The following is a 72,089-nucleotide window of genomic DNA, read 5'->3' on the forward strand; positions in this document are numbered from 1 at the left end:
CGTCTAACTGAGAAGATATGCTCACAACTTTCGTTCGTGCAGCCGAACAGTGGTGTGCATTTCCTCTCCCTTAAATGATCGGTTTTCATTTTCCTCTCTCTTTCCTCTCTCGCAGGCGCCGAGAACGCCGCGTGGCACAGATAGAAAAGCCCGCAGCGTTGCCTTTGGGTGGCATCACCGCAGTTGCGCGCCCGCCTTTTTTTATTTCCCCCTCACAGGAAGACAGAGCTGGGAGCCAGTATCGCCGCACGACTCGCTGTCAGCCTTATCGCCAGCATGTGTTGGCAGCCCTGCGACACCGCCATCAGAATGTAATTCGAGGCGCGCCTCGTCAGCCGCTTGTCACGGCCTGATACCGTCTCTGCCGTCGCTCCGCCCCCACCACGGCATTTCCCCTCTCCCACCTCTCCCCGCTCTCCCAATAGTCGCTCCAGCTGTTACCAACTCCAGCCAAACTGTCTGCATGGGAGATGTAAAAGCAGGTAGCTAAACGCGGCAGATGACGATTGGACTCTCTCTCTCTCTCTATGTACCACACCAGACATACTTCCCATTTTCTTGCTCTCATTGTACTTGCTATTGTGCTATTTGCTGCCCCCACCAATTCCTGCAGTTGGCAACACTGCTGTATTGCGCACCTTATGCCCCAAAGGTTGGAATTCACTTTATTATCGGTTCCGGGATGTGGAGAGTACCCGTTGCTGTAGAAACACCATCATAAACAACTGTATCAGAGACACCTTAGTCGTAGCATCTCTCCTCCCCCCCCCTCCCCCATCCCCCTTATATTCTCATGACGCCAGCGTCGTTTAACGATGTGTATTCCCCGAGGAACCGGGAGCGTCAGAGAGCCTTAGTTTTTTACAACTCACTGAGATTGATCGTACGTAGTTCCTAGGCATGCATACACCATCTCATCAGAAGTAGCCGGACACCCCTATGAAATGTCAAATTGACCGCTAGATTTCACGATAGGTGGACAGGCACGTAGAAAAATTGGCGCAGAATTATCATTATAGAAGCAGCAACAACAGAATGGGTTGGTCACGAGAGCTCAGGGATATTTCAACTATTGTGCAAAAATAGCTCTGAGCACTATGGGACTTAACATCTGAGTTCATCAGTCCCCTTGAACTTAGAACTACTTAAACCTAACTAACCTAAGGACATCACACACATCCATGCCCGAGGCAGGATTCGAACCCGCGACCGTAGCAGTCGCGCGGTTCCGGACTGAAGCGCCTAGAACCGCTCGGCCACCGCGGCCGGCAAGTATTGCGCAGTTCCTGGCTTTTGAGACATAAGTTTCCATCCTAAGATTCACGCTGCAGTGTTGCTGAGATTGCAGTAGATGAGGCATGAGCTAATTGTTGGGTTGTTTGGGGGAAGAGACCAAATAGCGAGGTCATCGGCCTCATCGCATTAGGGAAGGACGCGGAAGGAAGTCGGCCGTGCCCTTTCAAAGGAACCATCCCGGCATTTGCCTAGAGATATTTAGGGAAATCACGGAAAACCTAAATCAGGATGGCCGGACGCGGGATTGAACCGTCGTACTCCCATGACCTAAGGAATGGTGTGAGAGACAGTCAACATATGGTACAGTGACTAACAATGTAGTAACAAATTTCACCAGTTTAATCGGCGAGTAATCTGGTTGGTTGCCACAACAGGATCCAGCACGCCATATTTACAATACTCATTTATTAATATTTTATAAACTCTGATTCAGATTTAATTTCCTATCATGCTGAATACACTCTCAGTAGCAAGTTTTCATCTACTAATTTCATGAATTGTATTGCGAATACGAACAACCATCAGCTGTGTAAGGGGGTCACTGATTTTCCACTTTACGCGAGCGGTCGGCTTACTCGCCATGCCTGTCCGTGCATAACTCACGGTCAGACCCAATTTTCCACTTGTCTTCGTTCCTGCGACACGACCTATAGCCGTAAACACATTATGTAATCCTTGTACAGGGGAGGACATTTTAATTGAAAGTCGCTGTCTGGTGTCGGCGGACAAATACGATGTTGCAGTGCCTATGATGTTAAGAAGGACGATGTCCGAAGGGACATTGCATCGGTCGTCTTAACAACACAGGCATCGCGATACCGCGTCTACGTATTTCTGATCTTATTTTTAGTGTGAAGTCTGTATGTATGGGTAAAGATATGATCGTTGGAGCGAAATGATTGGTTGGCTAATCTGGGGGAGGGGACCAAACAGCGAGGCCATCGATCCCATCGGATTAGGAAAGGATGGGGAAGGAAATTGGCAGTGCCGTTTCAAAGGAACCATCCCGGCATTTGAAGCTATTTAGGGAAATCACTGAAAACCTACACCAGGACGACCGGACCCCGGTGTGAATCGTCGTCCTCCCGAATACGAGTCCAGTGTGCTAACCTCTGCGCCACCTCGCCCGGTTACTTATTTTTAAAACAATTTTTTTTAAATATCAGAATAACGATATTCAGACGAAGCGCTTCATGTATATTCGTCTCCCGCCAAAATTGCGCTACGAAGCGAAGTGATTCGGATTGTCTAGTGTGTCTGGAGAGAGGGGATCAACGGTGTGGTTCACGTTACAAGCCGCACAACTGAGATTTCAGATGTGGGCTGTGTAACATTGTATTCAAATATCGCGACTCGGCGTGCAAAGCAGAGAATAAAAAGAATAACAGCGCGTACCATTTTGTGAAGATATTTCCTACAAGGTTTAATGTACTCGTAATAGCATTGTAACGAATTGTAATATGAACCATGAAACATGTGATTTTGTGGGTACATACATGCATAATACCTTATTTGCAGCTTTTAATTTTATCTGCTTCGTACGTTGTGAATAAAAAAGCTGTTGGTGTCCCAAACTTGGAACTTATCAGAGTTAGTAGAATCGAGAGCCTTAGCAATCTCGCCAGTTATTTTACAGCGTCACTTCAAGAAAAGCTAAGTCGCGACCTGAACACTACATCTGCTCTCGGACAGTTACATCTATAGCAGCTTTCACGTTCGTCGAGTATTACAGAATCTCAGTGTTGTACCTTCAAGCCGGCCGGCGTGGCCGTGCGGTTCTAGGCGCTTCAGTCTGGAATCGCGTGACCGCTACGGTCACAGGTTCGACTCCTGCCTCGGGCATGGATGTGTGTGATGTCCTTAGGTTAGTTAGGTTTAAGTAGCTCTAAGTTCTAGGGGACTGATGACCACAGATATTAAGTCCCATAGTGCTCAGAGCCATTTGAACCATCTACGTTCAAGCAGCAGAACCCAACAACATCTCTCGCATGTCATGCATTTCCCACATATCATTCGTTGTAACGCGGAGGAGGAAAAGCAGAAGAGAAATTAATGCGGAGAATGAGTTGTGATTTGGAAACAGGCTAACACTGTCACATTCGATTCAGTTCAGTTAACATCTAACCACACTATTTCTCACATTAGCTGCGCGGAGTAGCCGCGTGGTCTAGGGCGCCTTACCACGGTTCACGCGGCTCCCCCCGCCGGAGGTTCGAGTCCTCCCTTGGGCATGGGTGTGTGTGTTGCCCTTAGCGTAAGTTAGTGTAAGTTAGATTAAGTAGTGTGTAAGCCTAGGGACCGATGGCCCAAGCAGTTTGATCGCACAGGTACTGCTGAAACTTAATTATTAAAATTGTTTTTACTTAATCTGCATAGCTGGGAGAGGTGAAACTTCTTTATTTAAAACTTATGCTTATATTGCTAAGTGAAATTGACTATACTGAACCTACTGACTCTTTACTATTTTATCATTTCAACACTAACCTACAGAATTTGCCCTAACAAACACAACTCAAACTCCTCCTATTCATTTATTACCCACAATATTCAAGGATAACGCAATATGACTGCTTTAAAATTGATAACCTGACTTCAAATTATTAATACAAAAGAATGGCCCTGAACTATAAGAAATCCTACATTTCATGTCACTTACCTCACAAAAATCCTCATTACACGAACTACTGCAATACAGCAAGCGCCAACACATCCAGCTAAATAAAAGATTCTAACTACTGAAGGCTCTAACTACTAATAGGCATGTGGTTAACAAAGGAAATATTTTGTTGCAGAGCAAACAATGTATTTACGTAATTTTACCTTCATTAAGTGACAATCAGTTCAAAAAAATTATATAATCAGCAGTAATAAATCTCCGTGACGGATACACATTCAGACCGTCCGCTCGTGCTAATACTGCAAACCTCCAACACTGCTAATTATAAACCTCTAACCTCCATCGCTGCTGACTGCTCACTCCCAGCTTCCATCACTGCTGGCTGTTCACCTCCAAGTTCCATCACCGCTGACTGTTAAGTTCCAACTGTGAGTCCGACCAGCCACAGTCTCTTACAGAGTGCGCACAGCACTGTCAGATTTATTAATGCAAAGCGCTACATAGTGCTGCCAACATACAAACACATAAACAGCCTACTTAACCGCAGATGTCCATTCCAAACCCCTCACACCAGTCTAATCTTGATGAACATTCCTTTATTCTCACCATGTCTGCCTTTCTTCCTTTGTACCGCCATACCGTTCTAAAGCTGTCCAGGTTGATTGTTGGTGATGTGACAATGAAGTGGAAACACGAAGGAACAAACACAGCTACACAAAGACCAGGCTGACGCCATGTACTCAAGGACAAGGACCGTCGAGCTCTTATACATACACACTGACGGAAAGAATGAGTTGTGCGATAGAAACGGGGGCGTGTTTCTACATCTGACAGATGATATCTATTCAGATTTTTCGCCAGTCGCGGAAGAGTGGCTCAAGTCAGGTTAGCTTCGAGTACACTGGTTGTGGTGAGTTCATGTTAGTCAATAATGCCTTTAAGGCTACAAAGATGCCATTATCAACACCTCACTGAATTTGAAAGAGGTCGTGTAACAGGCCTACGAGAATCTTGTAAGTTCTTTCTATGACGGTGCAGAAAGACCTGACAGGAATGTAGACACTGTACTTGATTGGTGGCAGCAGCGGTCACGAGATTGTACAGTCGCAAGAAGACCGGGGTGGGGATAGTCACGTGGCGCTACCGACAAGGAAGACTAAAGTGTTTGGCGTATGATTCAAGCGCATCGCACTGCGTCTGCAGCAGCAATATGAGTACCAGTTGGCACCACAGTGACACAACGAACTGAGACAAACTGGTTACTTCAAGGACAGCTCCGAGGCGGACGAACTGCAGCGTGCATTCCAAGGACACCAAACCACTGCCATTTATTACTTCAATGGTATCAGACGAGAGTTCATTGGAGAGATGGGTGGAAGTCTGCTGTGTTTTCTGATGAGAGCTGGTTATGCCTCGTTGTTAGTGATGGCCGTGGGTTGGTTACAAACAAGCCAGTTGAAGACCTGCTACCAGCCTGTCTGCATGCTGGACACACTGGACCTACATCTGGAGTTATGGCCTGGGGTGCGGCTTCGTATGACAGCAGGAGCACTCTTGTGGTTACCTCTCACAACCTGACAACAAAACTGTAAGTCACTCTGGTGATTCGACCGGTCGTGCTGCCATTCACGAACAGAATTCCGGGGAGTGTTTTCCGACAGGATAACACTCTCGAATCGAGAACATATGGAACATCGCCGGACGACAACTCCAGGGTCATCCACGAATAGCATTAACCGTCCCTGTATTGGCCGACCAAGTGCAAGAGGCACGGAACTCCATCCCACAAACCGACACCCGGCACCTGTACAACACAATAAATGCACGTTTGCACGCTTGCATTCAACATTCCGGCGGTTACACCGGTTACTAATATAGGAGCATGTCACACATCCAATGGCCTATCTCGGGCTTACATTAATCTGTGATCTTGCTATGCTAAACACTTAAATATGTTACCTAGACAAATGTATTCCAGAAATTTCATTACTCTACACTGATTAATTTTTGGTGTTGCGTGTTTTTTCACGTCAGTACATATATATAGCGTGAGTCATGTAAGACGTAACACCCTTTTTCTTTCGTGAATGGTTATACACACCGAAACGCGGTTTTCGGCAAATGTTAGAGCTTCGAGGGTTACATATTGTTTTGTTCTGGTAATGTCTCAGTGCTCGTAATCATCTAATTTACAGCCTTTTTGTTCCGTTGTGTCGAATGAAAAATGAGCTAACAGCCATTTTCATCACCTCCAGAAGCTGATAAATTCTTCTGGAATCATGTTCACAGGTACCAACATTACAAAGGCAAAAATCTGTATTACTAAACGGCTAAATCATGTCAACCGATTGCAGGTTGCCAATCTAAGGTCTCCAGGGGCAACAAAAACCTAATTTTCAGTGCTTCAAGTAATTGTTGGCCGAATTTAAAAATTTAAATTACTGTCAAAATTACTCACTAAGAGGTCTAATCTAATGCTGGAGGTTTGACACAATAATTCAGGTATTAAAGATACAAACTGTTTACGTCTTGTGGCAGCATGATTCAAGGCGCACAACTGACGCAGATCATATGCACCCAGTATTTGAGACTGAAAGCATTTTGTGACATCCAACAAACTTTACACACAGTTTCAAACCTTTTTGAAACTTTTTGGCGCTGGTATAGGCCTCCGAAAAAAGATTAAAAAATAAAAATCTGACAGTTTTCTCATATATCACTCGATCTATCAGCAGAATTAGAAAGCTATATCATTTTATGACACATGCTTCAGGGGATATAACGTTATAAACACTGAGACACGACAGAAACTGGCTTTCCTTAAAACGATTCCTTGAACATTTAACGAAGGACAGAATTACGGATGTGGATCACATCTATTTCCAGAACCACTTGTTTAAAAGTATATTTATTTTAAAGACAAATATTTTGAGAAACGATTAGTACCACAGTTTTTTTGTTTTTTTTTTGTTTCATGCTTTTCGTAAAAACTTAAAAAGTGACACTCGTAAATGACAGTAAACGGCGACATCAGCTTCAATATGTTGTTCCCCATGGCAGTTGGCTCCGGCAGTGACGACTACTACCCAGACGAGAAGCCGACGCTACGAGCCTGCCACGCTGGCACGACTACGGAGATGGAGCGCCCCATGTGACGATCACTCACTATCCGTCCGAGACCAAATCTGATGATAAAGCGGCTTCTACCCGTCCTGCGCACGCCTATCAGGCCATCTTCTCACCGACGTGACGCCCCAAATTACTCCTTTCACAGTGGCGATAAGGTGCCAAGACAGATGGTATATCTAGTTCAGTTGTTCACAAGTGCAATAAAACTGCGCATTGCTTCACAGTAAAGTAGCCAGCATTGCACAGTTAAAACAAAGTCATGAATTATTTTTCGCTGAGAGAGAGAGAGAGCGTGTATGAGAGGCTAGCTGAGCCGCATAATTGAAAATATTCTCTTTCCTCTTATACATTGTCACCTTTCTTTCGCCAAATTTGAGTGTTGTGTGTCAAGTGTTTAGCGTAAGTGACTGATAGGTGAGCGTGTTGTTCATTATCGAATTTCGTTTGTTGATGACGATGACAGACAGGAGTTGTTTAAGAAACGACATCGAGGTATGTAACACAGTAGAGGAAGAGGGTCAACCTCGATGACAGACACTGGCTACTCCCCTGCAGTAGAACCACGACTTGCTCCTACGTTAACAAAATTGTTATCATTGGTTTGCATACGGTTACGACTTAAATTTGAATGTTAAACGTACATCTGTTGCAGTATGTTATTCCTTATACCTTTGCGATTGGATAGTTTGCGAAGTAGCTGCGAACGATTTACTGTTACCTTGGTGGGATAGCAGCTGCAGTAATGTATGCTATCTCTTTCACAACACTGAGTCACTAGACAGCATAAATGACGTGTCAGCAAGCTTGTTTCCCAAATCTGTAATGGACAATCATTAAGTAAGCCACGAGCGTCGATTTATTATTGCACGTGGAACGATATGGTTGTTTCGCTATATGCGTCAGTGTTCTTAACAGTCGCAGTCGTTCTTCATTAGTTACTACTTCAATAATATTTGTTATGTAGAAAGGAACAAATATTAATCGTTTTCTGCAGCTGAATGTTTGTTTTTAAGGAGATATGTTTCAGATACGCATATTGGTCACCATCAGTTGTTTTTTATGTCTCCTGACCTATTCCTGTGTTCGTTCATCTAGCGCCTAAACAGCAACCAATGCACACACGAAAAGAATATGAAACATAAAAGTCAGTAGTGATGCCTAATGTGAGTAGGTAAAAAATTTCTGGTTCAGCAGATGAAACATGTTTGGTTAAAAACAAAATTAACATTCAAGTGCAAAAGACAGGTAGTTCAAATGGCTCTGAGCACTATGGGACTTAACAGCTGTGGTCATCAGTCCCCTAGAACTTAGAACTACTTAAACCTAACTAACCTAATGACATCACACACATCCATGCCCGAGGCAGGATTCGAACCTGCGACCGTAGCAGTCGCGCGGCTCCGGACTGCGCGCCTAGAACCGCGAGACCGCCGCGGCCGGCAGACAGGTAGTATTTGTCCTCTCTACGTGACAGACAAAAGGACGTTAGCGTATCATATTTAATGAATATTTTACGATGCAAGGCAAACCAGGACACTTATTCTCTGTTAATTCGTCAAGAGGTAGAATGATATGACGCTGAGAGTCAGTGGAGGTTTCTGCATTATTTTTCCAATATTAAATTGGTTTGCAAACAGAACGACCATATGCAGCGACTTTCCGATTTTTAACAGACTGGCAGATTTTTCCTGCATCTACGGAAGCTTCATTAACTTTGATTCTGCCAAGAGCTGTCAGATCAATCACTGCTCTAGCGTTATTATAAGTTTCTGCATTGTACGTTCTATACCACACCTTAATGCATTGTTACGCTTCCAGATTGTCACAATGCTGCTGTCAGTTTTCGAGAGAGGATGGGCGCATGTTTATTTAAACGATGTCTCTTTATAGTCGCAGATGCAGTCTTAGTTCACAAAGCGTTAATTAACAGTTCCACTGTGTAAACACCTGTCATTTTAAGAACTATAATGTTATCAGTTACCAGGATGTCGTACTCCAACAGATGCGTAACCCCCAATTGTCATTTACTTTTGTGAATATAAACCATAGGTTCTACATTCTTCCTGAAAGCAGCAACATACCTACACAGTGCTGGTGAGGATGAAATGAACGAGCAAACGTTTAGAGGCTATTCTGGGATAGGTTCTGAGATGTCTGATGTGAGGTATCTGTGGCCCCGAAAGGTTGGTTACTGAATGGCTCAACCTTGTCGCTCAATATTTGAATTAAATCAGACATATGTACATTACGTTACTGTAACTGTAATATCAATGCAAAAGAAAGAATAACTGAAACCTACGGAATAAATATATACAACATGTACAGTCGCAACGCTCACGGCTGTGAAAATCTTTACCGTCTGAAAGTTGAAACAACACTAGCGCCAAAAGCGCCGAGAAAGTAGCCGTAAGATTAACTTTCGTTTTTAATTATTTTTTGGTTTCATTAACAAAAAGTCATTCTTTTATTGAGTTCCAAGCATTAGCGAATTATCGATAGAGACATGAATGATCTTGAAATAAATGTGAAAACAGCTGAATTTCATTGATTCAGTGCCATAAGCTACAACTTATTCACGAAGAAATGCATTAGAATATGGGTGTAACTGCAGCTTACACCACTGAAATCAAGAGAATATAAAAAATATTCCATGCATGAGAAACACGTATAGTTATTGTTCTATTGTTGTCTGCTCTTATTATGACAGGTACTTCCCTCGACAGGTAACTATTTTTGTACGGAATCTAATAATGATTCGAACATTATTACATGTTTTTCGACTTTCCAATACACGAATGTTTTTTGTGAATGTAACTACTTTTGCTTCGAAAGCGAATATGTTGAAGATTGTTGCCGTTTGTTGCTTAGATGTAACAAGAAAAGTGGAATAGGTTTCCTGTGTGCTGGGAAAGACTTTTCTTGCTTTTACGATTTATTATCACGTGTATGTGGTTTGCCTTTCAGCTACAGTTGCGGTGGCTTATTTGGTACGTTAAGTAATGTGGGTACTGCATTCCATTAACGTTTCCTACGTTGCATATTCACTGATTTGATTGGGAGTGCAGTGAAGAAAAAAAATGGCTCTGAGCACTATGGGACTTAACATCTGAGGTCATCAGTCCCATAGAACTTAGAACTACTTAAACCTAACTAACCTAAGGACATCACACACATCCATGCCCGAGTCAGGATTCGAACCTGCGACGGTAGCAGTCACGTGGTTCGGGACTGAACCGCCTAGAACCTCTCGCCCCCCTGTCAGCCAGTGAACAAAACTTCATACTGTTGAGTAGGTATACGAGGTCTTACAGCAAAAGGTTAGGCCTTCCTCTGTTTACTATCCGTTTCTTGTTGTTCTAAGAAGACGACATTCTTCAATAAATATCCGTAGGTTAAAAGAGAATCGTAAATAATCTGTCCTGTTATGTACCTTTCTATTCCTCCCAGGGTCCTTAGACCAATAAAGAAAATCAAATGTGGTATCATTTATTATTTATTGTCGGTTTTTACGTATGCAAATACTATGTTACAAATCGATACAGACGAAAATATTCTCACTTATCCGATATATAACCCGTAACTGTAGCTTGCTGACAGCTAGGAACGCTGCTAGCTGTTGCATCGTATAACAACAATTAACATGAGTGCTGTGATGTGTATATTAGAATGTGGTATTAGTTACAGGATCGGTAATGGAAACAAAACAGCAGAATATAGCAGACAAACAGCTACGGACCACCACCAACGAAGTGAAATCGAAAATACGTCTCTTAATATAAAGGACATGGAAAGTAAATATAAGTATATTAACGATAGTTATTCGTAAAAAGGACGGTGGACTGAAGCAAAGGAGGGAGGGGGGGAGGGGGGGGGGGGTAGAAGGAATATTTTGCAAAACTGAATGCCTGAGCTTGTCCGAGGCCTGATATCAACAATATGTAAATGAATAAGCAACGAAATAAATCGGTGAGAACTTCCGTTAGACGGTGTTAAATTTTCATTTGGAAATTTAACTTCTGTTTTGTGTAATAAATTAGCAGTATCGAGCTGGTAGTTGAAGACTGGTCGAGAACAAGGCTCATTCTGTGTGTTACTTTAAGCCACAATCCCTTGGCGCCACATACGCACTGCTGTGCAAATTTCAAAACTTCAGAGCCTTTTATGAGTGTTTTGAACCCATAAATAATTCAACCATATTTATTAGTAGCTTTATGTAAATTATAGCTTCCATATCGAAACTGAAGTAATGGCATGCATTTCAGTAACATGCGGGAAATCAGATATGGTCCATTTGTCGTCCGTCAACTTTACCCAGCAACAGTATATTACGGTTTGTGGAATTTGAACACTTAATTGCGCGAATCTGCACGTCAAAGACACCCCTTGTTAGCGAAATATGGAAAGTATCATTGCCGTTGAAATCCCTTGGTTAAATTTAACTACAACTTTCCGTGACTAAAAATGAAACGTTACAGAACTCTTTCAGTAGCCGAGGGAGAATCTATATGTATATGTTGTGTAAAAGAATCGGTGTAGCGAGAGCAGTACAAACTATCTAAGGCAAGTCGCTAGTGTTGACAGATTATTTCTGAATCTCGGAATTCCATGATGGGTACAGACAACTTTTGCAAAAGTACGAGTCCGCAGGGAGACAGAGCACTTATCACAATTCTCTGATTATAAGTGCTTTAATTTTTGTTCATTTTAAAATGTATTCTGTTTATTTCTGTTTGTGTGTTGTGTCATCCACGACTTGGAAATAGTGATGTACAAAGCAACGTCGCGTTAAGCTGTGATGTCTAAATTGAGTTTCGAAATGATGGTGATATTTGTCAGTGCTTGTCGAGACATACCTGAGTTTTATTCAACACATATTTGAACTGCCACATCCGTATCTGCCTATGCTGTATGTGCGGTACATTGACGACGACATTATTGGAATCCATAGATGCGGCAGTGTATAGCACAAACGTAACAGAAATCACAAACAATCAATAACTGAAACTGTATAACGACGCCAAATATTAGTTTTTGACTGTAGACACAGCAATGAAAGGAATTGGGTGCAGGTTCGCTCACGATCAGGCCCTCTTGTTAAACTATGTCTGTTCAGTCAAGATGCTACCTCAGTTACCACTTTTTTCCTTTATTTAAAATCAACGTAACTGGATATATGCCAGAGCAGCACACAGGTTTATTTGGTTCATAATTACGTATCGTTTATATAGTCAAAGTGTAGTGTAGTGTGCGTCTTGGTAGTAGTCAATGCAGCACAAACAACATACCACCATTCTGAAAAGTTGTTTTATTAAAGAAAATTGTTTTACATATTACCTTAGCTGATAACATATATATTAACATAGGACACTTGAAGTGGAAAAAAAAGTTTTTGCGTTAATAGAAATATGTTTGAAGACAGAACGTACTGAAATATAGCGTTACATAAGTAGACCAGTACTAGCAGCAATATTTTTACACATCGTTTAGAATTCCAGGGGTCAGGGAATGTGACAGAAGGATAAAATGAGAGCCCCCTCTTTCCTGAATAATTTCAGTTTCTTTCCAAATCTAGCTTTGAGGGAGAATAGCTCTTACACATCATTTGGATTTGCTGCTCTAGCATCTCTTGCGTTTGCCCTGATTCCAGATAAAATTACTCGATATAATTACTTTGGCGCCAAATCTACTGAAACATGTTTGAGTCACATGAAAAATACGACCCAAACATGTTTCAGCATTTTACTGCCATCATCAGTGGTTTTTCTTTTTACAAATGTGTGAAATGTGAACATATTGTAACCTAAAGACAGTTTTTGTTTGTTTTTGTCATTACCTTAATTTTACATTATAAGGTTAGGCAGGACCATCTGCACATTCTCGTGTACCGGTAGCTTGTCATCTGCAACTAAATGATGTCAATATGTATTTGGTTGGCGAATTAATACCACACTTTGTATCTAAACGTAATTTCATCGTGTCGAGATATTTTGCTTTGGTAACTTCTTCTTTATTTGCGTTCTCATGATTCGCTGGGAAAAAGACAAAATGGTTCAAATGGCTCTGAACACTTTGGGACTTAACATCTGAGGTCATCAGTCCCCTAGACCTTAGAACTACTTAAACCTAACAAACCTAAGGACATCACACACATCCCTGCCCGAGGCAGGATTCGAACCTGCGACCGTAGCAGTCGTGCAGTTCCGGACTGAAGCGCCTAGAACCGCTCTTCCACCGCAGCCGGTGGGAAAAAGACACAAATGTTACATGTATTTTGGACAATTTCGCTTGTAAATAACATTTTTCACTTTGCCAAAACGAGCTGTAAATCTTGCTATTGTGTGTCCGGTCCTAGTTGTTGTCCGCTTGTTCTGAAATGAGTTTGGCGCCAAGCTTGAATTTTGTTACTCTCTCTCTCTCTCTCTCTCTCTCTCTCTGTCTTTCTCTCTCTTCCTCCCTCGCTCTCTCCCTTTCTTTCCGTGTGTGTGTAGGTGTGTGTGTGTGTGTGTGTGTGTGTGTGTGTGTCTGTGTGTGTGTGTGTGTCTGTGTGTGCGTGTAAGCGGGTTTTTAGCTGTCATCTTTTCTGTAAGTTACTTTAATGTGCTAAATATTGTACCTTAGCGTAGCATGATGTATTCATGTATAATCTGTTTTCCTTCTGCTAATGCCTACTGTACGAGTGTGGAAGTTTTCTTAAATTGTTAGTTTATGATGTGATTGCATTTTAGTATTTTTAAAGCTGTTCATCATTTAGTTGGATTTTGGCTGTGGCCTATTAGGTGGTCAGAAAATGCTACTTTTTAGAGCTCTGGGATGTTCTGAGTCTCTTGTTTTAGAATTCCTGCATTTTTGTTCTACGAACTCTCATGGAGTACATGGGATACTTGTCAGACAGTACATACGGGACATGCGGCTAGCATACCACTCTCCGACCATTAATGCCTGCTTTTCCAATCTGGAGCCGCTACTTCTCGTTCAGGTAGCTCTGCAAGAGGGTGAGTGCACAAATGTTCCGGAACTCTCACCAAAACTGATATTCTGCACACTATGAAAAGAGAGCAACATCAAACTTTCTTCATCTCACTTGGAAAGCGTTTTTTTTCTTTTCTAAAGTTCATATCAAAAATGCAGTTCTTTTTTTAAAAAAAGAAAGATGTCCTATCGGTTCCGAAATTAAAACACAGTGAAAATTCAATGAAGCTTTGCACAAATGTGTTGGGTAGTGTTTCTAGTACGCCTGTCTATCACGTCACGTCGCACTTTACAGTTCCGAGTGCACAGTGAGTACGTAAAGATACATAGAACAACAGAGCCTTAAGCTAAATGTGAAATGTGTGCAGTCATTCGACTTCTTCATGCAGAGGATGCAGAGGGGTTCCGCCTGAGTTCATGTAGCCCACATAACATTAGTGTCATACGTGACAGCCAAGTGCGGCAATGGCGCAGGAACTTGGACACAGCAGATGCAGAGGTTCGTCATGCAGCAGGTACAGACGTTCATAATGAAGGCGGTCAGGAAGGAAGTGAGTGTGAACCGATGATCTTTTCACCGAGTAGATGACACGATTCGAAAAAATCGTCTTCAAAGAGCAACTGAGAACAAGCGCAAGAAGAATGTTGCTACAGAACACTATCCTTATGATAATACTAGGCCACACACTGCGGCTGCAAGAAAGACGCTCTTGCAGCGTTTTCTATGGGAAGTGTTTGGTCACCCACCGTTCAGCCCAGACTGGGATCCCTCTGGTTATCATCTCTTTGCTCACGTGAACCGCTGGCTATGAGGACAACATTGTGGCACAAACAACGAACTGCAAACCATCCTAGAGAATTAGCGGAAAGCAGAGACGGCTGGTTGCATTCTGTGACGAGGGTACTCTACATTTGGTACTACTCTACGACAAATGTCTACGTCGGAGCGACGACTATGTAGAGAAGCAGCTGGAATGTGTAGCTAAATGTTTCACATAAGATTGTCGTTTCCGTTTCGTGGTCGAACGTTCCTCGAAAACAAAATAGCTCTCGTGTTTTTCCACGCACAACTGGAAAGAAGTACAGTCGTACTTCTTTCCAACTGTTGTTTTGTCACCTATAAGAAACTCAGGTAGTACTTTCTACAGCTTTCGTGGCAGATAAAATTGACTTCGCCTTTCTTGGTTCAGGGCCACCAGTTTCAATCCACTTACATATTACCGCTTCATTTCTGGCGAAGGTAAGAGGAACACAGGTAAGTTCATTTTCATGAGACTAGGCATACATCCAAAGAGAGGTGCAGCGACTGTCTTATAATCAAAAATTCCTAAAATTTTACCATCCTTCTTTTTCTTTTAATCTTAAACAGACAATCTGAAGGCTTCTTTTGGGAGTCGGCTTCCTCTCCCGTGCCAAGCTGTTCATCTCAGAGGTGCACTTACAACCAACGTTCACGATTATTGGATGAATATATTCCTATCTCTGTCCTCCACACATTTTCGTCCTTTTGAGTCTCCTAAAGTATTATGGAAGTTATTTCCGGATATTATACAACATATCCCATCGCCCTATCCGGTTTCCTAGTCAGTGTTTATTTCTCATTCTTTCCATCCGGTAAATCTTCTTAGGACCTATTTCTTATCTTCAGTTTCTGCGTCTTTCTTCAACACCTTATTTGAAACTCATCTGTTACTATAGTTTCCTGTTCTACGTCTACACCGACATACAGACTCCGCAGGCACCATATGATACATGGCGGAGGGTATCTTGTATCACTGTTACTCATCTTATTTCCTGTTCCACTCGCAAATAGAGCGAAGGGGAAATTATCATCTATGTGCTTCCGTATGAGTCCTAATTTCTTTTCTCTCATCTTCGTGGTCTTACGCGGAGTGTACGTTGGTAACAACAGAACAGTTGCACAGGTAAATTCAAATACTGGTTCTCTCAATTTTCTCAATACTGTTTCGCGAAAAGAACGTCATCCAGAGATTCCCATTTTAGTTCATGAAGTATTTCCGTATTAATCGTGTGTTGATTGAATTTACCGGTAACAAATCTAACAGTGCACCTCTGAATTGCTTCGATGTGTTCTTTCAATCGGACTGGTGTGGATCCCAAACACTTGAGCAGTACTCAAGAATGGATCGCTCTAGTATTCTATACGTGCTCTCCTTTACTTTCCCTGAAGTTCTCCCAATTAACCGAAGTCGACCATTCGTCTTCCATACTGCCTTCCTTACATGCTCGTTCCATTTTGTATCGCTTTGCAGTGTTACGTCTATATATTTGATCGACGTGACTGTGTCAAGCAGTCACTCAACGACAACATCTTTCTGTGCACTGCTGTCATCAGCAAACAACATCAGATTGCTACTCTCGCTGTCCGACAGATCACTGATGTACCAAGAGGATATGAGCTGTCATATCACAGTTGCCTGGGGCTCTCTTGGCGATACCCTTGTCTCTGATGAACACTCGCCGTCGAGGACAGCATACTGGATTCCATTACTTAAGAAGTCTTCGAACCACTCACGTATCTTTGAACCTATTCCGTGTGCCCTTTACTAACAGCCTGCAATAGAGAACCGTGTCAGACCCGCTTCGGAAATCTAGGAATATGGGCTCTGCCTGTTGCTCTTCATCCATGGCTCACAGAATACTGGGCGAGGAACGGGCAAGATGAATTTCGCACGAGTGATGCTTTCTGATCTGTAGACAGAAAGTTTCCTGTCTCAGGGAAATTCATTATATTCGAACAGAGAATTGGTTAAAGAATTCTGCAGCAAACCAATGTCAAGGATATTGGTCTGTAATTTTGCGGGTCCATTGTTTTAGCCATCTTATATACAGGAGTCACCTGCGCTTTTTTCCAATCACTTGGGACTTAGTGCTGGGTACAGATTCGTAATATATTCATCCCGTTAAAGACTACCATACAATGTTATGTTCGAAAGGAACGTTCTCAGGAAGTTCTTCCTCAAGTTAAAGTGTAAGTTTGATTCTGGTAGACTTATTTTAGTGGGGACATTTATGCTCGTCTGCTTCTCAGATCCTCCTTATTTTGTTCTTTGTTACACAATCGTCTTTCTGAAAGTAGTCACGTAACGAATGCAAATTCTTATTGAAAGACCCGTTTGATCATGATATTACATTTGTGTCAAGAAATGTGATAAACAGCAGTACTAGTGGTGGTCAGTAACTGACTAATTCAACCTTACTCTCTCCTTTTACTTTTGATTCGGGTTTGCGTGCCTTGCAGAAGTGAGAGAATGTTGAAAGCAATCTGAGCAATGGAAAACATGTGAAACGCCAGGGACAGCAGAGTCAGCCGCCACACTGGTGCCAGTTCGCAGAAGGCCTATCGAGAGCGAGGCGAGAGTCAACAGCCCACTGGCCATTGGGCATGCTTTTGCAGTGACAAACTGGGACGTCCAGTTTTGTTCTGAAAAAACGCTGATAGGATCTTCTTTGAGGCAAACTTCTGGCGAAAACATTTTACAACTTGGAGGTGGAGTGAGAAGAGTCACTTTTTATCAGAAGGTACTATTGAGCACATATGTAGAAAGTTGACTGTTTCTCCAGAAAGCACCAGATGCAGAGATAAAAAGTCAAACATGCGTTGGTGTCTCGCAGGTAAGGGCCTTTGAAAAGGTGAGGCACTGCTGAATGTGTTGACTCTGGAAGAAACAATTGTTTATGTACTGTCAGGAACACCAGCTTTGGCTAACGTAAATAAACTACACGTTAGAGAAGAAATGGGATAGTGATGACGAGCAACCGCCTCACTCGTCACAGAGAGAGAGATAGAGAGACAGTGAAGCAACTTTTTTGTATTGAAGATGGTACAACAAACGTTGTTGATTAACCAGCTAGAGGAAGGGCTTTACTGTTTCCTAAGGAATATTTTTGTCGATCAGCACTCGGAAGATCCAGAGGCCAGTCTATCTGAATTTGGTAATAGACGAAAAACGCAGCAATGCGAGGTTTCTTTGTAGTAAACATTCTATCAGAGATAACTACACCTCTAACTCAACTCGATCTTCGGGAGCCTCCACTGCCATGCCGATGTCGTCTCCTCAGGCCTGCCTCGCCGCCTGAGCCTGTATGTATTGGGGGCCCTGAAAAATTTCGAGCTGATACGCACTTAGCCGCTGGCAAGGGTCGTTGGTTCTGCCGAAGATGGATTCTGCAGCCACATCAGCCTCCACTTGCAAATGCTATATTGAGATCCAGTCACAACCCCAAGACAGTGTGTAGGGGCATTAAAATCATTTTATAGTAATTCAGTTGCTTCAAGATTCACTCTGACACCTTTTTCTTAACGCCACTGAAAATTCTGCTTTCAACTTCAACATGTTCGCGATTATAATTAATTCAAATACGTGATTATTAGCAACTTCCTCCCTGGCCCCTATGTCAGATACGCCAAGGCTTTGTTATGTTAATGTTGACATTGTTTTTTCATTTGTTTTATCAATGATTTTACCGGGATAAATTAAATTAATTGTGATTAATGTTTCATTTAGTAGTTACAAATTCCCCAGTCATTATTTAGCAGAGCGCACTAATATTTTTGCTACACACGCTAGGCTTACATTTCAATTTGAAAACAAGCTGCCTTGCACCATTGAACGTTATAAGGCTTCCATGCAGCAGAATTCCTTCGTTTCGTGTGCTGCATGTGCCCATTTCTGAGGTTAAGTTAATGGTTAATCTCATTTACTACCCACGACTTCCTTTGGGTTGATCTAAATTAATATTCTGTTCTCATTATTTTAGAAGAAGTCCATAACGTAACGATAAAATTCATGCAACCCGAAACTCAATGAAGGAAGGCTGTTTTCACAATAACTTTTGATCATCATTCAAAACGCGGCGCACAGCTCCAGAGAGTTTTCCCATGGCTGCGAGTAATCCTTTGCGTAGTGCGTACAATCCCTTTTCCGTTGATATACCTATGGCATCAGCTATTTCAAACACCTGCAATCGGTAATAGTCCAATGTCACACTCTGTGCTAAATCGATGTTTACGAGTGTTATCACCGGTGTAAGACGTCCTTCCCGTGAACCACCTACAAGATATTTATCGGCATCGTGGAGTAAAGCTGCGGTTGATGATCAAGCAGGTTTCTTACAAGCCCACTACCGGCTATGGATTTTCTTTTGGAGATAAACCTCTCACATTGAAGAATTTATCACACTACAATAGTTCAATTTATCCATTTGCAGGAAATACACTCAACTTGACTACTTACCTCAGTAAGCAATAGAAGTAAAATCGTTTCCTGAGTCAAGTTAACACTTCAGTTACATTAGTACACAACTTGCAGTGGCACGTTTATTGGTTCAAATGGCTCTGAGCACTAAGGGACTTAAAATCTGAGGTAATCAGTCTCCTACACTTAGTACTACTTAAACCTAACTAACCCAAGGTTCAAATGGCTCTGAGCACTATGGGACTCAACTGCTGTGGTCATAAGTCCCCTAGAACTTAGAACTACTTAAACCTAACTAACCTAAGGGCATCACACACAGCCATGTCCGAGGCAGGAATCGAACCTGCAACTGTAGCAGCAGCGCGGTTCCCGACTGAAGCGCTTAGAACCGCTCGGCCACAACGACCGGCTTGTAGTGGCACAATAACAATAAAAAATTGATTGATGTCAGTGACATTCGACATTTTTCTGTCTTCGTCTTCGCACGTCCGCACCGGCCACGGAAATGGTAATATCTACCAAGCCCATAACCTCCACCCCCTCCTCAATGTACAAACACTCCTCACCCCAGATGTTACTCCATTACTTGAAGTCTTAGAATAAGCTTAGCTGAAGACCGACGTTCCTCGGCTGAAGTTATGAACGTTACTACATTATCTCACTAAAGAAAGTTCGCCTTATCACCCAAGGGCTACACTGTCTGCCACTAAGCATAGTGAAAAATACATTTCGTTGGGTTTGGTGATTTGTAAATCGTTTCGCTAACTGTTAAAAAAAATCATACAGCAATAAGCCATTTGTAAGATAATTTTCGTGATGCCAAAACAGAAGGCATGATATCTTCAGAAAAGCGTGACCATTGATGGTACAATGATACTTAACCATGTCTGGACCATTATAGTTATTTCTTATTGAAGGTTTTCAATCTCATGTTTCAAAATGCAATTTGTCCAAGGTGTGTCAAGCTTGAGGACGTAATATTACATGCTTCAACCTCACAGTTTATGTAACTTTAAATGTGAAGAAAAAGAGACATTTGCCGTAAATATTTAATCATTTTTCTAATCATGGGTTCACACTGATGTAAAATTTTGTAAATGACGAGATAGTCGCCATTGAACTGTAAAATTATTTTTTTCTACAAAACATTACTGTAGTTTCAGCTTTGTGGCCATTATCAAATGGTATAACCGCGCTTTAGCACATGCCAGAACCTAAAAAACATATGACGTAAATGTGTGTCGTCTTCACATCCCTGTGTTAGGTCTTTAGCTACAAACAGAAATTGCGGTAGTGCCTTGTACAAATACAAAAAATTACCGTCAAGGCGACCATAATGGCGTTACTAAGTATTCTGTAATCGACTAAGACAACTATAGGAACAGCAGATTTGTAAAAGCCAGATTGTAACTGCATAGTCAGTATTTTAAGAATCTACCAGGAGCAGAAATATAGCTCCTGTACGCCTCTAGATGTAATTAAATACGGTTAATGCACAGTGACTGTACTCATTTCGCTCCACAAACTTCATAAACTTGGTTTTGAAAACATTATCTAGTTTGCCAAATGTAATCTGTGCTACTTACGTAATCTGTGCTATTTACCCATTAGACAGCATTTTATTTTGTTCTTTTTATTACTGATCCTTATGAATATTGCTACATAAACCGACAGTCCCATCAAGGATATAATGCTGCCACGAATTAGACTGTAGAAAACAAGCTGGAAATATCAAGATTACTCATGCACATCGTTTCCTTACGATTCATAACACCTGAAAGACGTACGCTCAAGACTTTCTGCGAGCTGTCTTGTAACGAGGCGCCGAAAATAAATACGGAAAGAGCCAGTTTAGTGTCAGAAGCGGTGGTTGCTAGGAAAAATAGAGGTGAGGACGGGGGCTGGAGTGGAAAGCAGCCAGACAATGGATTGAAGAGACATAGCGGCGCTTTGTGCAAAGGCGGATGGATTTCAGAACGTCAGGTTCCATCAGCAGGACTGAAAACCATTGAGCGCCTGAGGGGGCACGTGGCAATGGTCCATCCAGCCTTGTGCACCAACAAAAATGTGCGACGCTGCCAAAAATTGGAGCCAACGAATCACAGCCTTGCATTTAAACTGTGTATGTCCTGTTTGCTACAAGAAGTAATCTCGAAATTCAAGACATGTAGGCACAGAGACTCCATCTCTCACCAAGTCATATGCAAAGGTTGATTACTTTTTCGAAGTCGCAGTTACTATTATTATATAGTCTTATGCCTAGTGGCAGGTCTGTGCCTTTGTAAGGAGAATTCCCTGTCTTCAGCTTCTTCCTTCAGCCTGCTGTATCTCATTCCATCTTTCATGTCATCAAGATGTTGGATTCTTCTTCTTCTTCGTCCTATAGTTCCTCTGATCTTCCCTTCAATGACGTCGTAAATGATCGTATTCAGAATAGTTGTCTTCTCTCCTACTCTTCTCAGCATATCGTAATATCTGTCCACTGGATCTTCTCTATTCTTCCCCAGCACCACATTTCAAAACTTTCAGGTATTTTTTCCCAATTTTTCTCTTAGTCCACGTCACTGCTCTCTACAGTGCAACGCTCCAGATGTATCGCTTCAGCAGTTTCTTCCTTAATTCCAGTTTCAGCTTGCTGGTCAGCAGAGTCCCCTTCTTGTTGAATGCTGCGTTGACCTCGGCGATTCTTGCTCAACTTTCATTTGTGCATCAGTCATCCTTTGTCAACAGGCTTCCCAAGTACTTGAACTGCATCACATTCTCCGGCTCTGGACTGTCGATAGTTATCATCAAAGATTTCTCCCGTTTCGATGTCCGCATCGCTTTTGATTTCTCTATTCGTTGTGTGAGCTAGTGGATGGGTTTGAGTGTAGTGGCGCAAAACATTGGTGAAATGTTGTACATCAGTTAGTTTGCTCCATTAGCGTTGATTTTTCCCTGTCCACGGCCAATTCATGAGCTGCCCACTTTGGTGGAAAAAAAAGCGTGAGGTGTAAACAGTTTTTCGTAAAAGCAAATCAGTAATACAGATGGGAGGGACTGCTGTAATAAAAAACAATCTTAACCTAACTTAAAAGGTGGCCCCCTGGCAAACGGGTTATTCTAATTCTTTATATTTGTGGTGCGCGAAGTTCTGAAGTTAAACTAGATAAAGCAGACTGAGTCAACCCTCACAAATTCTCGAGAAAATCGACTTCGAAATTTTCCGAGGAGCTTCAATTGACTGAAGTTTAGGCAATTTTCCAGGACAGCCAGTGTGGTTCACTCGGTAGCGTTCGAAAAAGTAATCCATTGATCCTTTGTTCGAATCTTACTGTGGGGCTTTTTTCAGTTTACTTTTTTCATTCAGTTCGAATGCCGACATCATTTAAATACGAAATTCATCAAATATTTGCTAATTAACACGTATCTGATAATCATTTTATATGTTTCTAATTACATATTGAATATAGTGGAAAAATAAATTCTTAACTATCGATATTTCACAAAACATTGTCAATAAAGGTTGTTTAAACTGAAAAGTATTACAAACAGCCACCTTTTATTAAATACCGATAACTAAGAATTAATATTTGCAATGAAAAATGGAATTCTGCAAGTAGTATATAGTTATAAACAAGAAGATGTGTATTTTTCATTAAAAAAATGATGATTTGATGTATGTAAATCTGCATACGTTCGATGAATTTTATGTTTCAATGATGCAGTATTCGAACTGAAAGAAAAAAAAATAAAACAAAAAATGCCATAGCAAGATTGTAACCATAAATCTATTGATTACCCAATTACTGTTTTCCAACCCTACCGAGTGAGCCATGCGGCCCGTCGTGAAAATTGCCTTAATTTTATTTAACTGAACTTCATCGGAAAACTTCAGAGTGGCGGGAACAGATTTGCTATCCATAATTTTAGTGTGAAACGTCTAAGTGGTATATCGTGGAGCACTGTTGGACTTTATAGCGAATTTTTATGACGGTTGGTAAAAGAACTAATAAAATAGGCTTCGTGGACTAAATGTTAAATTCCTTATGCTCAGATCTCACTATTCATGTCATTATGGAAAAGTCAATGATTAGGCGTGGCCGGCCCCGGTGGACGAGCGGTTCTAGGCGCTTCAGTCAGGAACCGCGCGACTGCTACGGTCGCAGGTTCGAATCCTGCCTCGGCCATGTATGTGTGTGATGTCCTTAGGTTAGTTAAGGATAAGTAGTTCTAGGGGACTGATGACCTCAGATGTTAAGTCCCATAGCGATCAGAGCCATTTGATTAGGCGTGAAGTAAAAGAAGGAGGAATACAAGTACGACGTCATAGTGGTGAAAGCCTCCTACGTCTTTCTTTAATTAAGCTGAGCACATTATGTACCTGATACGACTTCAGTGAAATTTCCCTGAAAATATGCCTCTTTTATGCTGAAGTTTGACCTAAGATTGAGTATTGACGAGATCCGACCTTGATTTGGTCGACACGTTCAGAAGTAGGGAGAGCTTTCATGGTGCAACGAAGAAATAAGGGGGCTTCACATATATTGTAGATTCTCATCTAATTTCCTGGCGACCTATAAGAGTGTCTTTGTGTCCTCTCTCACAGTAAGAGCACGCACTGTGACGATGTAAGGTAACAAGAAAATTTCAGATGCAAGATCACTAAAAGACATTTTATTGGATGACAGGTTTCAACAGAGTTATACTGTCATCATCGGATCTTATGATTTTAAATTTTTTCAACAAATTATCCACCAGTGTTACTAGTCGCTTCACAGTGCAAATGTGCACCCCACTATTATGAAGTTCACTAAATATCGACATGTTAAATGTAAAAGCAGGATTATATACAAACACGAACATAACTATATTGCGCCGATTGGAAACATTCACGTTCACTACTGGCGGAAGGGCTGGCTGTGGGATAGAATGAATCAAAAGAAAATTACAGTGATTTCTTGTCATTATTCATGAAAGAGATAAGAAATTGTAATATTAATATTACAGTCGTCCTTCGGCAGACTATGTGATGTACAGCTCTACAGAACACTAATATCCGAAGAAAATGGAAGCTCCATACAATCGGCAGTGCCCACAAAAATATTAAATAAGCAGGAGGTTGACGTGCGCCATGGCCTCCATTCACGGAAGGGTGAATATAGTACCGGTATTGATCCTTGAACAAGGAGCCAAGCGTCTCTCTTTAAACGACTGATTTTAGCCTTGATTACATAACAAGTACAACTATCTAAATGAGAACTCTACGACGAAATATTACGCCGAGCTGCGCTTGCTAGCGACTGTCTCACCATAAATTCCAGTGAGCTGCAGCACGGAAATGGAACGTCTTGCAAAACATAAATACAAGAGGCGACCCAGTGACGAATATAGTTTCAATTACTTGAGAAACAAGACAGCCCTGGACAGCAAGCAGAAGCAGAAAACGCAACATACGAAATACCTTTGTCCCTAGAGCCTGCATAGACATGCTTTCTGCAAACTTGCACGCGCTGACCCCTTGCTGGTCAGTCAGTTACGCCACTAAAGCAGTGGTCACCAAACTTTTATGCTCAGAAGCCAATAATGACGTTCTGGGGCGGTTGCTCGGCCCGTATAGGCTCCTATCTTATTATTAATAGGTTACCTACATAAGTTAGTACGTTACGAGCACCGGTAGACGAGCTATAGTAAGGTTGCGAAAGTTGGCCGCCGACCTCCAAATGCTAATCGTTAAAAGTCGACACCACTCGGAACACTCTGTGCCGACTGCTGCCATCCTCGGTGACACCAAAGCTGAGACACTAATTGCCTGAGGAAGCGCTGTTTTGCAGTCTGTGTGAGCGGATGGTTAACTGCACACTAATGGTACTTATATTTAAATGCATTATGTAAAATGTGACACGATCACAAAAATTCACTATGTGTTTAATACGGTTTGTCATTGTCTTCTGCATATTACGCTGTAATGAAACAGCCTTAATATAACTTCATTTCCTTGCTACAAGCAGGTACTGCTCCTGGTGATGCCTGTCTCTATAATGTGTACCCGCGAATCCATGTTAGTATTGTCTGAAATTTATACCACAGCAGGTGACCGATGCGGGTCACCCACGCCCTTGATTTGTAAGTACTAGAAGACAACGAATGAAACATTCCCCTTCTTACACCCTATAGCACCCAGTGGCAGCGCTACTTACCCCTCTGCCCCCGAGGTAAGGGGCCAACTTCTACTACATCATTGCCAGATTCGACGACGTCATTTAAAATTAAACACATCTTAAAATATCTGCGTCACTGTAAGTATTTTAGTTTGTACTGGGCAGGAAAATTACACTCTCAAAAAGCTCGTAACGTTAGTTGACGTTTTTAGATTCGGCTGTTATTTGATATTAGAAAACAGTGCTCAGAATCGCGGGCCGCATGAGTACTTAATTCATGCTTTTGCAGACGAGAACTCGAAGAGCATAAAGTCACTTAAAAATAAATGATTTGAAAGACTTCTTTAATGCACCGATTCGAATGACTGAATCACAGTTACGGAGGCACCCATCACGTTGTATAACGATGCAGCGAAATAAATGTACTGACGATTCGACAGCATTAAGCGAAGCATCTTCGGGTAAACGAATGGTACATTAGTGTACAAGTTACATAGCACAGCTTTATATTTGAGAAGGAATTGCAATTGGCTAGCTTAACCATTATTATTTGCCCGCTAGTTGGTCTCTTAGAAGACTATTGTTGTCTTGATTATGTCCCCGACAAGAAAATTTTGTGTTTGTGTTAAAATGAATATTTCACCTAAGAAGTGGGGAAAAGTAGTTGATCTTCATAAACGCAAACCTGTGACTATGACAGACATTGCCTCTGCTGTTTGTGTTGGAAAATTTAGTGTTTCATGACTTATTGGGGCAGAGAGTGATACTTCCTCATTGTATGCAAAGAGAAAAGACCGAAAAATCGCCCATAGAACCGGCAAAGCTTTATTTAGAAACAGTAGAAGATATTCTCGCAAGACAAGTAAGATCCTTCAGATAGATCTATTGGCTACTGGCGTTGAAATTAACCCTTCAACGGTACGGTGTAGACTTCTTGATAGTGGGCGGAAGGCACGAAAGCCAATATAGAAATAGTTCAAATGGTTCAAATGGCTCTGAGCACTATGGGACTTAGCATCTGTGGTCATCAGTCCCCTAGAACTTAGAACTACTTAAACCTAACTAACCTAAGGACATCACACACATCCATGCCCGAGGCAGGATTCGAACCTGCGATCGTAGCAGTCGCGCGGCTCCGGACTGAGCGCCTGAACCGCTAGACCACTGCGGCCGGCTATAGAAACAGTCATTAACACCTGCTATGAAGAAAAAGCTATTGACATGGATCAAAATATATAAATCTTGGACCTCCAATGACTGGAAATGTGTAATTTTCAGTCACGCGTCATATTTTATTGCTCAAGAATACAGAGCAACGGTTGTCAGACGAAGCACCAAGGAGGCAGTGAGAGCTGAGCATCTTGAACAGACTGTAAAATATCGTCTCGAAAAAATATTTTGGGGTTTCTTCACTGCATATAGCCCTGGAGTACTAGTTACAGTTGATGGAGTGACAAATTCAACCAAATACATGCAAATCCTTAGGAGCAGCGTTGTGCCGTTCCTACAGACCTTTGTAGATGGTGGAGGAATATTTCAGAGTTATCTGGCCCCATATCACAGTCAAGACGTCTATGGAACAAAATATCATTAATGTGCTTCCCTGGCCTGGTAATTCACCAGGCTTAAATCCCATCGAGAATTTGTGGAGTATTGTGAAAAGGCGTCTTACTGAAATGGACTGTTCGACAATAGAACGCATTTTAGTAAATGTGGCAAAAGTGTGGTTTATGACAACGAACTGCGAAATACTTCCCCTAGCCTGATCAAATCCATACCACAACGTGTTCAGAAGCTCATTAAAGCAAAATGAGAACACATTATTTATTAATATTCATTAAGTTACTAACTGTTTTATACATACTCGTGTGGTAAGAAATGCGCACAGTTGAATATCTATATGCGGTGATTCAGCTGCCCGTACCTACAACGCCACGTCAAAGATTTTCCTATTCTCGCGGTCGCTACATGAAAACTATTAGTCCTACATAAAAATGAACAGGGCCTTTTTGTGGGAAATTTAATGTAGTTACATACGTTTTCGCTAGCGGCCGTAGTTTTCGAATTATTCAAGAAAAACATACAAAAGTGACCTTCAAACGTGTTTTTCTTTAATAATTAGAAAACCGTGGTCTCCAGCGAAAACGTATGGCAGTACAAAATTTAAAAACTGTAAGTTTACTACAAAACTGTAACGTTGTCTTCTTCAGTAGAACTAATAGTTTGGATGCTGAGAGCGACTGAAAACGAAAATCTCGGGTATAATTTTTTAAGTTGTTGCGGGTTTCATAAAACACATAGGAAGGGACAGCTGACTCACCCCATATACAGGGTGAGTCACCTAACATTACCGCTGGATATATTTCGTAAACCACATCAAATACTGACGAATCGATTCCACAGACCGAACGTGAGGAGAGGGGCTAGTGTAATTGGTTAATACAAACCATAAAAAAATGCACGGAAGTATGTTTTTTAACACAAACCTACGTTTTTTAAAAATGGAACCCCGTTAGTTTTGTTAGCACATCTGAACATATAAACAAATACGTAATCAGTGCCGTTTGTTGCATTGTAAAATGTTAATTTCATCCGGAGATATTGTAACCTAAAGTTGACGCTTGAGTACCACTCCTCCGCTGTTCGATCGTGTGTATCGGAGAGCACCGAATTACGTAGGGATCCAAAGGGAACGGTGATGGACCTTAGGTACAGAAGAGACTGGAACAGCACATTACGTCCACATGCTAACACCTTTCTGTTGGTCTTTTTCACTGACGCACATGTACATTACCATGAGGGGTGAGGTACACGTACACACGTGGTTTCCGTTTTCAATTACGGAGTGGAGTAGAGTGTATCCCGACATGTCAGGCCAATAGATGTTCAATGTGGTGGCCATCATTTACTGCACACAACTGCAATCTCTGGCGTAATGAATGTCGTACACGCCGCAGTACATATGGTGTAATGTCGCCGCAGGCTGCCACAATACGTTGTTTCATATCCTCTGGGGTTGTAGGCACATCACGGTACACATTCTCCTTTAACGTACCCCACAGAAAGAAGTCCAGAGGTGTAAGATCAGGAGAACGGGCTGGCCAATTTATGCGTCCTCCACGTCCTATGAAACGCCCGTCGAACATCCTGTCAAGGGTCAGCCTAGTGTTAATTGCGGAATGTGCAGGTGCACCATCATGCTGATACCACATACGTCGACGCGTTTCCAGTGGGACATTTTCGAGCAACGTTGGTAGATCATTCTGTAGAAACGCGATGTATGTTGCAGATGTTTGGGCCTCTGCAATGAAGTGAGGACCAATGAGGTGGTCGCCAATGATTCCGCACCATACATTTACAGTCCACGGTCGCTGTCGCTCTACCTGTCTGAGCCAGCGAGGATTGTCCACGGACCAGTAATGCATGTTCCGTAGATTCACTGCCCCGTGGTTTGTGAAACCCGCTTCATCGGTAAACAGGTAGAACTGCAACGCATTCTCTGTTAATGCCCATTGACAGAATTGCACTCGATGATTAAAGTCATCACCATGTAATTGCTGATGTAGCGACACATGAAACGGGTGAAAGCGGTGAGGATGCAGTATGAGCATGACACTACTTTGACTCAGTCCACCGGCTCTCACAATGTCCCGTGTACTCATGTGTGGGTTCATGGCAACAGCAGCTAACACACCAACTGCACCCGCTTCTCCTGTGACGGGCCTGATACGGACCCGTTTGCGTGCTACGACCATACCTGTTGCATACAGTTGGCGGTAGATGTTTTGCAATGTGCGGCACGTTGGATGCTCTCTGTCCGGGTACCGTTCTGTATACACCCTGCAGGCTTCAGCTGCATTTCGTCGACACTCGCCATAGATGAGTATCATTCCGCCTTTTCAAAGTTCGAATACACCATGGTCACAGTTCCTGCAACACTACACTATCACAGACGTCTGGTAACACGGTGTACTACAGTTGGTCTGCGTGCGGAGACGAATGCAGAATAACAATAGCAGCAAGCGCTACATGCGGACACTGCGACAGCTAGACCGAACCACAACAGTGCACTACAGCCACACTCGTAAACACGGTCGTCATTGTAAACATGTCCCTGCAGATGCTGCTCGCCGACCGTGGCCCGTGTTTGTTACAACACGCAACTGAACGTCGGAGGTTTCAAGCGTCAACTTTAGGTTACAATATCTCCGGATGTAATCAACATTTTACAATGTAACGAACGGCACTGATTACGTATTTGCTTATATGTTCAGATGTGCTAACAAAACTAACGTGGTTCCATTTAAAAAAACGTAGGTTTGTGTTAAAAAACATGCTTCCGTGCATTTTTGTGTGGTTTGTATTAAACAATTACACTAGCCCCTCTCCTCACGTTCTGTCTGTGGAATCGGCTCGTCAGTATTTGATGTGGTTTACGAAATATATCCAGCGGTAACGTTAGGTGACTCACCCTGTATATACCTGAGCCGCTGAGAGCATTTATTGATCTTCGCTACTGCGGAACACATCTCCACTACTGAAAAAGTGTTGACAACTTTTAAAATATGCATTTTAGAGCCCATGTTTGAAACTTGCCTACTCTACAATCTCAGCAACAACATTACCGGTACATGTATTCCACTGCCAGACGTATCACAACGATTTTTGCTTATAGCTTTTGACCCGGTCGTTTACGAACTAGGGTCAGTGTCTCAAATTGTTACGTTTACATTTCTCCATCATCTCTCAGAACGTGTAGCATCATCACGGAATCACCCTGTATGTACAAATACACTCCTGGAAATGGAAAAAAGAACACATTGACACCGGTGTGTCAGACCCACCATACTTGCTCCGGACACTGCGAGAGGGCTGTACAAGCAATGATCACACGCACGGCACAGCGGACACACCAGGAACCGCGGTGTTGGCCGTCGAATGGCGCTAGCTGCGCAGCATTTGTGCACCGCCGCCGTCAGTGTCAGCCAGTTTGCCGTGGCATACGGAGCTCCATCGCAGTCTTTAACACTGGTAGCATGCCGCGACAGCGTGGACGTGAACCGTATGTGCAGTTGACGGACTTTGAGCGAGGGCGTATAGTGGGCATGCGGGAGGCCGGGTGGACGTACCGCCGAATTGCTCAACACGTGGGGCGTGAGGTCTCCACAGTACATCGATGTTGTCGCCAGTGGTCGGCGGAAGGTGCACGTGCCCGTCGACCTGGGACCGGACCGCAGCGACGCACGGATGCACGCCAAGACCGTAGGATCCTACGCAGTGCCGTAGGGGACCGCACCGCCACTTCCCAGCAAATTAGGGACACTGTTGCTCCTGGGGTATCGGCGAGGACCATTCGCAACCGTCTCCATGAAGCTGGGCTACGGTCCCGCACACCGTTAGGCCGTCTTCCGCTCACGCCCCAACATCGTGCAGCCCGCCTCCAGTGGTGTCGCGACAGGCGTGAATGGAGGGATGAATGGAGACGTGTCGTCTTCAGCGATGAGAGTCGCTTCTGCCTTGGTGCCAATGATGGTCGTATGCGTGTTTGGCGCAGTGCAGGTGAGCGCCACAATAAGGACTGCATACGACCGAGGCACACAGGGCCAACACCCGGCATCATGGTGTGGGTAGCGATCTCCTACACTGGCCGTACACCACTGGTGATCGTCGAGGGGACACTGAATAGTGCACGGTACATCCAAACCGTCATCGAACCCATCGTTCTACCATTCCTAGACCGGCAAGGGAACTTGCTGTTCCAACAGGACAATGTACGTCCGCATGTATCCCGTGCCACCCAACGTGCTCTAGAAGGTGTAAGTCAACTACCCTGGCCAGCAAGATCTCCGGATCTGTCCCCCATTGAGCATGTTTGGGACTGGATGAAGCGTCGTCTCACGCGGTCTGCACGTCCAGCACGAACGCTGGTCCAACTGAGGCGCCAGGTGGAAATGGCATGGCAAGCCGTTCCACAGGACTACATCCAGCATCTCTACGATCGTCTCCATGGGATAATAGCAGCCTGCATTGCTGCGAAAGGTGGAAATACACTGTACTAGTGCCGACATTGTGCATGCTCTGTTGCCTGTGTCTATGTGCCTGTGGTTCTGTCAGTGTGATCATGTGATGTATCTGACCCCAGGAATGTGTCAATAAAGTTTCCCCTTCCTGGGACAATGAATTCACGGTGTTCTTATTTCAATTTCCAGGAGTGTATATACTCGCACCAGTACCTTATCTTCGGCGCTCTGTAGTGTCGTTGGATAACGTATCCACACACAGGTCTCTATCCTCATTTTGTTCCTCAAGGCACCTTCTACGTTCCCTCAAAGTTTGTCGTTATAATTTTGAAATACCCTGCATATACAGGGTGTTCGCTTTAACAGAAGATACTGAAATATCTCAAAAACTACACATCGTATCAAAAAAAGTCTGATTCCAATTTGTTTGACTCGTAGGACGACATCCAACGATACCACACTCGATCCGCCACCCGAGGCCTGCATGGGCGCGGAGGCAACTCTGAAATCTTCAATCCAGATTGCGATTCTACGGTAAAATCTAGATACGTTTTGTCCGAAGCATTTTCTTCGTTTGGCCACATATGGTGCTGTAATTGGAGGAATAGAAATGGGTGTACAATCAAATTTACGACATGCTATTCAATGGCCCTTGAATATCCAAATCATTTGGGGAACAGATGTGCAAGTGGACGACGAATGTTGGAATCAGCGAAGAAAAAATTGAAATGATCCTGATTTCCGGAGAATGTAGAAGGAATGTTGAGGCTGCTGTTGCCTTGCATGCCGAGCGTTTTCTAGAGAAAGTTTGCTGTCGTTCGTCCTTTCACAGCGTTGTGAATGTCTTTATGTCGGATGGTAGCGCACAGACCGTCAAAAGGAAATGAAGCAGATGTGTGGCAGAAGAAGTCAATGAAATAGTTCTACTAGCGGCAGTGCAACAGAACTCACTATAAGCACCCGGCAATTATTACCGTGATTCCGGTATGTCAGTAGATAGTATTATCACAATAATGCAATGTCGTAAGTATCACCCATACCACGTATCGCAGTATCAAGAACTACATGTCGCTGATTTCTATAACCGCATACTGAGTTGTGAATGGAAACGTCAAGAAATGCAGAGTACTATTTTCCGATTAGCCTATATTCACAACCCATGGTAGCATTAAGAGGCATGACACGCTATACAGGAGTGTAGACGAGAGCCAATGGTTACGGAACTTTGTACATCAACGTCCTTCGTCGGTTAACGTATGGTGTGACATCATGGGGAACAAACTCACTGCTCCGTATTATATCGATGGCACGTTGAATAGACGCAAATGTCGAACTTTTTTGAATCAGGAGCTGCCGGTACTACTTCAGGATATTGCCCTGGACGTTCGACAACGTAAATGGTTTCAGCGTCACGGTTACCCAGCGCATTACACAATTGAAGCACGGGAGGTATTAGACCGTGTTTAACTGGTCGGTGGGTCGGCAGAGATGGTCCTATTATTTGATCCGCTAGGTAGCTGGATTTAGCGTCGCCGGATTTATTCCTCTGGGGATATTTAAAAAATAATGTGAACCAGCAAGTGCCAACAGGCCGTAAAGACGTGGTCGGCCACTAAGTATTCCCGCATATATGCGTCTTTCCCGTGTACGTTCATTTGAAAAACGGATCACTAAGTGTATTGACGTTGGCGATACTACGTTGGAACACTTACTGTAAGTGGAAAAGTAGAGTTGCGTTCGTCTCGAGCCACGGCCACAGTGGTGCATCGAATAGTCCCCTATTCGATGTCGGAGGAATACATCGTTTCGAATGGCATTTCCTATTAGAAGTTGCGGAATACTGACCTGTCCTACCCTCGCAGTATGGAGGTAGGGTCGCACGTACCACTGGATGTTCAAGGGCTATTGAGTAGCATGTTGTAAATTACGATTGTGTACCCATTTCTATTCCTCCGATTACAGCGCCATCTGTGGCGAAACGAGGAAAATGCTTCAGACAAAACGTACGTCGATTTGCTGTAGAACTGTAATCTGCAATACAAAACGAGGGTTCCTATTGAAGATTTCAGAGCTGTCCCCCGCCACCCACGCACGGTGTGAGATAGAGCATCGAGTGTGACGTCATTGGATGCCCCCCTCCGAGACAAATTTGAATTACAACTTTCCTTGGTCCGATGTGTAGTTTTCGAAATATTTCAATGTCTTCAGTTAAAACGAACACCATATATAATGTTGTATGGGACAACGGGGGCCATAATATGACATTGGTTCTTTTGTTGGTAGGTGGGGTCGCGTCAGAGATGTGAAGGTCAACTTTATTTTCTAGACGGAATGCTATAGTTTGTGCCGATGTAATAAGGAGTACCATTCAGTCCATGACAAGAAGATTACAGCACTGCATTGATACCAATGGTCATCACTTAGAACACCTTCTGTAAATGGAAGTTCATGCCACCTTTTTGACCTTCATTGACCTTCAAAGACGTTGCTATTACGCATCATTTCATTCGTCTCGATAGCCGCCATCAGAAAATAAGTACCAAACTATAGCATCCCATTTAAAAAAACAAAGTTGACCTTCACATCTCTGACGCAACCCCACCTAGCAACAAAAAAAAAGTTGTATTATGGCCCTCCTTGTTCAAAAAATGGTTCAAATGCCTCTGAGCACTATGGGGCTGAACATCAGGTCATCAGTCCCCTAGAACGTAGAACTACTTAAACCTAACTGACCTAAGGACATCACACACATCCATGCCCGAAGCAGGATTCGAACCTGCGACCGCAGCGGTCGCGCGGTTCCAGACTGAAGCGCCTAGAACCACTCGGCCACAATGGCCGGCGCCCCCTTGTTCCGTGCAATTTTTGTCTCACAAACTTTTCAGTTCCTATCATATTTTCGGAGTTACTCTTGGTGGCAGTAGTTAGTGGCTCACCCTGAATATGACTTTAAGTAGAACTACAGCAGCTCAAGATGATCACAAATTGCAGCTTGTAATTCACCAGCGCATTTACCTGCGGTTAACATTATTCGCAGTCTATTGTCATTCCTCGAATTCTAATGATCCACCATCACTGTAGCATCCGCAAGCGCTCCGTCTCTCCCTGAGAGCACAACCACCCCAATCCAATTCGCTGTAGCAGCCAGCGTGCACAGTTCCACGTCCGTCTTGCTGAGTTCTGGCATTGATAAGCAGTTTATAATGCGGCGGGGACCGTTTTGCAAATGGAAAAGAGTGAGCGACGCCCAGAGAGGTGGTGCTGTGTGCGGGAGGGAAGTAAAAGCGAACGAGACGCGAACGGTGACGAGAAAATGCTGGAAGCGAGGGACGGTGCGCAGAGAGCAAGGGCTGGATGAAGGAGAGGGGGAGGGGGGGGGGGAGGGGAAAGAGGGACGACGTGAAAGGGCCCCCTGCCGTGTAGCGGACTGCAGGCTCCAGCCAATCACGACGGCGGAAATTGGCAGCACTCTAGAACAGAATTGTCTGTCACGCGTTAACGTCATAATGCTGACAAAAGTTATATCGTTCCCTCTCTCCCCTCAACACACACACACACACACACACACACACACACACACACACACACTCACTCTTACTGACTTCATTTTTTTCTCTTATTTTTACTCTACCCCGCCCCCTTGAGTCCGTCACCCTCCCTCCGGAAAAAGGGGGGAAAATCGTAAATTGAAGTGCTTATTTTGAAACCTGTCAGAGTCTGTAATAAAGCCATGGTGCGCCGGCGAGCTGTCTGGCTTCGGCGTGTGTATAATATACGCGAGGCCGCCTTGTCTGTTTACGAATCTGTCATTCTGTTCGGGCGTTGTCACGGCGGCGCAGCGTGTATGGAGAAAAATTGACTAGGTATTGATACTTTGCCTCCTCTCTCTTTTTTCCTACCCCCCCCCCCTCTCTTTACTAACGTGTATATATATCTTACTCAATTTCCATAAAAATTGATGTTTTGGTTATTTCAAAGTCATTGTTTCCTGACGAGAGACTCTTTCGGATATTACAACTCAGAACGCCGACTCTATTTAATTTCTCGTCTTAGGAAATGAGCTTTTTCGGCTCTGACGTTTGATGTGAAGGCAGTCTCTCGCATTTCGGCAGAATATCGGGCGTACCTCTCGATTATTTTCACAAAACTGACCAGCGCCCGGCTCGCCCTGCGTGGAACACTACAACGTACCGTCGCGTCGCCGCTTCCCTTTATTTCATCGTTATAAGCTGCGTAGCGGGATCTGAAAAAAGAAGAAAAATTTTCACATGCCCTTTTCAAGTGTCTGGTGTGGAATTCTTGTTGAAATGGTTGTTAGTATTGTCCTTTTTTCCCTACCCGCAAAAATAATTGCAACAGCATGTACGTGTGATATGGATTTACTAATGGATCGCTGAACGACACTGAAACCTGACGGTATAGATCCTGTTTATCTTACTTACGATTTCGGTCACAACGAACTATAAATCAGAACCTGGAAATTCAATATAGGCCTCTACTGAAAAGTTGATTAATTTTTGCTAAAAAATGTAAACGTCGTGTGACTAGGGCCTCCCGTCGGGGAAACCGTTCGCCGAGCGCAAGTCTTTCGATTTGACGCCACTTCGGCGACTTGCGCGTCGATGGGGATGAAATGATGATGATTAAGACATTTTTATTTATTTATTGCCAGATTATAGACCTGTTACCTGATCTTTAAAACAGGTCGTACATCTTACAATTTTCGTTTTTAATCTTTTTACAGTTTTTTTATCTTTTATCTACAACATTTACAAAGAATGATACTTTTCAAAATAACAATAATTTAAGATTGAAATGTAAAAGAAATTTTGTTTTTTTTTAAGAAGAAGAATGATTAGGACAACACAACACCCAGTCCCTGAGCGGAGAAAATCTCCGACACAGCCGGGAATCGAACCCAGGCCCTTAGGATTGACATTTTTAATCTCATTTTGTTCGTTTTCGTTCGTCGTATCTGCTCGGGTCGGACATCGTGGGACACCCGTTTCAGTTCGTCGTTGATCCATTCACTCAATTTTTTTACTACAGAGGGCAGCTAACCCTCTGACCGAACACGTTGAGTTACCGTGCCGGCACTTACCGGGGGCAATATTCGACGTCTTCAAGCTTCTAGTGTTTCCGGAAGTTTTACTTCTTTTGGTTCAGCCAGAACGTATAGAAATAAAGAATTTTCACTGCATCTAGTTGATGGAGCAGACATTGCTTATCAGCTACTATCTAATGTGTTTTTTTGTCGTGTGAATGACTATGATAAGCACGTACGTGGTACAGTATTTTGTTATTTTGGTTGTGTATGGCTGTGGATATGAAAGAAAGGGAAGGTGCGAATGCTCTTACCAGCACACAACCTACCGTTCTCGAACATCAGTAAGTGGCACCGAACTTAATGTGCCAGATTCATATATCATTCACCAGCGACAATGCCACATGCCCTCACTCCGTGAAAGTTGGTGATTTAGCCCAAAACACTTGTTTGTGGTTTACAGCCATTAGGAGCTGTGCGTCATCGATTTTCATGTCTTTTCTGCAATATACTGATGACAGTTTCGTCTACAGCTGAGATTTGAACCGGGTATCTGAAAATCAACTAGAAATTCATTTACTGTCGTTAGCGAAATGGTTGACGGAGGCGAAATAGTAGTAGAAAACTCACTACACAAAAGTAAATAAAAGTTGTGCAAACAACAGAATAATAATGTCGTCTTGTCGTGTACGAAATTTTATTATAAAGCAGATAAATTAACCCATTTTTCTCATAAATGATAACGATTTACAGTAATAGCTCTCATTGGTTGGATTAGATAATACTATATTTTGTTGTTGCTACTGCTGTCGTGGTTTCGACTGTGTCATAATTTTCAGGTGGTTGCGTGAAATACATATCAGGTGGAAGATACTTCAAAGATAACTATAAAAGAATTATTGCTTGTTTAGTGAAACTAATCATAAAAGAGGACATATATAGTATGGACATTCTTAGGTTGCAATCTGTTTATCAAGTCACAAAATGGTAACAACTTAGAAGTGAAGGAGCATACTTGAATAAGTGGTATGCTGTATCACAGCTATTAGCAAATACTTGATGTCTTGTCTATGAGTGTAAATTCTGGTAATGTTGTAAAAGTTAGTTTAATGTTCCATCGATCATTTTGCACATATATCGTCATGATGTGGAACGAGTCATTTTATATTCACATCGCAAATTCATTTGTACATATATTTCATTATTCGATGCTCTCTCTTATTTTATACCTACCGTTGTGATTCAGCTTCACTTGAGTATAATTTTATTGTACATTAGGGCACCTCCTACATTTATTAACACTGTATTACTTGATGAACACTTTGACTTAAGCCCAAATATGCACGTTTGATGGGCTGTGGTATGTGTGTTCTCCTTCTGTGGATTCAGTCAATCAGTCGATGGCTGATCATTTTTATTTTGGCGGAAGCCACAGTCACTGCAATTTTTTTGAATGGTGCTGAGCCTTTTGGCTGTAATAATTTTTATGCTATTGTTACGCGATCCAGATTTCAGCCTTAGGCAATTTTCAAGTAAAGCTTATTTGTATGTCAAAAGACATCAGACTGGTACGAAGCATAAGTCCTCGTCAAAAAAGCACATCTGGCGTATTTGTATTTCATACCAGTCTGATATATTTTGACATATAAATAAGTTTTGTACTTCAACATGGGCTAAGGCTGAAATCTGGATCGCGTAACAATAAAATAAAAATTATTACTCAGTGACACAGACACATCTGTAATAAAATTTATTTATCATGCGAAGTGTGCGGAGTTGCGAGTGTCTTCAGTGCCGCGGTCGGCGGCCACCCGTAAACACGCGTGCTGTTAAGTGCTAATGTCCTGTCAGGGAGTCGTGACGATGCTCCACAGGTCAGTGCTCGGGCAGCATGCCGTGTTGGCAGCAGCGTAGGGACGAGGGGACGTTACCCGCTGATAGTCCCACGATACAGTGCGGCTCCCACCTCAGTGGTCACGCAGACAGCCCGTCGCATACGCCGGTGGAGACTGCCGACTGTGGATCAGGAAGTCGGTGTCATGAAGAGCAGGCTCTGGCTGTGCACCATGGATAGACGAAAACTACAGCAGATGCTCATAAGTCGGCCAGGAGGCGGCGAGAACGCGCCGTAACTGTCGGTGTGGAGATGGCAGCTTGCTGATTATCCCCCATGTCCAGTAGCGGAAAAGCGCTGGCTGCACCCCAGTCTCCTTATCCGCGATGGCCCAGTAGGTAGCAACTGCAGATCACACCTGTGGTACGCATCAGGTTGACTGCATCTCTGTGTAGAAGTTAGCAAGCACGTATCAGGCAGACCATCATCCAGCAACTGTCACTCTCTCTGGTTCTAGCGACACAGGCAGAATAGCAACACGACTGAATGTGTCTATGAGCTCCGAAAGCCCCGTTATTTAAACGGCCGAACCACAGCCTATGGCGTGTGATCGGTGACCGTCCGGTCTGCCGAGCACTGTTAGCAAGCGGGGTGCACTCAGCCCTTGTGAGGCAAATTGAGGAGTTACTTTATTGAGAACTAGCGGCTCCGATCACGAAAACTGCAACGACCGGGAGAGCGGAGGCTGACCGCACGCTCCTCCATATCCGCATCTAGTGACGCCTGCAGGATGAGGACGACACGGCGGTCGGTCAGTACCGTTCGGGCTTCCGAGACCTGTTCGGAAGGAGATTTTTTTTTTATTTAATTGAAATAGTGTAGTCTTACCTCACAGGTTCAAATGGCTCTGAGCACTATGGGACCTAACATCTTAGGTCATCAGTCCCCTAGAACTTAGAACTACTTAAACCTAATTAACCTAAGGGCATCACACGAATCCTGCCCGAGGCAGGATTCGAGCCTGCGATCGTAGCAGACCCGCGGTTCCGGACTACAGCGCCTAGAACCGCACGGCCACCGCGGCCGGCTTACCTCACAGGGTTTTGTTGTGTAGCACGGCAACTTTCGCTTTTCTGCCTGCCTTGCTCTGAGGTTATATGGCAATGCTTGCTCTTGCCCTAACGTCTATTACATTGGCGGTATGCATTGTTTACATTCCGTTTGGTACACCGGCAGGAACTAAGCTCCCACCGAGAGAGATGGCGCTGTGGTTAGTACACTGGACTCGCTTTCGGTAAGACGACAGTTCACACCCGCTTCCAGCCATACAGATTTAGGATTTACTTGATTTTCCTAATTAACTGCCACGTAAATTCCGGTACGGTTCCTTCGAAAGAGCACGGCCGATTTCCTTCCCCATCTTTGATACCATCCGAGCTACTGCTCCGTCTCTATTGACCTCGATGTCGACGGGACGTTAAACCCAATCTTCCTTACTTCCTTCCTTCCTCCCTAGCTGAGTAAAATTTTTAAAATAATTTAAACATGTGTAATGAAATTATTCCGCTGCGCAACAATATTAACAACTCGGTGGAAATGAATGAAAGTGCGGAAGTATGTCACCAGAGGTCTCACAGTAGTGCACAGGAAGCCACATGGGGTGAGATAGCACGACTGTAGCGCCAAATCGTGCTGACCCTACACCATGAGGTAGTTGAAGGAAAGGGAAAAACCAGTGTGTGGCATATCAGTGGGCTTTTGCTATGCATTGTTGTCGTAGCCTTCATTACACGGCCTGAAGATAAGATATCGATGACTCCATTTGGGAAAGAATCATTGGGAAACTCGAAGAAGGAAGAAGTGTGACGACCGTAACCTAGAAGTTTGCTATTGCTCATAACATTGCTTCACGTGCATGGGTACCGTTCCGAACCAAAGGCACTGCTGCCTGCAGGAGACGATGTGATCGACCACGGTCAGCTACTGCAGCAAATGACCGCTACTTGTGCAGCAGGCAACAAGCGACCTACGTCAAACAGCAGGTGCAATTGCAAACACACTTAACAGGACTGCCAGTCCAGCAATCTCAAGCTCTCCAGTAGCACGGCGACTGTTCGAAGGTGGTTGTGATCCGTTCACACCCGCACATCGGCGGCGCCGTTTGCTTTGGTACCGAGAATATAAGAACTGGACCAACGTGGTGTGGGGTTGCATGCTCTTCTCGGATGAGAACACATTTAGTCTGAGTAGTAACCATCATGTGGCGAGAGATGAGAACCCGTAATGCATCCAGGAACACTGTCGAGCATGATCGTTTCGATGGTCCATGTGTTATAATGTGACGTAAAAATGGAACGGATTATCACGTGGTCTCCTTACAGACCCTGTGGCCAGCATGGGGGCACTCTCCAGAACGTGCATTGCCTTTCGTAGTGATCGCACACATCATTAAGAATCATATCGCCCCTTTTGAAATGTGCTGGGGACCATCATAAATCACTGTAACTTCAGTGCAATTATTGTCTTTGAATATAATTGTCACTTCTGTTCGTCTCACTGCATATTTCTTTCAGTTACCTTCTGCACTATATTATAGTTGTTCTTTCTATCTGTGGTCCAAGTATTATCGTCCTTAAGTTTTGCACACCATGAAATCAGTACAAGTTTTCCTCTCGTTCGAAGTGTACCTACATGTTAGTAATATTATGAAAAAATTCGTTAATATTAGTTTCGGCCGGCCGAAGTGGCCGTGCGGTTAAAGGCGCTGCAGTCTGGAGCCGCAAGACCGCTACGGTCGCAGGTTCGAATCCTGCCTCGGGCATGGATGTTTGTGATGTCCTTAGGTTAGTTAGGTTTAACTAGTTCTAAGTTCTAGGGGACTAATGACCTCAGCAGTTGAGTCCCATAGTGCTCAGAGCCATTTGAGCCATTAGTTTCGCAAAGTTTGGAGGGTACTGTTTTCCCGCAGCTGTGTGTTTGATTAATGAAATGACACTCAGTTGATAATACGTAGTTCACCTAACATACGAAAGGGACCTTGGTCCGGAAACGACGGACTCGAAAGTTTTAAGACAAAATCGTTCTGCTATTTCTGGGAATGGGTACGCCAACTGCAGACATGCTCTGAAACTCCCATAAAATCGAAAAAAGTGGTAGTCGTGGTCAAAACGAAAATATTCATCCATAATACAAGGAATAAAATGTAGTAGCCTCAACGAAATAGCAAACTGTTCAACGGTTCGATACCGCCTGCAGCTGTCACGTTTTTCTTTATTTGCTGTGTTATTGTTCAGTTTCCGTCTTATACCCTTTTCAAGTATCTGTGCGAAAACTTTATGCCACATTATGCCATACTAGTGTATGCATATGTCATATTTGAATGCCTTCCACAGTCATATTGCACTTGTGTGTGAAAATGGCCTAGTTGTCACAAAGCCACTTGCACTCACAAGTACCATGACAGTTTACGCCACTGAAATGTACGCCATCGGTGCAAAAAGTTACGAGATTTGATTAATATAAAAAAGTTAAGATGGTGGTTTTAGTGCTTCCCATGTTCTAGATAGTGTTGTGACTTGGCAAGACAGCCAAGCCACTACGAGGTGAAGCCGAAAGGCACGCGTTTACGCTCACGCAGGCTGGCGTGAGGTCTGGAACAGGACACGGAAATGAACTAGCAAAAACAGGACGTAGCTGTGGAATACTTAACTTTAATCCATAATTGGTGGACATCGGTCTGACGGTACATGCATCACAAGATAAATAGCCAATGATAATGGCGCCTTGCTAGGTCGTAGCAAATGACGTAGCTGAAGGCTATGCTAACTATCGTCTCGGCAAATGAGAGCGTAATATGTCAGTGAACCCTCGCTAGCAAAGTCTGCTGTACAACTGGGGCGAGTGCTAGGACGTCTCTCTAGACCTGCCGTGTGGCGGCGCTCGGTCTGCAATCACTGATAGTGGCGACACGCGGGTCCGACGTATACTAGCGGACCGCGGCCGATTTAAAGGCTACCACCTAGCAAGTGTGGTGTCTGGCGGTGACACCACAGATAGTCTCCTCCTCGCTTCCCTCACACTTATGAACAATGCACTGAACATTGATAGAACCATGTAAACCGGCCGTAAAAATTATTCTTTGGAATGTCTTTCAAACCGCGCGTGTCATATTGGCTTGTTGTCAAGGCGTTGACGCTTCACGTGAATTTCTGCACTTTGTCGTTTTCTGGTAGGTTCGTATTGATAACAAGACGTCTGTTCATATGTGATGATTTTTTTTTTTTGAGTAAAGGAATGCCTGTGATTTGCATTTGCCAAGTCGCGACAGATGTCAAGCGTCATTGTTTTTGATCGAGAAGAAAGGTGTGCAGGACAAAATTTCACACACTTTTCTCTTCTTCAAATAGTGCTGAAGAATATCGTGAATATTTGATGAAGAGATCTTGTTCCATTGTGGTTTGTGACACAACAGGGTTGGCACACTACGCTAACACCTAACACTGACTGCTCATAACTAACTGGTGGAATGCAAATCTCTTGTTAGTTCAAGCTGCCACCGTTTTACTGCGCTGACGTTGCTTTTAACCCAGGAATAAAATCAGTCTCGGAACTTTTTGGACGGACGGTGTAACATGCAAAGACTGGTATGCCATAATTTGGCATGGCCCAGTTTCTGTAGAGATACTTGAAAATGGTCTATGACCTAAATAGTGCGATAGTACAACAACCAAAGAAAACTGAGGGCTACACGCGGAATTTAATCATTCAAACAATTTGTCGTGGCTGTGGACCGAAGTTGATTGTACAAGAGTTCGTTTTAGTACTCTCAGGCCCACTCCATAAAAATCAGTTTAAGTTCCGTCAGGAAGAAACGAGATTCTTCAGCTGTTATTTCCCTATATATACGTGCCAAAGAATCGATAGTCAATAGTGTCACTACATACTGCTTGATCACTATTTTCTACTAATCCTGGCGAAGTTCATATACGTTTTTAAGCTAAGAGATGGTCCGTGCAGTGTTATCCTTCATTTTAACGGCATTCTGTTCAATGGTATAGTGTACTGGTACTTATTAGTGAAATAAACTGTTACCAGTAAATAAATAGGGCACACAGGTACGCCAAAATAGTCAGTGAAACATTCGACATGCAGACAAAATGATGTATGGAATGTGTCCTACGGAAGATCACGCAAAATTATCTTTTCACACAGAGGATTTGCTACAAGCAATGGCTCAGGATATGGAGCCTACCACCCTCAAACGCATCACCACCACCACAAATAGAGCAACAACAGTTGATCACTAATGGGCTTCGCTTTCCCATCCTTGCCCCTGTCCCTACATCCACCCTAAGAAGTGAAGCCAAACTTCGTAGCTTCATAGTAACTCGCAGGTTATTTAAGAATCTGGTAGGCAGATACATCTTATGCTAAGCAAAACATAATCGTAACGCAGCGTCATGGATAAAATTAAGAGATATATACATCCAGTGCGATTAGTGACAGTATTACGTAGATAAATTCCTCAGATTCTCTCGATAGTATAAAATTTATTCTTGATAATAAATTAAACGTTGTTAAATAATTGATCTATAGCAACAATATTTAATAAGGAGCGACACAATTAACTGTTTTTGATTTCACGTGTAGTATTTTTCCTTTGGCACTCCAGCATGTTGCTGCCGTTATTTTCTACATGTAGTTTCATTTAGGAAAGTTTTGAACATTAAGATATGCTGACACATCTGACAGGGCAAACTTTCTAGCGGTATTGGACTGTATGACAATTCACTGCATGTAGGTTGTGGGACATCAATTACACGTTGTTTTAAAAGTGTAATCTACACCGAGAAAGCCTTTAACATTTAGAAGTGAAATGAATACTACCTTACAACGGAAAATTATGGTCCTTTGCAGCTTAAGAGTATTTATTGTATTTTAGAATCGATATCGATGTATTAATGTCGTTATTGTTTTTGCAAAACATCGATGTTTCCGATACGTCTATATCCACTTCCAAGTTCAATGTCACCACACGAGCGTGTGTTACCGACCTCGGCTACGGAGGTGGGGGAAGGATAAAGTAGGGACACTGTGCTTTTATCTGGATCAATCCTTTTTATTCGCCAAGGGGTGTTTCAAGAAAAGAACATCGCCATCGTTCCTGTCCCTAAGTAACTAGGTGCCGTTCTCGTGATGGACAGTTCAAAATCTAGCGGCACGCTTCTGCATTCCATCGAGCTCCATTTAATCTGACCTGTTGACGATCGCAAATACTGGAACAGTAATTTCTATAAGTTGTTAGTTATTACCATTATTTTCTACGATACTGCCTTTCCTGACGAAGTACTCTTTTCCAGATTTCTTCCAGTAAATGGAAGTAATTTGTCCCCCTCACTCGAATACAGTATGTTTTTGCCACTCCACTTGGTAATGTTGCACCAAGACGCTGAATCGAATTGCCTAAGTCAGAAGAAAGCACTAATTCTGTAGTCAGAATACAGTTTTTCTCTCACTCCTTCATTTATTCACTTTTAAAAGAAACTGGTATCTATTGCAGAAAGAGGGTATTTAGCTCACGTCATTCTCAATTCGGTTAGTTACTCAACAAGTATACCAATATTTTACCGAACACATCAGCATTGTCAGCAAATAATCTGATCCCGCCACTCATAATGTCTGATAAGTCATATGTTATACCGAGAACAAGAACAATCCTATCGCGCTTCTTGGAAACTGTACCATGTCAACTTTTTTCCGATGAACACTCACCGTCCTGAATACCGTACCGTGGTTCTAGCAGTCAAAAATTCTTCGGGCTAATCGCTTAGTTACGAAAATGTTCTATATTTGAGTCTTCTTCTTCTTCTTCATATCAAGGAGTATGCCCCTCGCCTGTTCCATTGTCAGTCTAGCCATCTCTTCTACTACCTTCCGGGATCTCGTTTACCTTGTGATTTTCAGTTACTTCCTGTTGATTTTATTATCTTCCTTCCGGCATCCTATATATACGTTCACGACATTTTATTCTCTTTTTCATTAATTCATTAACCGAATAAATCCCCAATTAAGTACAGATATCTTAATTGCGTATCTGGTCTCTCAGACTTCAACCGTTAGTGCGTCTCATAAACTTCATTTCAGCGGCTTGTATTTGCATTTTGTGTTTCTTATTGTTCACAACTCCGAGCCGTTATTTTACAAGATTTTATTTATGTTTCCGTCCACACTTTGTTTCCTCTTTGTCTTCGTATTGTATCACAAAGAATCCGAAATTTATTAAATGTATTGTTTATATCTTTTTAAAGCTGGTAGATTACGTCACAAAGCACGAAGCTAAAATGGGAAACTTATTCAAAAAAAAAAAAAAAAAAAAAAAAAAAAAAAAAAAAAAAAAAAGGAAAAAATGCGTTTAACACTATTTTGGAACGCACAGCGTCTTTTCCTTCAAAAACCATAATCTTAGCATTTCTATGGGAAATATTAGAACTGTAGTTCTTGCATATCTGGTCTAGGCAGCATACTGCCCTTTGCAGATCGTCCTCACTCGCTTGTAAATTTGTTTGCCCGTCAGTGAAAATCATGGTGTTGATCCACATATCTCGTCCTATTTTAAAGCTTCACTATACTTTAGTATTATTGTTATAACTCGGCAGTGAGGCTGAGTGTCGAAAAACCTAAAAGGAAATTTATGAAAATGGAATCTTCCCAGAAGTCTTCTTCCATTCTCTAGACGATCTAGTGTTTATCAGGTGTATCACCAGCACAGACATTTCTTCTTCATACAGTAAACCCTCTATTCTTTAAATATTCGAATTCCCTTGTATAGGACAGCTTAATACGTCTGAGTAATTTACAAATGATTTAACGTGTGAAATATTTGCTTTTAAGCATACAAGGAAGAAAAATTTTAGGAAAGAACTGAAATTATGCTTAAAGTTTGTTGCAAGTCGCTAAGTGCTCTTTTTATGAAACACTGGACAAATATAAACTGGGTAATTTGCGCTCCGTTTTAAGCAAAACCTAGTTTTTCACACATATCAATGTTCGACGTCGAATCTCCTTAACTATGCGTCGTGCAAATGAAATAATTCAGTGGTATATGTGGATACTGTTGCAAAGTTTGTTGCGAATAGAGTTAGTAGGAAAGAAGCAATAAATCAAAACGTCATGCGTCATGATGAAGTCTGACAGCACGAACAGCGAAAATGTAGTAAGCGGTAAACTTGTTTTCTTTTCGTCATTTTGTGCTTGGTATCAGCGAGAAAAAGTGGCGTGAAGGATCGAAATCATCTGTAAACTTTATTGCAAGTCGGTAATTGCAACCATTCTCAGGTATTGGATGCATGAATTCTGTGTATTTACACACCCTCAGTTAAGCTGCCTCAAGACAAACACGTAGTTTCTAATTTCAACACTTGTCTCATTGTGTTAAACTATTAACGAAAGGTTATACCTCTTAATGGGTAGAATATGACAACATTTTAAATTTTTGAAGTCGGTTAATACTTACTCGAAATACTGAAAACAAAATTTCTGTTGCCCATACGGTGCAACTGGCAGCTGGTTCCCAGTTCCGGGATTAGAGTTTTAGTAATGTAGATTGAATGTAGATATTTTAAATTCGTCTCCATCCTGTGCATGGGCCAGGATTTTTTACCAAGTCCTGCATCAATCCTTGATTTCCTTACGTATTATCCTCTACATCCACATCTACATGGATACTCTGCAAATCACTTTTAAGTGGCTGGCAGAGGGTTCATCGAACCACCTTCACAATTCTCTATTATTCCAACCTCGTACAGCGTGTGGAAAGAACGAACACTGTCAGTAGGCTGTTTAGGTTTTTATGTTGGTAACGCCACGTAACGCTCTGTATGAAAATCACTGACTGTGCTGTGTGCAGTCTGTGGTTGGTTGGAATTGTTGGAATATTTGTTATTGTAGTGTTGGTCAGTTGAATGTGAACGCCGCGTAGCGTTGCGCAGTTGATGAGTCGCCAGCAGTGGTGGATTCCCAGAGATGGCGCAGTTTTGAGAGCGGACGATCTGGACGTGTGTCCGTCAGAAAAACGAAATTTGTAAGACCGGATGTCATGAACTGATATATATATAATGACTTTTGAACACTATTAAGGTAAATACATTGTTTGTTCTCCATCAAAATCTTTCATTTGCTAACTATGCCTATCAGTAGTTAGTGCCTTCAGTAGTTAGTATCTTTTATTTAGCGGGCAGTATTGGCGCACGCTGTATTGCAGTAGTTTGAGTAACGATTGCTTAAGCCTATGCTATGGATATTTGTGAGGTAAGTAATTCATGAAAGGTATAGGTTATTATTAGTCAGGGCCACTCTTTTGTAGGAATTATTGAAAGTCAGATTGCGTTGCGCTAAAAAAAAAAAAAAAAAAAAAAAATGTGTGTGTCAGTTTAGTGTTGATCAGAATAAGTAAAGAGAGAAAATTCTGAGTGCGTTCAGTTTTGCTCAGCTGTTTGAAAACGAAATAACGTACGAGGTTTACCAGCACTGTCATTCTTAATTTTTCAAATGGGACGTTTCAACACCTATATCTTTCTTTATTTTATCATGGTGATCGTTTCTATCTACGTAGTTCAGCCTCAACAAACTATTTTCGCATTCGGAGGAGAAAGCTGGTGACTGTATTTTCGTGAGAAGATGCCGCCGCAACGAAAAACGCCTTTGTTTTAATGATGTCCACAACAAATCCTGTATCATTTCAGTGAAACCCTCTCCCCTATTTCGCGATAATACAAAACGTGCTGCCCTTCTTTGAACTTTTTCGATGTACTCCGTCAATCCTATCTGGTAAGCATCCCGCACGGCGCAGCAGTATTCTAAAAGGGGACAGACAAGCATAGTCTGCAATCTTCATGTATTTGTCTTTCTTTCTGTGTCCCACTCATACATACGTTTGATGACATCACCATCTGGTTTTATGGCTGTATAAAATACACTGATTGGCTAAAAGTAATGGGAATGCACTGGGACACTCCGTCGATTGCTTAAGCCTATGCTATGGATTTATTTCCGTACAATTTTGGTAGAAGTTGGATCCCAGATCGTATATTCAGATTGGCATCGATTTGACTTACAGTATGACTCTGTGGAGGCGACACGACGTCCGTTCGTTAAACAATAATTTTGGTCGTACTGTGCAGGTGGAAGTATTGTCTTTGCGGTACTGAAGTCCAAATTCGTGTGTTGTCTGCGGTATGCTAGAGCGCGTGCATGTGAAACCGCAACATTCAGGTGTCATGCATAGCACATCTTCCAATGGGACAAACCTTCTCATAACTTCTGATCGCCCAATTCATAATGAGGGTGACGCCTGCAGGCATTTGGCTGTGCTCCTCACCGTAAAAGACGACGCTACAATGGAACAGGAGGAAGGGATTCGGCCTTTGCAACCAGGGAGTCGGGGAGTAGACAACGACACAGGCACATTCCAGCACTACGCCCGAGCGAGGTGGCGTAGTAGTTAGCGCACTGGACTCTCATTCAGGAAGACGACAGCTCAAACCCGCGTCGCCCATCCTGATATAGGTTTCTCGTGATATCCCTAAATCGCTTCAGGCAAATGCCGGGCTGGTTCCTTTGAAAGGTCACGGTCGACTTCCTTCCCTAACCTTTCCTCAGCCGATGGGACCGATGATCTCGTTGTTTGGTCCCCTCCCCCCTCAAATTAACCAACCAGCACAACGGCACCGTAGCAGCCAAGGATCAAGCAGGGCGTAGGAGGGTGGGGGGAGAGATCCGTCATAATCTCACCAAATCTCATTTAAAGGGAGGAGGAGGGGCAATTAAAATCTCACGTCAACTTTTTAGTTCAGAGAATAGACATTCTTACAAGAGATAAATCATTATGTGACAGTCTCTCAGAGACTAATGATATCCTGTAAAGCAAATAAAGCCGATGTTATTGTATTCAGCATGAAATTCCATCAAAACTGTTACAGTGTGTATGTTAAGAGGCGTGTCGGCATGTCGAAACAAACACAGAGCAAGAAATTAATCGTTCGTGCCAGGAAACTAAGCTGAAGTTCACACACAAGAATTCACATAGTGATCGTATAAAAGAAGAGACTGAAAAGCTACATAATCATGTTACGGTATATTGATAATTTTTACTTACGGACCGTCTGACAGCAACTGAATAAAACACAATTTTAGTGCCATACGCGTTTCGCCTTTATTTTCTGCAAGGCATCATCAGTGGCCTGGAATATGTACATATGTTAGCTATTTAATTTACATTTTTGTCACACGCAACATGTAAGTACAGTTCAAAACATTACTACTTAATAGGAAATACCAACGACCAGAACTGTTTATAACCTATAGGCACAGTGACAAAAATGTAAATTAAATAGCTAACATATGTACATATTCCAGGCCACTGATGATTCCTTGCAGAAAATAAAGGCGAAACGCGTATGGCACTAAAATTGTGTTTTATTCAGTTGCTGTCAGACGGTCCATAAGTAAAAATTATCAATATACCGTAATATTACACGCAACTGAGGAAGACAGGACTACAAAAGTTGAAGATGTCTACATAATCATGCGTCTACATCATGCTCCGTAAGCCACCTAATGGTAAGTGGCGGACGGTACTTACGGTACCACTGACTGACCCCTCCTCTCCTCTACCCTATCCTACCCCAGTCGAGAATGGCTCATGAGAAGAATGATTGTCGTTCTTGTCGTGGTTACAACAGTAATAATGGATATTCTGTTACTATTCTTTGCCATTCGACAGCTTTCAAGACATTTAACTTAACTCGTTATAGTGCGTCTTAAACGTAGTTATCAGTTTCACCTCTAATTTCACAGAAAAAAATGCAATACATAGATTTAAAAAGTCCATTAAACAGTGTTTTTAACACGTTATTAAATACACTTTATTTTAAACATGCACTGCTGAGTACGATTCGTACCGACGGACAAACAAAAAAGCTCTGTGAAAATCGTGTTAATCCTTTCAACGGATCCTTGAAAAACTAAAAAGTGACCTTATATTGACATAATATATACATTAAATGCCACTGAAACTTCATTTACTTTACAGAAGACAAGATTTTCTGCGCCTTCCTTTGAACAGTTGTGCACCATGGAGAGGTTTGATACTGAAATTTCGAGAAAGCTCTTTCGGCTGGTCGCTGTGGCCGGACGGTTCTAGGCGCTTCAGTCCGGAACCGGGCGACCGCTACGGTGGCAGAATCGAATCCTGCCTGGGGCATGGATGAGTGTGATGTACTTAGGTTAGTTAGGTTTAAGTGGTTCTAGGTTCTAGGGGACTGATGACCTCAGATATTAAGTCCCATAGTGCTCAGAGCCGTTTGAACCATCTTTCCAGGAAGAGTCGGACAACATATTACTTCTTTCCACATACATCTCGCGTAATGACCACCAGGAGAAAATTCGAGAAATTAGGAAGGTAACCGCGGCACCTGTCCATCAAAATTGGTTGCAGAACCTCTCCGAAATGCGGTTTTTATTTCTCCTTAAATAAAATCCAGAACGGAAATGATGGTACTCTTGGACGGAATGAAACCATAATGCTACCTGTGTCAAACTTCAATAATCCTTCTTTCTTTACAAAAGTCGTAGCAAAATGTGCAGTAAATAGTTATTAACAAAAACAGTTGTTAATTTGGGTTTTTGAGTCCACAAGAAGTTTAGGTTTGTCATAGTTATAAAACAAGTGACTTCCGTCGCCTTATGCATCGTACATATTCTCTGGATCAGCTGTTTTTATATATTAAAGTGCCACGCTGGACACAGAGATAAGCACCACCTAAATTACACGTGTATCTCTTCATTCTAGAGTTATTTTCCTTCTGACATTGTCCACAGCTCTTCTTTACATTTTTAGCAGTTTGTTTTCACTTGTGTCAATTTCCCTTCTTTCCTCGACGATTTGTAGTTAACCTAGTCTAGATGAGAAAGATAATGTAAACATTTATTTTAAAATTTGCACATGTTCTTGAACCGGTTCTTTTCTTAGAGTTCGAGGACAATCTCGATGACTCTTTCCGGTTTCCAAAATATGTAACGTAGCTATTTATACCTACGACGTTGAGTTGTTCACTTTTTTGAATTACGCAAGACATTATAGGTAGTAAACATTTTACTCGCAACATCTTTTCCACATTTCAAAGTGGCATTCTTCTTCGCGTTCGTCACATAAGAGGCCACATTTCCTTTGCTGTGGTATGTGAAAATGAATGTAATGGACGGTTCTATTATATATTTTAGTTCGCCTGGTTTATTTGGCTCTTTTTTTTAAGCGTCCCAGTGAAAGGTAACCTATTTTTATTGCGAATATGTGCGATAAATTTAAAGAGACAATAATATGTGAAGATCAAAATAAGAAGTGTAACAAATATTGTCGGCGGCATCGCTGAGGTACATGGGTGGCTAAAGCGCGAATTGACTTTTTCTCAAATTCTGCAAGTTGAGGCACTTGTAAAGCTGAATGTTATTGGGAAGAAGAAAATTTAATTTATTAAAAACTAATAAAACTTACGCAGTTGGCCGCGTTGTCTCTCGTAGACGTATAAGGGGCAGATCAATGGAAACGAGACAGACGGAAGAAGTAAGTAAACTGTTTATTATTTCCAAACTAATCGCCATAAGTCTTTATACATTTATCCCACTGTGAGATAAGACGATCAATGCCGTAATGGAAAAATGTTTATGGTTGCCTGCGGAACACTTATTGCACCCTGGCGTGCACATCTTCGTCCAAAGCAAATAGACGACCACGAATTTCTTCAGGGCGGCCTTTATCATGCAATTGAACAATGCCTTCCGTCCAAATGTTGCCACTGTTTTTTTTTTCCGACACAGTCACTCTCTTCCCATGCGATTTCCATATTTGATGAGCCCGGAAGAAAGACATGGATGGCCGTCGATTTGTTTCGGACGAAGTGGTGCACGCCTTGGTAAAGTCGTGGTTGCGCAGTCAACTGCAAACATTTTTCCAAGAAGGCATTGACCGTCTTGTCTCACATTGGGATAAACGTCTTAACAGTTACGGCAATTAGTTTTGAAACAATAGACAGTTTTCTGACATTTTTCCATCTGTCTCGTTTTCATTTGACTTCCCTTTATGTTTTGGTTCTCAAGCCTGTGACCATTCTCCGTTCACAACAGCGACTATACCGATTCCTAACGCAGGAATATAGGTCGTGGGGGGGAGGGGGGGGGGGGAATTCAGAGGGTTGTGCCGCCCTCTGTTCTTGCAAGAGCGTTTGCATATTCCAGAACATCGATACGAATGGATATTTTGCTGTTAACAGCTGTGTTTATGGAAATGTGCGTTTCGCGTCATTGGCCGAGAGGCCCATTACAACATCCAGTCCCTGAGGGAGAAAATCCCCGACCCAGCCGGGAATCGAACCTGGACCCGTAGGACGGCAGTCCGTCACGCTGACCATTCAGCTATCGGGGCGGACACTGGTGTTTATGGAGACGTGGAATTGAGCCATCGTATTGTGGATGATGGCACATTTAATATGCTACCTCACGATTCGCTGGATGTAATAAAGGAAATATGAAAAAAAATCATCAGATTTAAAAAAAATCATAACTAGGTGTTATTCGAGATATTGTGCGGGAATAACGTGATGTTGGAAAGAGCAACCTCTCAAGTTTTACATGGTTCCCGCTAGGTAGCAGCAGTGTGCGCCCCCTTCAGTTCTAGTAAAAATAGTGTCGGGACAACAGAAAACGTTTTGTGTTATACGTTTTCTGCAGCACGGGTCAGTAAAAACTGTTCAGCGTGACTTTCGTACTAGGTATGGTGTGGATCCTCCTACAGCACAGAGCATTAAACGATGGAATGAACAATTCCGGCCGGCCGCGGTGGTCTAGCGCTTCTAGGCGCTCAGTCCGGAACCGCGCGGCTGCTACGGTCGCAGGTTCGAATCCTGCCTCGGGTATGGATGTGTGTGATGTCCTTCGGTTAGTTAGGTTTAAGTAGTTTTAAGTTCTATGGGACTAATGACCACAGATGTTAAGTCCCATAGTGCTCAGAGCCATTTGAACCATTTTTGAACAATTCCGAGAAACAGGTTGTTTGTGTAAAGGCAAATCTGCGGGCCGTCTGCGAGAGTCTGACAAAGACGTCGGACGCCTCCGCCATAATCTCAGAAGGAGTCCGCAGAAATCCGTTCGCCGTGCAGCTCGACGGCCCAGCATGCCCTCAATGTCAGTCTGGCGTTTGCTGCGTCGACGTCTACGCATGAAACCTCGCGGAATACAGCTACTGCAAGCTTTTCGTGAAGGTGACAAAAAACGAGTGGGGTTCTGTAATTTCGCTCTTCGCAAGATGGAGGATGACAATTTTCTTCCACCCTAAGTGTTTATTGTCGAGGCAACATTCCATTTAAATGGAGAAGTGAACCGTCATAATGTGAGAATATGGGGTACGGAACAACCACGTGAAGTTGTACAACATGAGAGGGACTCTCGAAAACTTAATGTGTTTTGAACAGTTTCAGGGGAAAAGGTGTATGGTCCATTTTTCTTTACCGAGAACGCTGTTATAGGAAGCGCATATCTCGATATGCTTGATAACTTTCTTTTCCCACATTTGAAGACTGATTCAAGCGACTTCATTTACCAACAGGATGGGGCACCGCCGCACTGGCATCTGGAAATTGCGAGAGTTTTTAGATCAAAGGATTACTGAGCGACATATAGGTCGCACTGGACCTAGTGATTCAGCCATACATTACTGGCTTCCAAGGTCACCGGATCTGACTATATGTGATTGTTTCTTGTGGGGTTTATAAAAGACTCTGTTTATGTGCCTCCGTTACCTACAACAATGAATGAACTGAGACATCGCATACAGCAGTTGTGGAAGCTGTGACTCAAGACATGCTCGCTGCAGTATGGGAATAATTTGACTACCGCATTGACATATGCCGTGCATCGCAAAGGGGGCATACTGAGCACTTACGAAAAGGTGTATGAAAACCTTTTCGAGTTTCCCATTCATCAAAAAACAAAATTCATTGTATATGTTTATTGGTTGCAGAAATATAGACGTACCAAATCGGATGATTCTTTTTGATACACCCTGTAGAATGAAAACCACGGTAAAAAGTATGAGGATTGTCACACGGGGTGTGACTCTCGCTCTTCCTAAATACCTGACCATTCCCATTGTGCTGAGTGAAAAACTGTAAATGGTTCACGTGAACCGGGAAATTCTACATGTATCATTATGCAGCTGACATCCTTCTACATTACTGACCAAATCAGCAATTGCTCGTCGACTGCTGGAGCTTTTCACAGCTTGCATGATATACGACGTACAAGATTCCGCTCCTGAATCCATCCATGTAATGAAAGACATGCTATTCGGAACGCCTGAAGTACCACTGCGAGGAACGTCAGTTTGAACACCGAGAGCCATTTAGTTTCTGCTACTCCACTCCACCTCGGCGTGATTCAGAGTCCGTTAAATCTTTGATCCAGATGTGCTGCACCATATAGCCGCAGGTGATACTGCGGAACGCGACAAAGGAGGCAGGTTATAAATAGTCCCTGCTTTTCAAACACACAATCGCAGCACAAGCACGAGGCTCTCGAGAGTTCCTCGGAGCGTGCAGAAATATTCGGAGGCCCTTTCTGAAAAAGTTAATGCTCTGTGACTCTATTAACCATTATTTACGCCGAATGTTTGGAAGAATTCTTCAGTGGTACCTCGGAAATGGACAAACAGCGCAAGGATTTATGGAGGTACTTTGAGGTTTGCAGAGTGGGGGAGGGATCGCTGCGTGTCTGTATTGTCGGGGCGGTCATTTGCTGGCCGCACTGAATGGACGCCGGTGACAAATGCGGATATCTTCACCGCTCGTCTTTTGTCGGTCCGCGTCCGCCAGGTCAGGCCAAGCGCGCGAGCTGCCCTCCCCCCCCCCCCCCCCCCCGCCCCTTGCCCTCCCCACTCCCTCTTCGAGCATCCAAGCCCTCTGCAGCGTTCCCAGAGTTCTCGGGCGCTTTCCTCATTTGTCTCGTCGGCGCGATTACAAGCCGGCTATTCTCGAAACGTACTCGGACGCATTGCTGACGGCTGGTCTTTTCTTTCCTCGAGGAACGGGTGCATGTGGGGAATGCGACTTGTTTAGCACCGATCCACTTTTAGTCTGCGTTTCTGCGACGCCTCGTCAGTTTCCGAAATAAGTCAAGCGTGCAGAACGATGGTACAAAGGATGAATCCGAGCTCCGTCGACGTAGTTTCGGAGGTTGCTCAGGGAAATTTTCTATTTGGTGTAACGTATACGTGGCCTCTATTAGTTCCTTACAGAGTAAAAATTATCTTTATTATTGTCACCTTAACTCACTGGTCCGTTGGACCTTAGTAGAATATTTCAGACATTATGAATGACGCCGTAAAAGTCTACAGTATTTATTATTTTACAAACCAGTTTTCGGACTTGAAAACTTAGAAAAGGAGACTCTACTTTTGCAAACCACCTGCTTTAAGAAGACTGGCTACATTTCCAAGAAGCACCACGTTCACTCACAAAGGAGGGAAGGCAATAATCGAAATACGTATGTGTCAAACTCCACAGCTGAGTGGTTAGCGCGTCTCACTGCCTTGCAGAGGGCCGGCTAGGTGGAGATTTTCTCCACTCGGGGACTAGGTGTTGTGTTGTGCTCATCATTCTGATCATCATCGACACGCAAGTCACCCAACGTGGCGTCAACTAAAAGACTTACAACTCGGCGGCCGAAATTACTCCAGGTGTACGCTCCTGGTCATCAATACCGTACGACCATTTCATTCATACACGTATGTCCGCTTGACCAAGCTTAGTACTACAGTATATAATCAGACACAATTCTTTTACTCGTACTTCTGCCTGAAAATACTGCTAATTATTCAACCCAGACCACTCTGTAAACTACCCCTTGTGCTCACTTGCCTTATTTTTCCTTTATTTGTAGTATCGTAATTTCACTTCCCTGTTAAAAACATTACAGTTATTTGACCTACCTGTTTAGCGGTACTTGCAATATTTTACCTGTTTATAATATTGGACCTGTTAGGAGAAGATGATCTTCTTCAGTCAGCTGGAAGATGTCACCAAAATTTACTCTTTACTGTTCATCTTATTTTTTTGTCATCACAGTTTTTGCAGTTTGTCATGTAGTTCATTATTTAGTATGTCACATATCTTATCTAAGCATCGAATTTTTGCTGAAATAATTCCACTCCTTGTAGTCCTAAATCATCTGCATCTAAATATATAGGGCTACTCTTTAAATCACACTTAAGTGTATGATAGAGGGTTTATCGAGCCACCTTCACACTAATCCTCTACTATTCCACTCTTGAACAGTGCATGGAAAAACGAACGCCTATATGTTTCAGTGAGAGCTCTGAACTACCTTATTTATTATGATTATCGTTTTTTCCTATATAGGTCGGTGTCAACAAGATACTTTCGGATTTGGAGGAGAAAAATGGTTCAAATGGCTCTGAGCACTATGGGACTTAACTTCTGAGGTCATCAGTCACCTAGAAGTTATAATTACTTAAACCTAACTAACCTAAGGACATCACACACATCCATGCCCGAGGCAGGATTCGAACCTGCGACCGTCGCGGTCGCGCGGTTCCAGACTGTAGCGCGTAGACCCGTTCGGCCACTATGGCCGGCCTGGAGGAGAAAGTTGGTGATTGAAATGTCATGAGAAGATCCCCCCGCTACGAAAAACACCTTTGTTTTAATGATTTCCACTCCAAATCCTGTATCATGTCCATGACACTCTCTCCCCTGTTTCTCGAAAATACAAACGTGCTGTTCTTCTTTGAACTTTCTCGAAGTACTCTGTAAAACCTATTTGCAAGGGATCCCACAACGGGCAGCAGTGCTCCAAAAGAGGACGCACAACCATTGTGTAGGCAGGAGATCTTTGATCTCACAAAAGTTTCACTGCCACTCATTTATTTTTGTACAAGATGAAGGGGTAACAGACGAAAGTCGGATTGTCGAATATTACTCGAATGCCGTGTTTTTTTTTTTTTTTTTTTTTGTCATTCATAAATTTATTGCTGTTTCTACCACCATTAGCTTTTTATCTGTGAAAACGTGTCAACAACAGTGAAAAAAACATGTAATACGCAAACATTAAAATGTATAATACTAAACATCTTTCAGTAAAGGCGGCTTGTCCCCTTAGAAAAATTTATGAATGATTGTGCTGATAAACCTCTTACATTATTTGATTTTCAAACAGATGAGCAGAACTGAACGTACTCAGACATTTCTCTCTTTACTTATTCTGATCAACACTAAACTGACACACAATATTTTTAGCGCAACGCAATCTGACTTTCAACAATCTCTACAAAAGAATAGCCCTGACTAACAATAACCTATAGCTTTCATGAGTCACTTACCTCACAAAAATCTTCGTTACTCGAACTATTGCAATACAGCGAGCGCCAATACTGCCAGCTAAATAAAAGATTCTAACTACTGAAGGCACTAACTACTGATAGGCACAGTCAGCAAATGAAAGATTTTGATAGAGAACAAACGATGTGTTTACCTTAATAACGTCCCAAAGTATTACAAATTTACTCTTTCTGGCGGACACACGTCCAGATCGTCCGCTCTTAAAACTCTGCCATTTCAGTCCCCACATCCACCATTGCTGGCGGCTCACCTACAACTGCGCAACGCTACGCGCTGTTAACATCTAACTGCCCAACACTACAATAACAATGTTCCAACAATGCAAACCAGCCACAGACTGCACACAGCGCAGTCAGTGATTTTCATATAGAGCGCTACATGGCGTTACCAACATAAAAACCTAAACAGCCTAATTACAGGCTATGTACACAAGCAACAGTAGTGTGTTGTGTATGTCGTCGCCAGGAGAGCAGCTCAGCAGGCCGGGATCTAGGGAGGGGGACAAACCGGGCTATCTGCTCCGGGCGGCAATTTCAGGGGGTGCCAAATTCATATTCTTGAGGAAAAAAAACTTTGTATCGCAAAGGACCTAGCATCCAGCGCACGTTGGTCTATCGATTGTTCATATGATTTTGAAACATAGCCCTGATGGTTTTTGAACATTTTTGAACGCATTCTAAGTTGACATCTGAACGAATCATAAGATGATTTTTGAATTCCTGCAGAGTGTACGTGATGTCTCTGCCACGGGAATCTCCGTCGCATCTATAAATAAAAATTGTCCCCCAGGCAAAAGGGGACGGGGCTATGTGAGCTGAGCCGAATAAACCCGAACGGGTGAACGGTAATCGCTGTTTGTCTATGTGGTTCATTGGATGTGCGAATGATAAGCATTCTTATAATTACTAGCGAAATCCATAGTCAAACTACCAGAGTGTAAATAAACAACTAGCACGAATGACATGTAAGAGAGATTACTTATTATCTGCTCGGTGTATCCAAGGAAATGAAAGTTTGGCAGAAAATTTTTGCCATATCTCTCCACCGCTAAGGGTCAGTTATACAGTCCCCGGTCAGCAACCGCTTAATTCTAATCTCGAAATAGCGCAGAAAACGCGTTGTACGAACACGTAATAACGCCTAACCGGAAAATAAAAGCGGGATAACTAAACCGGTGATCCTGGCAGGCTTAGTGAAGTAAACCGAAGATTTTGACAATAGCAGGAATGGTTACAGAATTAGTAACGACAAGATAGTTTGCCACAACGAGGAAAGAGAATAAGTGCCGACAACACACAAATTATGTGGAAGAACATTATGATTCCAAATTTATATAAAAATTTACTATTACTTTTCGATCTCTTGCTTGAGAATCTGGAGCATATGATTGAAATGTGAAACTATTTCCTAACATAAAACTTCTTGCTTGTAGTAGGCCGAATAGTCGTTTGACATTGGTACTTCGTGAATTATATTCTGTCGTGTTATTTATGTAAATAAAATAGATAAAAAGGGCCATTTGTCCCAACACAGTTTCGCTTATTTGGCGTATGTTACAGTTTCTGCACTATTAGAAAGGTCTATTTCGTTTTATCTAGCAGACAGTGGTAAAATAGACGTAATCAAATCGAGAAACCACACCAGTCGTTAGTACTATTCGTAATAACAGTTTTTTCAGTATTGTATAACGACATTTTGATTTTCCTTGCAGCAACACGTTTGACGACCTGTGATGAGACGACATAGATTCTTTCGCAAAAAGGATAGCACGCTGTGTAAAGTTGTAGCAAGATTAGTTAGAAAAAAAATGGTGGGACCTAAGGATTGAAGAAATGTGTACTGTCTTGCTTGTCTCTTGTCTTTAGTGCTTTTATGTCTCCTTTGGTTAATATTATGTCACACAAGAAAGGAAGTTATTAGCTAATAGGCAATAAAGAGTGCAAATTTTCTGGAGAGTTCTTATTCTCTCCGTCAGAAATAATCACACGCAGGAGAGGCACCACAGGACATTTTAATTTCCACTGTCCTGAATGCAGGTTTGATAGTTTCCATTAAAAAATATACACGTTCAATTCCATAGAGCGAAGTGCAGTGACGTGCGATAGAAAAATTCTGTGTGAAGAGCCGTTGCACTGCACTCTGGCACACTTAAGACCAAATAACATGTCTTACATTTCCTCGAACATGTATTTCTTCCATTTCAAACCTTCAGAAAGATGTGCACTGCGAAATGAGCATATTTTTGAAAAACACATTTTTTAAAATTTTTTAACTTGGCATCTCAAACGCTCGAGGGGGAAAGGGGGGGGGGGATGGGGGCGCCACTATCAGGTTTTTGATCCGTTTCGGACATGTCGTAGATCCGGGGCTGCAGCTCAGAGTAGCGCCATTTTGCCGCTCTTCGTTTGCAGTCAGTTAACCCGTACACGTCCTGCATACGGACCAACCCTTCATCAGTAAACGTATCCATACTGCTATATATCATTGTTGACGTACATTTACGCTGCTGAAAAACAAGAAAGAAAGCTGGACGGCACCTGACAGTCCTTAAAATAAGTTCGAGGGCGAAGAATAAAGTGGGGTTAATGTTGTCAACAGCAAGTAGCGTGAGTGAATGGAGCAAATTTGCTTTCAAACAAGAGCCACAGCGCAAACCATCGATATTTGCAATTTGGTGCTGGCATTTCTAGTGCAGTACAGATATAAAAATAGATGGGCGTAAGGAATCAAACGAAATGCAATTACTCTGAACATCCTCCAAAATTTTGGCCCGTGGAGTTCGTATTCACATTGTACTTTTTATTAAAGGTTTTCTGTTCGTGAGTACATTCAACATCAAAGAATAGTGAAGTGCTAATTTGGAATGACACTCCATTATGATTGCCACACATTTTTAAAACTGTTAACCTCAAACATGGTTAGACTCTACCTCCTTCCACGTGCCGTACTGGTGCGAACAGCTACGGCTTTAGCGTGTCTCCCTGGCTCGCACCAGTGCCAAGGTTTTTCCTCGGATGACTAAGTGAAGTCGATATTTATTTATTTTATTACGTGGAGCTATCACTTGATGATTAATCTAAAGTGTTTACTAAATGTTGCGCTATATCTATTAAACTATAAAACTGAATACATAACAAACTGTGTCTGTTACGAAGGCGTGCTGTAACCTAACGCCTCCGACTTTTTTATGTGAAAACTCTTAAAGGTTTTTAAACAAAACAAACTTTATTAACATTCAACACCTTTATGTTTCATGTCTGCATATTTATTTTCCAATATAGTCACCTTGGCGTCCCAACGAGAGACCAGATTATTGATACTGTCACTGTACGATGTTTGACTTCGTTGACGGAGCCTCAATCTCATCTCTGCTTGTACCGCTTCATCATTATCGAAGTGAAGTCTCCGAAGGAGTTCTTTAAAGGGAGAGAGAACGGGAAAAAGTTTTTCACATTTTCGGATTTTAATCTCATTATAAAATTTACAATTTTCCGAATAAAGTGATATATATATCACTTACAAACTCGCATGGGAAGTATTTTATTTTGTAAATATAATCTACACTGATTGAAAATGTTAAAAATTTTACGTGCATTACTTCAAGATCTAATAAAATCGGCAATCTTTTATATAGAAGGCTGTGGATTCCTGTGTTTTAAAGGTTAAATTACTTACTCATCTTGTGGTGTTGTAGTTGTTATGTCCGTGCTTTATTCTAAATGGGAAGAGGAATTCCGCCTAGTGCAAGACACTTTTTTTTCTGCTTTGTTTCACCCAGACATGTTCCAGCACATTTTGTGCTATCTTCAGTAGGTTGTCTTTTATTTTCTTACTGTAAAACTGTTGTTACATATTAACATTTAGCGAAACTTTTGGTACATAATATTTACAATTGTGAATGAATTCCTCTAGAACTTAGAACTACTTAAACCTAACTAATCTAAGGACATCACAGACATCCATGCCCGAGGCAGAATTCGAACCTGCGACCGTAGCGGTCACGCGGTTCCAGCTGAAGTGTCTAGAACCGCACGGCCACACCGGCCGGCTATATCAATTATTCACAGTTCACAGTTAAGATATTTATTAACGACCTGATGCACTGTGTGTTGTTTATAACATTAAGTCAAAGTCCTATTTGTAGGTAATTGGCAAGACGGTGGATTTACGCATTACTTTACATGCCTTCCATGACATTATTGGACATTTATTTAGGAAGCTATTCTGCTACACAATCTAAAACTTCTCATCTGCAAACAGCAAAACGTCATTTTTATCTTTTGTTTATTATGCGCCTCACCCAGCCAAACGCGCTACGAAACAAATGAATACTACACAGCCACAACAACACATGACGGCGAAAACTCTGCCGACGTTTTGAAAATCGGAGACAGTGCAGTTCAAGCGACCGTAGGTTATGAAATCAGCCTATTCACTTCGCCAACAACATATGAGAAGGCACCACAATACCAAAAACTGTAAGTTACACACGAAAAACGTGATATATACTGATTTCCGTTTGTAAGTGCATAATAAAAAATAAAAATTACGTTTTGCTGTTTGCAGATGAGAAGTTGTAGATTGTGTAGCAGAATAGCTACCAAAATAAATGTCCAATATCGTCATGTAAGGTGTGTAAACTAATGCATACATCCACCCTTTTGCCAATTAGCTATTAATAGGACTTTGACATTATGTTATAAACAACACACAGTGCATCAGGTCGTGTATAAATATCTCAGCTGTGAACTATGAACAAATGATGTATAATATTTTACAACAATTATTCACTCACAATTGTAAATATTATGTACCAAAAGTTTCGCTAAATGTTAATATGCAACAACAGTTTTACAGTCAGAAAATAAAAAAAGACAACCCACTGAAGATAACACAAAATGAGCTGAAACATGTCCTGAGTAAAACCAAACAGAAAAAATGTGTCTTGTATAAGGCGGAATTGCTCTTCCCACCCCGTTAAATTACTTGTTTGTATTGATAGCCCTGTCAAAAACGGTATGTATCGTTTCATAGTATACACATGCTATAAACACGCGTTGTATGTCGAAGTGGTAACGTTTTTTCGAGGAAAAAACCAATAGATTGGTATATGTCACAAAAAGTAAAGTATGACGACAAAACGGAGTGTTTTTAAGAAACGGGGTCGCATGATAATATGCTGCTGACCATTAAAACTGCTACACCAAGACGAAATGCAGATGATAAACGGGTATTCATTGGACAAATATATTATACTATAACTGACATGTGATTACATTTTCACGCAATTTGGGTGCATAGATCCTGAGAAATCAGTACCCAGAACAATCACCTCTGACCGTAATAACAGCCTTCATACGCCTGGGCATTGAGTCAAACAGACCTTGGATGGCGTGTACAGGAACAGCTGCCCATGCAGCTTCAACACGATACCACAGTTCATCAAGAGTAGTGACTGGCGTATTGTGACGAGCCAGTTGCTCGGCCACCATTCACCAGACGTTTTCAGTTGGTGAGAGATCTGGAGAATGTGCTGGCCAGGGTAGCAGTCGAACATTTTCTGGACAACATGCAGTCGTGCATTATCGTGCTGAAATGTAGGATTTCGCAGGGATAGAATGAAGGGTAGAACCACGGGTCGTAACACATCTGAAATATAACGACCGCTGTTCACAGTGCCGCCAATGCGAACAAAAGGTGACCGAGACGTGTAACCAATGGCACCCCATACCATCACGCCGGTATGGCGATGACGAATACACGCTTCCAATGTGCGTTCACCGCGATGTCGCCAAACACGGATGCGTCCATCTTGATGCTGTAAACAGAACCTGGATTCATCCGAAAAAATGACATTTTGTCATTCGTGCACCCAGGTTCGTCATTGAGTACACCATCGCAGGCGCTCCTGTCTGTGATGCAGTGTCAACGATAACCGCAGCCATGGTCTCCGAGCTCATAGTCCCTGCTGCCGCAAACATCATCGAAATGTTCGTGCAGATGGCTGTTGTTTTGCAAATGTCCCCATCTGTTGACTCAGGGATCGAGACATGACTGCACGATCCGTTACAGCCATGTGGATAAGCTGCCTGTCATCTCGATTGCTAGTGATATGAGGCCGCTGGGATCCAGCACGACGTTCCGTATTACCCTCCTAAACCCACCGATTCCATATTCTGCTAACAGTCATTGGGTCTCGACCAATGTCGCGATACTATAAACCACAATCGCGATAGGCTAAAAAAAAAAAAAATGGCTCTGAGCACTATGGGACTTAACATCTGAGGTCATCAGTCCCCTAGAACTTAGAACTACTTAAACCTAACTAACCTAAGGACATCACACACATCCATGCCCGAGGCAGGATTCGAACCTGCGATCTTAGCCGTCGCGCGGTTCCAGACTGTAGTGCCTACAACCGCTCGGCCACCCCGGCCGGGGCGATAGGCTACAATCCGACCTTCATCAAAGTCGGAAACGTGATGTTACGCATTTCTCCTCTTACACGAGGCATCACAACAACGTTTCACCAGGCAACGCCGGTCAACTGCTGTTTGTGTATGAGAAATCGGTTGGAAACTTTCCTCATGTCAGCACGTTGTAGGTGTCGCCACCGGCGCCAACCTTGTGTGAATGCTCTGAAAAGCTAATCATTTGCATATCACAGTATCTTCTTCTTGTTGGTTAAATTTCGCGTCTGTAGCACGTCATATTCGTGGTGTAGCAATTTTAATGGCCAGTAGTGTAGATTTTCTAATAAAGGGAAACACTTTTTCAACATGTGCCGTGTGAAGTTACAGACAATGAAATACAGGCAAACTCGTCAGTATCTAGAATCACCCATTAATGCTTCGAAGATTAAAATAAAACGTTGTGATACACAGTTTTCTCAAAACGAATGTGATGTAAATGGTAGGCCTGGTTATAGTCTGTTAGATCTACACATCCTAACAAGGGTTTTAGGTGAATCTGTGTGTTGTATAATATGTGGAGGGCCAGTTAATTTACATGAAGACAGTGAGGTATCAAATGGACTATCCAGGAAACTTATCATTAATTGTGCCAGTTGTAAATATACTCATTCATTATGGAATTCTGATAAGTGAATAGACAATTATTTTGAAGTAAATGTTAGGTGGTTTTGTGGATTGAGAGCTTTTGGCAAAGAACACACTGCAGCAGAAACAATGTGTGCCGTGATTTATATGCCACGCTTACCTTGTAAAATTGACAAGTACGCAGGGTTTATTGGAGCTGCAGTGGAATCTGTTGCATGTGAGTCAATGAAGGGTGCTGCAAACGAAGCTGTTGAAACAAATGATAGTATGACTGACATACCAGTAGCTTTTGATAGCACTTGGCAGAATTGCGACTATAGTTTTAAGAATTCTGTTGCTACGGTGACCAGTGTAGATATTGGAAAGGTAACAGATTTCCAGATTTTAACCAAACATTGTTATAAGCGTAAATCATGGAATGAAGAAGGGCTTAACTGTGACAGAGACTATGAAGGAACAATTGGTGGCACGGAGGCCTCTGCAGCTATTGAAATTTTTAGTCGATCTGTGAACGAAAGGGGAGTGTGTTACACTAAGTTCTTAGGTGATGGAGGGTCAAAAGCATATAACAGTGTAGTAGCCTTCAGCCTTATGGTGATAAGATTATTACACAACTGGAATGTGTTGGTCATATCCGGAAGAGGATGGGCACCAAGTTGAGGAAGATGAAACAAAGTGAGAGACAAGAAACTTTCTGATGGTAAAACCATAAGAGGCAGGCGGACAGGCAAAATGATTGATGAACTACAGCAGTATTATGTGATGGCCATTAGAAATAATACTGAGGATTTGTTGAAAATGAAGCAGGCAGTATAGGCTACCTTCTTCCACAGACTGTCAAATGATGAAAAACCAGTACACCACCTTTGCCCTCCTGGACCTGATTCATGGTGCAATTGCCGCAATGCCCAGTAATCAGTTCATACAGCCATAAACATTTCATCCCAGCTGCAGTCATAGATATCATAAAACCTATTTACAGAGACCTGGCAAATCCTGAATTACTGAAGAAGTGTCTGCATGATCAGACTCAAAATCCCAATGAGTCATTCAATAATCTTATATGGACTCGCTTACGAACAAATGTTTTTGTTGGGATGAAGACACTAAAGTGGGGAGGTCAATGAGGCTGTTATTGCTTTGGCAACATTGGTAGGGTGAAAGTGCTACAGCATATTGGAATTAATCCTGGAGCAAACTGCATCAGAAAACTTGAATGCATGGAGAAGGTCGCATTGATAAAGCAGAGTATGCAGCACAGATGGCCACTAAGGAGTCCAGAAAGAAGGAAAGAAGAAAAAACTTGAAAAAAGATCAAGCGGATGATATATAGTATGGTGCAGGATGCTTCTGAGTGAATAAAAATAAAAGAAAAATCTTCAAATGTGTGTGAAATCTTATGGGACTTAACTGCTAAGGTCATCAGTCCCTAAGCTTACACACTGCTTAATCTAAACTATCCTAAGGACAAACACACACACACCCACGCCCGAGGGAGGACTCGAACCTGCGCCGGGAAAAATAAAAAATTAAGTATGTATTAAGTGAGTTACAGTGTTTTGAAACTTTAGAAGCCGTTCCTGAAAATTTACATTTTTTATTGAATTTTTCCCTAAATCCCAGAAACCACTTCGAGTAGAGTATTCAAATTTTCAGGGAGTAATAACATACATATCCTGAGTCTACTGAACTAAAAGAAGAACATAATGTTATGTATAATTAAAATTATTTAGGATAACGTACAGAAAGTACACAAAATTTTAACGGTGTAGTTAAAAAATTTTATTTCTGAAAGCAATTATTTTAGTTCAGTGGACTCAAAACACACAGTTTAATGTCCTGTAAAAGATTCATGTCAGTGGCCACAGTGGTTCCTGAAATACAGGGAAGCCAAGACACTAAATTTAACATTGTCAAGATACGGCGTTCCAACTCCCCTTTAGTTTTGGAAAAACACGAAAATCTTATGGGGCCAGGTTGATATTAGCTTTACCGTTTCGTTCATTATGAGCACTTTACAGACGTCGATACAATCATCACCGTAGACAGCTTTGCTTATTCCGTGGATTTCAATTGGAGGTAAGTTTGCTGTGTGGAGGCGCCATGTCGCGGATTGCTCGGCCGCTCTCGCCGGAAGCTCGAGTCCTCCCTCGGGCATGGGTGAGTGTGTTGTTCTTAACGTAAGTTAGTTTAAGTAGCGTATAAGTATAGAGACCGATGACCTCATCAGTGTGATCCCTTAGGAATTCACATACATTTGATTATTTGGAGGTACGTTTTCTGCTGTTAGAAACACGATTACAGCACGCTGTTTCGCACTTACCGACGTAGTTACATTACACATCGTCATGTTGCACTCTACAGTTCGGAGCACTCTAGCAGCAGGGGTTGCAACTTACATCGGCGGGGTGGGAAAGTTGACCGAGTAATATGCAAGACATTTAATACCTGAACCGATTCTTAGAACAGAATAAGAAATCGGTGGCACTACTTTTCAGGACGCCCTCGTACAAAGATCTTTCTAACGAAAGAAGTAAAAAACCCAAGACGTTTCACCTAACAGCTAGCTGCGGAAAATTAAACAAGAAAACATGTACCTTCCAGTACAAGTCTGGAACGCTAAGAGGAATTTCAACACAGACAGAAACTTAGGCCATGGCATTTGATGTGAAGAGTCAAATCACCGCCCGTCTGTCATTTTATGCACCCAGCATGTTAAATTACAATATACATTATGTATAGTATCGAACACATTACATAACGATAACACACGATATTAAAGTGTACAAGTGATATAACTAAAACAATAAATATTATGGTGAAAAATAAAGTAACGTATTTGACAATTGTTTTGTGGTGCAAGTTGCTGGATATCAATGTGATCATTGGCATTGAGATCTGCAGGTGTGTGACTGGTTAACTGGATCATGTGAAGGAGAGAATGTGCTTAACTGTAACAGCTCATTCAGAATCAGGTGGCAGTTCTGAGATTAATGATTTTTTATATCAAGTGCTGCTAATAGGCTAACTTTTTATCTCTGTTGGCTATATATAGTAATTCTTTGACGACTGTGTAACTATTGTCTTCTTCATAACGTGTTCAACAAAGAAGATGCACTAAATATTCCAGAATTTTCGGGACTGGTGCTGCCATCTGGAAAGTTGGAGAAGTAGATTTTTGTACTGCTAGGTGGCGAGAGCTCCATATCTGACGAGCCAGTGTGCGGAGTGGCATTCAACTGGAATGACGTTTTGCCTGTCCACAGTGATTTCCGTAATACTATGTGTTTCGTGTGTGACGATTTTATGATGGATTCGCGAACAGAACAGCGCGTGTGTATCAAATTCTGTGCGAATCTGGAAAAAGTGCCACGGAGACCCTTTCAAGGACCCAGAGACAATGCAACAATAGTCCCAGTGGAAGACCCTGGGCTCTCCAAGACCCAAAAAAGCGAGACAGATGGAGAGAAAAGTCAAGAGCGTGATCATAGTTTTCTTTGATACCAAGGGGATTGTGCACAAAAAATTCGTCCCACCCAACCAAACAGTGAATTCCGTGTACTAATGTGACATTTGCGCCAGCTCCATGAAAACGTGCGGCGACGATGACCCGAACTTTGGCGTGAAGGGAACTGGCTGCTGCATCATGACAACGGGCCCTGTCACACGTCCTTTCTCACCAGGACCCTTTTGGCAAAAAACAACATGGCTGTTATACCCCACCCACCGTACTCGCCAGATTTGGTACCTTGCGACTTCGCGCCATTCCCAAAACTGAAATTCAAGTTGAAATAGCGTCGGTTCGACACTCTAGAGACGATTCAAGAAGCATCGGTGGCGGTGATAAACACCCTCAAAAAAATGGTTCATATAGCTCTGGGCACTGTGGGACTTTACTTCTGAGGTCATCAGTCCCCTAGAACTTAGAACTACTTAAATCTAACTAACCTAAGGACATCACACACATCCATGCCCGAGGCAGGATTCGAACCTGCGACAGTAGCGGTCGCGCGGTTCCAGACTGTAGCGTCTAGAACAGCTCGGCCACTCCAGCCGGCCATCCTCAAAGAACAGGACTTCCAGAAAACGTTTCACCAGTGGCAGAGGGTCTGGGACCGGTGTGTACGTGCAGATGGGAACTATTTCGAGGGTGATGGTGACCATTAGTCCAAAGACAAAGTTTTCAACACATGCCAGCACCAGTCCCGAAAATTTTAGATAGCACCTCGTGCAACGTCGAAAGATCAGTATCTAAAGATTGGAAAGCTGTACAGGAAACTAATACACAAGAAAAGAAACAGTAGTAATCCGACGAATTATAGACTCATGCCATTGACATCAGCCTTCAATGGGATTTTTGAAGATACAGGGTCAACATTAATAAAACTGACAAATTGCAGGGATGGATTTCTGCCTGGAATTTGATGGTTCAAATGGTTCAAATGGCTCTGAGCACTATGGGACTTAACTTCTGAGGTCATCAGTCCCCTAGAACTTAGAACTATTTAAACATAACTAACCTGAGGACATCACACACATCCATGCCCGAGGCAAATTCGAACCTGCTACCGTAGCAGTCGCGCGGCTATAGACTGTAGCGCCTAGAACCGCTCGGCCACTCCGGCCGGCGGAATTGGATGAAAAAAGTTCCTATGAACATGTATCCGGAAATGGACGGAGTGCGTGCAACGACAACAAATTGTCCCAGATGACAGTACAGAGCTGTATCGCATCGATATCACAACGGATGTTTAGTGTGTCCTCCATGGGACTGCAGGTAATAGGGGTAAAAGCAGTTGTCATGCAGGATACACATAAACGTACTTTAGCGTGCACTATGTTGACGGACCACTTGCCTGGACTAGGGGTTGTCTCAATATCCTGTACAACCCGGTCCTCCAAATCCGGTGTACGCACAGTTCTCCGCCTCCCTGTACGTTCGTGTGTCTGAAAGGAACCGTGATCACACAAACGCCGGGAAAGGGCTCGAAATGTTGTGTGATGTGGTTGGTGTCTGTGAGGATACTTGTTTTGGTACAGACGTGTTGCCTCTCGACCGTTTCCATCTGTTTGGCCGAACACAAACACACGAATACCGGACCATTCCACTGCTTGCAGTACGCTGCGTCAGTCACACAGCCTGCAACTCACAAGGAACTCATGGTACGTGGTCAGAGGAACCTTCATTCGTCAGCGCAATCTATCGTGGTAACGATGCATTCCCGGACGCGTGATTATAGTACTTTTTTCCTCCATTTCCAGTCGGGAATCCGTCCCTGCAGTTTGTCGGTTTTATTAATGTTCACCCTGCATTCTGTAGCCGCACGTTATGAATACTTCGAAGAAGTAACACATAGCCAGCATGGATTTAGAAAATATTATTCTTGTGAAAGAGAACTGGCTTTTTATATGCACACAAAGTAATGAGTGCTATCGTAGGCGATTTCAAGCTGATTCCATATTTTTATATTACTAGAATCAATTTGACGCCGTTTCTCATAAGCATATTTTAATCAAACATCTTGTCTATGGCGTATCGTTGCAGTTGTGCAACTGTATTCGTTATTTCCTCTCAGTTCGTAGTAACTGACGGGAAGTTCGTAGTAATTGACGGAAAGTCATCGAGTAAAACAGAAGTGATTTTTGGCGTTCCCCAAGGTAGTGTTACAGTCCCTTTGCTGTTCCTTATCTACATAAACGATTTGGGAGACAATCTGAGCAGCCCTCTTCGGTTGTTTGCAGATGACGCTGTCGTTTATCGACTAATAAAGTCACCAGAAGATCAAAACAAATTGCAAAACGATTCATAAAAGTTATCTGTATGGTGCGAAAATTGGCAATCGACCCTAAATAACGAAAAGTGTGAGTTCATCCACATCAGTGCTAAAAGGAATCCGCTAAACTTTGGTTTCACGATAAATCAGTCTAATCTAAAAGCCGTAAATTCAACTAAAAGCCTAGGTATTACAATTACGAACAACTTAAATTGGAAGGAACACATAGAAAATGTTGTGGGGAAGGCTAACCAAAGACTGCGTTTTATTGGCAGGACCCTTAGAAAATAACAGACCTACTAAGGAGACTGCCTACGCTACGCTTTTCCGTCCTCTTTTAGAATACTGCTGTGCGGCGTGGGATCTTTACCAGATAGGACTGACGGAATACATCAAAAAAGTTCAAAGAAAGGCAGCACGTCTTGTATTACAGCGAAATAATGGAGAGAGTGTCACAGAAATGATACAGGATTTGGCCTGGACGTCATTAAAAGAGAGGCGCTTTTCGTTGCGACGGAATCTTCTCACGAACTTCTAATCACCAACTTTCTCCTCCGAATGCGAAAATATTTTGTTGACACCGACCTACATAGGGAGGAACGATCACCACGATAAAATAAGGGAAATTAGAGCTCGTACGGGAAGATATAGGTGTTCATTCCTTCCGCGCGCTATACGAGATTGGAATAATAGAGAACTGTGAAGGTGATTCGAAGAACCCTTTGCCAGGCACTTAAATGTGATTTTTCAGAGTATCCATGTAGATATAGATGTAGAAGTCAACTAAGGAAACGGAAGTGGTATTTGATTTGGCGTTCCCAAAGGAAGTGTCATAGACCATTGCATGTTCTTACGCTATGTAATCTATTTAAGAGACGATCTGGGCAGCTTTTTAGTCTGTTTACAGATGACACTGTTGTTTTCCGTCTAGTAAATTCTTCAGAATATCGACAGGAATTAGAATGTTTTACACAAGTAATCTGCATGCTGAAAAAAGTGGGAACTGACAGTGATCAATAAAAAGCATGAGATCCTCCATGTGAGTACTAAAAGAAATCCGTTTAATTTCGGTTAGAACGTAAATCAGACAAATTTAAAGGCTGTTGAGGGAACTAAATACCTACGGATTTCAGTTACGACCGACTTAACCTGAAACAATTATATAGAAAATGTTGTAGGACAGGCGAAGTAAAGACTGCATTTTATTGGCAGAAAACTTAAAGGACGCAACAAATCTACTTAAGAGACTTTTACGGTATGCTTGCCAGTCCTCTTTTGGAGTGTTACTGCGCGAATGGTATCCTTGCCTGATAGGTGTGATGGACGACACTGGAAACTTAAATGAAGGTCAGATCATTCTGTATTGTCGTGATATAGGGGAGACGGTATGACGTATGTGATAAGTGAGTTGAGGTGGCATTCATAAATAGAAAGGCGTTTTCGTTACGGCAAGATCCTTTCACGAAATTTCAATCGCCAACTTTCTTCTCTGAATGCGAAAACTTATCGTTGACTCCCATTTATAT

Source organism: Schistocerca americana, chromosome 3 (genome assembly GCF_021461395.2).
Source record: "Schistocerca americana isolate TAMUIC-IGC-003095 chromosome 3, iqSchAmer2.1, whole genome shotgun sequence".
NCBI lineage: Eukaryota > Metazoa > Arthropoda > Insecta > Orthoptera > Acrididae > Schistocerca > Schistocerca americana.